Here is a 72,089-nt window from a genome sequence, read left to right on the forward strand (position 1 = left end):
AAAAGTTTATTGATTGATCAATATTGCATTTCAAGTACCTATCATATCTAACTCAAAAATATTTTGTGTTCTGAAGCAAGTTGAAAACTATTTATTTCTATATAATTTACAACGGCGAATTTACAGCCATTCCGTGCACCCATGTTGAAATATTTTAGCGCCGATGTGGTCTGACAGATAGGCTGGCGCGAGTCTAGTCTAGGTATGTTAGGCGTACTGGGTTCGATTCCCGGTATCGGCAAGAAAACACTTGGGTTCAAACCCCATAAGTTGCCGACAGGTAAGATGTGTTTCCTCTTATAATAAGAATATTCAATAAGAATGTTCAATCAGTTGCCAGCTGGCCAGGTATATCACAGGTGCCGGAATACCTGTAAGTGAACTTGCATTGGAAATTTGTTTAACCTAATAATCTAAGAATGCATGTGAATACATACTTGGGCAGAAACTGCGGTGAATCCGTGCACCCATGGTGGATAACCAACATATAAAAAATATTCCGTGCACCCATGTTGAAATATCATTTAAATTATTCAGTTCCATAGCTGATGTCTTCAAATTTGAATAAATGAATACACAACTCATAATTATTTTACTCATTCTAGTATAGTATAGAACATATTTATCACCTAAAACTACTCGATTTCTCGAATGGACATGTATTAAATCTAACATAACTTTTACAAATCTTGATGAAATTCCGCCAAATTTTGACAGAAAGTTTGATTATAGTTGAGCAACAAAACGGACTAAAAAAATTGGGAGTCAAGTGCTTGAAGCGCCGCACAGCGGTCAATTCGAGAACTTTTTCTACAAATTTTCATGACTTCGCATCGAAAATCAATAATTTCATTACGAATGACACACTCCTGCCCACCATAAATCAACTAAGGTTCATTGTCTTGAATGTAGATTGCAAATGAAACCAAAAGCAAGCGAAAAAAGTTTATCTTGTTTGAGTTATAGGGTTTTGAATTTTACCAGTCATTTTGACTGGTCACGGTCCGAGTGTCCATGGCGAAATTTTTCTCACTTATTAAAAGAGCTAGTGAAATAAAAAATACACAGTTTTGTAGAGATTCAAAATTCATGAAAAGTCGTATTTTTTGCGAATTTTTAGAGCGTAGTGTTTAAAAGATATTCAACAAACAAAGTGTCCAACCAGTCATTTTGACTGGTGCGGTCTTTCTAGTGTTAAAAAACACCTGACCATGTTTGAGTTAATCACAAATGTTGTTTGGCAAAAAAAAAAACATCACACACGTTAACATATTAGATTTATTTGAAATCCATATGAAAAAAGGGTTAGTTTAAATCTTGACCAAACACATACAGTTGTTGAATCGTTTTGAAGCCGCCGGCCGTGGTCTAGAGGATAGCATTCCAGTCTTCTAAGCCAGAGTCCATGAGATCGAATCCCGATCACGACGGCACACATAGTACTCTTTCTATGGTCTGGTGGTTTTAGTATTTGTAAGATGCTAGCCATAATATCGTTTAAAGATGTACGCTTTAGAGTTAAGTAAATTAGATCTCTTAAAAAAAACATGAAGTTTCACTGAGATCCTATATGTGTGTGTTCGTTTTTTTTTTCTTTATGTTTCTTTTTCGAAAGTGGCTCCAGAAAGTATTTTCATAATTTATATCATTGACATGACCCACATTTAACTCTCCTATATAAACAAATTTTCAAGTTTTTTCAAACCAAAAACAATCCTTAATAATGCTCAGCGTTAATCACCGAGAACACTATGGGGATAATGGATAATGACTAAAATGCCCGTTGATTATTTTCAAGCCATATTGAGTTTCGTGTAACCTTCAATCATTCTTATAAAAAGATGATTTTAAAAATTTGCTTCTTACCATTAAGAGCAAATGTTAGTCAGATCTCATGATCTCTGGCTTAGAAGATTTGAACACTATCCTCTAGGTTACGGTCTTCTGTTTACGATGTGGAATGGTTTCGACGTTTTGATGAGCTTTTTTTTTGAAAAACAACTGACACACAACTCCTCTTAGACATTTCATATCAAATACAAAAAAAAACATGATTTCATATAAGACTTGTTCAAATATTCTGCACTCGTTTATCCTCCACAACATTAATGGTTATTATAATTAAGCCAAATGAGTGCTATATGGTGACCTGAAAGTCATTCATTTTGGTCATGGAAATATTTTTTATTACGTGTAGGTACCAGTATTTGTGATGTGAGAAAAGCCGAAAAAAAATGAACATTAAATGAATATAAATTCTGTAGCACTGTTTATGTTTGCCTGAAGAAAGTACATAACTACTGTAAAAAAAAATTATGTGAATGATAATATAAAAAGGTATTCAAACTTATTAACACCAAAAAAGACCTACCTAATTAAAAAAAACCCTAAGAAGGAAGAGAGTTTGACTACCCGGCGTTTTTATCTCATTTTATTTAAGTTTGGCTTCAATGTCTTATTTTTGACGAAAAACAAAACACATACAGGTGGCCCCAGAGAGTGGCAAACTGTTTTTCCTCCTAAACTTTCTACGGCCTGTAAAATTCTTTAATAAAGCTTCTTTGAATCTTAAAACAATAGCATCTACAACCCCCGATGACTCAAAGGACAATTTAGATTTAGACTGTAGTCCAGTTATAAGCTCATGGTTAGGGTGGCAGCCGAATGGGTCATGTCGAATATCGAAAACCGACCCTATACATTTTGTAAATTGGCCGAAAAAACTGACCTGAGTGAAATTTCAGCTCAATCAGATTTGATTTTTGGTGATTGCGAAACTGAACCGCGTATGCCGCTGCGGAAACCTGAAAAAAAATCTTGTTAAGTTTTCGTTGCATCACTCGTGAAACCCACCGTGACTCATAGGAAAAAATTAGATTAAAATTTTAGGCCACCGATACGCTAGCGAAAGAACTTCCTCGAAACCAGCACAAGTTTTCGTATTCGAATGCTTACTCAAGCCAGCCACACTTGAGAACTATGTAGCCACGATTAGCATTCTGTTCGCGCTTTCCCAATTGCCAGTCAATTGGCGGCAAATAAAAAACCATTCCATTAGTTAGTAAGTCCATTTTCGGTATGGTATGGTGGTAAGATGAGATCAAAATCTTACACCGTCGTGGTACGATATGTAACGTTTCTGTTGCTGGGGAAAGTGCTCCTAGCTAGACCAGTTGAGCGATCTGAGAAGGGTGTCAGGTTGGGTTTCAAGGTTTGAAATATTGTGCCAAAATGACTAAACAAGTGTTTCGTGTCGTTGTTCTCAACTATGTAAGTTCAACATTCACATTAGTTGTAGAAAAGAAAACGTGGAAAGAGAAATAAGAGGGAAACTAAGTAAGTGGGATAGGTTTCAGAAAATGTATTGTAGCCTTCAGAAATGTCAAGGGGAATGAAATGCCGGCTGCTGGGCTGTTGGCCAAGACGGGATGAGGCCACCAGGATTTGGGTCAGATCAGCATGGAAGCTTTTACGTACACACGGGTTCGTAACTAGTTTTTGCTACCAATCCATTGCCATTGGCCTTCTCTCTCCCTCTGTGTTTAAGGTTAGGAAGCTGATTGTTGTTATCAAAGGCAGCTGTTGCAGGTCCCATGTTCCAGGGAAAAGTGAAGGAAAATTCAATTTCACTTGCTTGCTCGGTGTGCTCGTACATACGTCAAACCCGAGTCGAGGCAGCTGAGAAGCGAGACAGAAGGAAAGTAACAGAAAATTCAGTAATGTCCTTCAGATAACCTCATTAGCCATATTGGTTTGATCTTTGCCTGCCAGCCATCGGATTATTGTGCTAAGTTTAATGTATTCCAAACGACGACGGACGAGTGCCAACAATGAGCGATTTACTGGCAGGAAAGCATCGACGGAATCTGATAAGAGAATATTTCATCGAAATATAAGGGATTTAAAAAGAATAGAGATATAAGTTCAAAAACAAGATTAGAAATTTCTTATAAGATTTCAGATTCAGATTTCAGATTCAGATTTCAGATTCAGATTTCAGATTCTGATTTCAGACTTCAGATTCAGATTTCAGATTCAGATTTCAGATTCAGATTCAGATTTCAGATTCAGATTTCAGATTTAGATTTCAGATTCAGATTTCAGATTCAGATTTCAGATTCAGATTTCAGATTCAGATTTCAGATTCAGATTTCAGATTCAGATTTCAGATTCAGATTTCAGATTCAGATTTCAGATTCAGATTTCAGATTCAGATTTCAGATTCAGATTTCAGATTCAGATTTCAGATTCAGATTTCAGATTCAGATTTCAGATTCAGATTTCAGATTCAGATTTCAGATTCAGATTTCAGATTCAGATTTCAGATTCAGATTTCAGATTCAGATTTCAGATTCAGATTTCAGATTCAGATTTCAGATTCAGATTTCAGATTCAGATTTCAGATTCAGATTTCAGATTCAGATTTCAGATTCAGATTTCAGATTCAGATTTCAGATTCAGATTTCAGATTCAGATTTCAGATTCAGATTTCAGATTCAGATTTCAGATTCAGATTTCAGATTCAGATTTCAGATTCAGATTTCAGATTCAGATTTCAGATTCAGATTTCAGATTCAGATTTCAGATTCAGATTTCAGATTCAGATTTCAGATTCAGATTTCAGATTCAGATTTCAGATTCAGATTTCAGATTCAGATTTCAGATTCAGATTTCAGATTCAGATTTCAGATTCAGATTTCAGATTCAGATTTCAGATTCAGATTTCAGATTCAGATTTCAGATTCAGATTTCAGATTCAGATTTCAGATTCAGATTTCAGATTCAGATTTCAGATTCAGATTTCAGATTCAGATTTCAGATTCAGATTTCAGATTCAGATTTCAGATTCAGATTTCAGATTCAGATTTCAGATTCAGATTTCAGATTCAGATTTCAGATTCAGATTTCAGATTCAGATTTCAGATTCAGATTTCAGATTCAGATTTCAGATTCAGATTTCAGATTCAGATTTCAGATTCAGATTTCAGATTCAGATTTCAGATTCAGATTTCAGATTCAGATTTCAGATTCAGATTTCAGATTCAGATTTCAGATTCAGATTTCAGATTCAGATTTCAGATTCAGATTTCAGATTCAGATTTCAGATTCAGATTTCAGATTCAGATTTCAGATTCAGATTTCAGATTCAGATTTCAGATTCAGATTTCAGATTCAGATTTCAGATTCAGATTTCAGATTCAGATTTCAGATTCAGATTTCAGATTCAGATTTCAGATTCAGATTTCAGATTCAGATTTCAGATTCAGATTTCAGATTCAGATTTCAGATTCAGATTTCAGATTCAGATTTCAGATTCAGATTTCAGATTCAGATTTCAGATTCAGAATTCAGATTCAGATTTCAGATTCAGATTTCAGATTCAGATTTCAGATTCAGATTTCAGATTCAGATTTCAGATTCAGATTTCAGATTCAGATTTCAGATTCAGATTTCAGATTCAGATTTCAGATTCAGATTTCAGATTCAGATTTCAGATTCAGATTTCAGATTCAGATTTCAGATTCAGATTTCAGATTCAGATTTCAGATTCAGATTTCAGATTCAGATTTCAGATTCAGATTTCAGATTCAGATTTCAGATTCAGATTTCAGATTCAGATTTCAGATTCAGATTTCAGATTCAGATTTCAGATTCAGATTTCAGATTCAGATTTCAGATTCAGATTTCAGATTCAGATTTCAGATTCAGATTTCAGATTCAGATTTCAGATTCAGATTTCAGATTCAGATTTCAGATTCAGATTTCAGATTCAGATTTCAGATTCAGATTTCAGATTCAGATTTCAGATTCAGATTTCAGATTCAGATTTCAGATTCAGATTTCAGATTCAGATTTCAGATTCATATTTCAGATTCAGATTTCAGATTCAGATTTCAGATTCAGATTTCAGATTCAGATTTCAGATTCAGATTTCAGATTCAGATTTCAGATTCAGATTTCAGATTCAGATTTCAGATTCTGATTTCAGACTTCAGATTCAGATTTCAGATTCAGATTTCAGATTCAGATTTCAGATTCAGATTCAGATTTCAGATTCAGATTTCAGATTTAGATTTCAGATTCAGATTTCAGATTCAGATTTCAGATTCAGATTTCAGATTCAGATTTCAGATTCAGATTTCAGATTCAGATTTCAGATTCAGATTTCAGATTTCAGATTCAGATTTCAGATTCAGATTTCAGATTCAGATTTCAGATTCAGATTTCAGATTCAGATTTCAGATTCAGATTTCAGATTCAGATTTCAGATTCAGATTTCAGATTCAGATTTCAGATTCAGATTTCAGATTCAGATTTCAGATTCAGATTTCAGATTCAGATTTCAGATTCAGATTTCAGATTCAGATTTCAGATTCAGATTTCAGATTCAGATTTTAGATTCAGATTTCAGATTCAGATTTCAGATTCAGATTTCAGATTCAGATTTCAGATTCAGATTTCAGATTCAGATTTCAGATTCAGATTTCAGATTCAGATTTCAGATTCAGATTTCAGATTCAGATTTCAGATTCAGATTTCAGATTCAGATTTCAGATTCAGATTTCAGATTCAGATTTCAGATTCAGATTTCAGATTCAGATTTCAGATTCAGATTTCAGATTCAGATTTCAGATTCAGATTTCAGATTCAGATTTCAGATTCAGATTTCAGATTCAGATTTCAGATTCAGATTTCAGATTCAGATTTCAGATTCAGATTTCAGATTCAGATTTCAGATTCAGATTTCAGATTCAGATTTCAGATTCAGATTTCAGATTCAGATTTCAGATTCAGATTTCAGATTCAGATTTCAGATTCAGATTTCAGATTCAGATTTCAGATTCAGATTTCAGATTCAGATTTCAGATTCAGATTTCAGATTCAGATTTCAGATTCAGATTTCAGATTCAGATTTCAGATTCAGATTTCAGATTCAGATTTCAGATTCAGATTTCAGATTCAGATTTCAGATTCAGATTTCAGATTCAGATTTCAGATTCAGATTTCAGATTCAGATTTCAGATTCAGATTTCAGATTCAGATTTCAGATTCAGATTTCAGATTCAGATTTCAGATTCAGATTTCAGATTCAGATTTCAGATTCAGATTTCAGATTCAGATTTCAGATTCAGATTTCAGATTCAGATTTCAGATTCAGATTTCAGATTCAGATTTCAGATTCAGATTTCAGATTCAGATTTCAGATTCAGATTTCAGATTCAGATTTCAGATTCAGATTTCAGATTCAGATTTCAGATTCAGATTTCAGATTCAGATTTCAGATTCAGATTTCAGATTCAGATTTCAGATTCAGATTTCAGATTCAGATTTCAGATTCAGATTTCAGATTCAGATTTCAGATTCAGATTTCAGATTCAGATTTCAGATTCAGATTTCAGATTCAGATTTCAGATTCAGATTTCAGATTCAGATTTCAGATTCAGATTTCAGATTCAGATTTCAGATTCAGATTTCAGATTCAGATTTCAGATTCAGATTTCAGATTCAGATTTCAGATTCAGATTTCAGATTCAGATTTCAGATTCAGATTTCAGATTCAGATTTCAGATTCAGATTTCAGATTCAGATTTCAGATTCAGATTTCAGATTCAGATTTCAGATTCAGATTTCAGATTCAGATTTCAGATTCAGATTTCAGATTCAGATTTCAGATTCAGATTTCAGATTCAGATTTCAGATTCAGATTTCAGATTCAGATTTCAGATTCAGATTTCAGATTCAGATTTCAGATTCAGATTTCAGATTCAGATTTCAGATTCAGATTTCAGATTCAGATTTCAGATTCAGATTTCAGATTCAGATTTCAGATTCAGATTTCAGATTCAGATTTCAGATTCAGATTTCAGATTCAGATTTCAGATTCAGATTTCAGATTCAGATTTCAGATTCAGATTTCAGATTCAGATTTCAGATTCAGATTTCAGATTCAGATTTCAGATTCAGATTTCAGATTCAGATTTCAGATTCAGATTTCAGATTCAGATTTCAGATTCAGATTTCAGATTCAGATTTCAGATTCAGATTTCAGATTCAGATTTCAGATTCAGATTTCAGATTCAGATTTCAGATTCAGATTTCAGATTCAGATTTCAGATTCAGATTTCAGATTCAGATTTCAGATTCAGATTTCAGATTCAGATTTCAGATTCAGATTTCAGATTCAGATTTCAGATTCAGATTTCAGATTCAGATTTCAGATTCAGAATTCAGATTCAGATTTCAGATTCAGATTTCAGATTCAGATTTCAGATTCAGATTTCAGATTCAGATTTCAGATTCAGATTTCAGATTCAGATTTCAGATTCAGATTTCAGATTCAGATTTCAGATTCAGATTTCAGATTCAGATTTCAGATTCAGATTTCAGATTCAGATTTCAGATTCAGATTTCAGATTCAGATTTCAGATTCAGATTTCAGATTCAGATTTCAGATTCAGATTTCAGATTCAGATTTCAGATTCAGATTTCAGATTCAGATTTCAGATTCAGATTTCAGATTCAGATTTCAGATTCAGATTTCAGATTCAGATTTCAGATTCAGATTTCAGATTCAGATTTCAGATTCAGATTTCAGATTCAGATTTCAGATTCAGATTTCAGATTCAGATTTCAGATTCAGATTTCAGATTCAGATTTCAGATTCAGATTTCAGATTCAGATTTCAGATTCAGATTTCAGATTCAGATTTCAGATTCAGATTTCAGATTCAGATTTCAGATTCAGATTTCAGATTCAGATTTCAGATTCAGATTTCAGATTCAGATTTCAGATTCATATTTCAGATTCAGATTTCAGATTCAGATTTCAGATTCAGATTTCAGATTCAGATTTCAGATTCAGATTTCAGATTCAGATTTCAGATTCAGATTTCAGATTCAGATTTCAGATTCTGATTTCAGACTTCAGATTCAGATTTCAGATTCAGATTTCAGATTCAGATTTCAGATTCAGATTCAGATTTCAGATTCAGATTTCAGATTTAGATTTCAGATTCAGATTTCAGATTCAGATTTCAGATTCAGATTTCAGATTCAGATTTCAGATTCAGATTTCAGATTCAGATTTCAGATTCAGATTTCAGATTTCAGATTCAGATTTCAGATTCAGATTTCAGATTCAGATTTCAGATTCAGATTTCAGATTCAGATTTCAGATTCAGATTTCAGATTCAGATTTCAGATTCAGATTTCAGATTCAGATTTCAGATTCAGATTTCAGATTCAGATTTCAGATTCAGATTTCAGATTCAGATTTCAGATTCAGATTTCAGATTCAGATTTCAGATTCAGATTTTAGATTCAGATTTCAGATTCAGATTTCAGATTCAGATTTCAGATTCAGATTTCAGATTCAGATTTCAGATTCAGATTTCAGATTCAGATTTCAGATTCAGATTTCAGATTCAGATTTCAGATTCAGATTTCAGATTCAGATTTCAGATTCAGATTTCAGATTCAGATTTCAGATTCAGATTTCAGATTCAGATTTCAGATTCAGATTTCAGATTCAGATTTCAGATTCAGATTTCAGATTCAGATTTCAGATTCAGATTTCAGATTCAGATTTCAGATTCAGATTTCAGATTCAGATTTCAGATTCAGATTTCAGATTCAGATTTCAGATTCAGATTTCAGATTCAGATTTCAGATTCAGATTTCAGATTCAGATTTCAGATTCAGATTTCAGATTCAGATTTCAGATTCAGATTTCAGATTCAGATTTCAGATTCAGATTTCAGATTCAGATTTCAGATTCAGATTTCAGATTCAGATTTCAGATTCAGATTTCAGATTCAGATTTCAGATTCAGATTTCAGATTCAGATTTCAGATTCAGATTTCAGATTCAGATTTCAGATTCAGATTTCAGATTCAGATTTCAGATTCAGATTTCAGATTCAGATTTCAGATTCAGATTTCAGATTCAGATTTCAGATTCAGATTTCAGATTCAGATTTCAGATTCAGATTTCAGATTCAGATTTCAGATTCAGATTTTAGATTCAGATTTCAGATTCAGATTTCAGATTCAGATTTCAGATTCAGATTTCAGATTCAGATTTAAGATTCAGATTTCAGATTCAGATTTCAGATTCAGATTTCAGATTCAGATTTCAGATTCAGATTTCAGATTCAGATTTCAGATTCAGATTTCAGATTCAGATTTCAGATTCAGATTTCAGATTCAGATTTCAGATTCAGATTTCAGATTCAGATTTCAGATTCAGATTTCAGATTCAGATTTCAGATTCAGATTTCAGATTCAGATTTCAGATTCAGATTTCAGATTCAGATTTCAGATTCAGATTTCAGATTCAGATTTCAGATTCAGATTTCAGATTCAGATTTCAAAATTCAAATTTGAATTTTGAGATTTCAATTTTGAACTTTGAGATTTCAGGTTTGAACTTTGAGATTTTTTTTTAATTTACGAATGGTTATAAAGTTTTTATGTGCCTGGAGTATTTTTCCTAACTTTGGGTTAGTAAGAGGGGGGCCGGAACTTTGAGATTTGAGATTTGAGATTTGGGATTTGAAATTTCAGATTTCAAATTTTAATTTTGAGATTTGAGTTTTGAGATTTGAGATTTGAGATTTAAGATTTGAGATTTGAGATTTGAGATTTAAGATTTGAGATTTGAGATTTAAGATTTGAGATTTAAGATTTAAGATTTGAGATTTGAGATTTGAGATTCGAGATTTGAGATTTGAGATTCGAGATTTGAGATTTGAGATTTGAGATTTGAGATTTGAGATTTGAGATTTGAGATTTGAGATTTGAGATTTGAGATTTGAGATTTGAGATTTGAGATTTGAGATTTGAGATTTGAGATTTGAGATTTGAGATTTGAGATTTGAGATTTGAGATTTGAGATTTGAGATTTGAGATTTGAGATTTGAGATTTGAGATTTGAGATTTGAGATTTGAGATTTGAGATTTGAGATTTGAGATTTGAGATTTGAGATTTGAGATTTGAGATTTGAGATTTGAGATTTGAGATTTGAGATTTGAGATTTGAGATTTGAGATTTGAGATTTGAGATTTGAGATTTGAGATTTGAGATTTGAGATTTGAGATTTGAGATTTGAGATTTGAGATTTGAGATTTGAGATTTGAGATTTGAGATTTGAGATTTGAGATTTGAGATTTGAGATTTGAGATTTGAGATTTGAGATTTGAGATTTGAGATTTGAGATTTGAGATTTGAGATTTGAGATTTGAGATTTGAGATTTGAGATTTGAGATTTGAGATTTGAGATTTGAGATTTGAGATTTGAGATTTGAGATTTGAGATTTGAGATTTGAGATTTGAGATTTGAGATTTGAGATTTGAGATTTGAGATTTGAGATTTGAGATTTGAGATTTGAGATTTGAGATTTGAGATTTGAGATTTGAGATTTGAGATTTGAGATTTGAGATTTGAGGTTTGAGATTTGAGATTTGAGATTTGAGATTTGAGTTTTAAGTTTTGAATTTTTATTTGAGAATAAATAGGATTCATCAGAGCACGAAATTTAAAAAAAAAACTGCAATTCTCAAAGGTTTTAAAATAGCTTCAAGGTTGGAAAAATTGTTGCCTTTTTCCAATCCAGCTCAATTTCAATAAACTTTGTTTGTCGTCTTTAAGAAGGCCCTAGCAGTATCTATTTTTAAGGAAAACCGTCATTCAAAGTAGACACGCAATGAATCCAATCTTCCAATTCCTGATTTGTTGAGGTAGATATGCTTAGCTTGTGACAACCTCAAGCTATTTCTATACATATAAGCTAAGGAGGTTTGTTTACATGTTATGTCTTTATATGTATAAATACCTGTTTGTATTCATCCCTCGAAGCGTTTACGTTCCGCTGAAGGTAGATGAATCTTTTTGAACTGACGGACGACTCGAGTTCTTCTTTCCTCTGTCTGATGATGGACAAATTGGATGGTGGTGGTGCGGCAGTTTTGCCTGCAGTGTTTTTCCCAATCATATCGGAAAATTTTCCTCCTGGAGCCGTTTCGAGTTGGTTGTTCTAAGTTTGTGTTATTATGGGAAACTACCCACTTCGGGACGATGCTTATTTTTAACCCTACAATAGCTAAAGCTACACATAATAAGTGGATCCATAATTCGCACGGCTCAGCTCACCGGCAAACATCCTATAAAGGAGGCCAGTTCCAGTTTCTGATCTGAATGTTTGATGAATTCCAATAATTTACGAGAAAACTTGGAACTTTGCCGGGCAAAAAAATGATAGCTCTCGTTAAAAAAACATGCAAATAATGTTCCAGTCTCTGGCATGGTTTAGTGTGATTAACTTCAATCTGGAAATGGAATGAAAAAAAATATAAGTAGGTACACAAGTTTATCCACATTTGATGTAGTGGCCTGGCGTGTAGTTGTTAGTGGGTTGAAGATGTTTTTTTTTAGGGTGGGGGAGGAAATGCACATGGAGATTTACGGGATGGCACCAGAAGAAGAACGCAAAAAAAAGAGATATACAGATAACATAAGCCGCCGCCGGTGTAGATCTACATACTTACGTAGATCCATGTGTGTGTATACAGTGCCTGTTATCCTTCCGTTTGCTAATGGACCTACTTGCTTGGCTCGGCTGAGAATGTGTGTTTGCAGCTGTGTTGTGACTAAACGGCGGAAAATCAAATGAGGAACACGATGGGTGAATCTTTTAGAAAGAATCGTCGTGCAGTTTTTGCGACGCGGTTTATTTTTCTTCGCGCGGACAGGGTGTTTCAATGATTTTGGGTAACGATTTTAAAAAGCTTCTGGTATACTTTTTATTAACTTTATTTTACTCACATAATAAGTATAACTTTTGCATAGCTATTGTTGAGATCCAGTTGTGTTTTCTTTTTAATTCCTTATTAGGGAAAGAAGTGAATTAAAATGTAGGAAAGGTGATGAAACCTGTGAAAAATATTTTTTTTTTATAAAAGAACTCCATCAAGCTATAGAAATTTTTAAAGCTTTATCCGTTACGGAATTTATTTTTGACTATTGATTTATTTCATCATAAATTTGATAACAGCTTGACATCTTCACGGCATATTTTGGACAATTTTCTCAAAACGACGTCAAAATTTTGCGAATCCGGCAGACAAGCTGCTTCAAAATGCAGGATCGACTCTTTTCAAACTTCATCTTCATTTGTGCCCAAATGTTTTCAATTGGATTGGCATCAAGCAACTGAGAAGGCCAATTTAAAAATCACAATCTTTGGGGTGCGAATGCAAAGACAAACTGCTTAAAGCGCGAGGCGTATGCGGTTCTCATTTTGGAAAAAATGGCTGAAAACGTATTGATAACAGTAGTCAGCTGATTCATGGCAATGACAATGGAATGGAATCAAGTAAAATCATCTAACACGCTTTATGTACGTATCAAATAATTTCAACATCATGAAAGACGAAGAATGTGACTCTTCATCCTCCTCAAACGATGATATTTATTTTTCAAAGGTGGCTCCAGAGAGCACATTCCGACTTTCCGTAATCAAATTCCTGTGCAGTTATTGAACTGCTTTCATAGTGTTGAGCCTTTCCAATTTGAATCCACACTCAGTTTAGACCATCATGATTGGTTGGAAAAGCACATGTGTTTGTTTTGTATTCACGTGGCTAGGCCGAGAGAGTGTTGGACTGATATCTCAAAAGTTGTACCGAAATGACTAAAAATGCGTTTTGTCGTTGATCTTAACACAAGTTCAACATTCACAGTAGTTTAGATGAGAAACGAGAGAAAAGAAATTACCAAGAATTATCTCAAGCTTAACTGAATATCCCACCGGAACTGTCCAATACAGTATAATGAAAACGCGAATTCGAACGATCAAATCTTTATGCAATTTCAGAATAAACCTTGACTTCCTTTCGTAAATCTGCAATCATGAGTTGATTCACACACTTTGAATACCACAGAATTTTATCTTTCAACGTGTGAAATACATTATAATTTTAAGGATTTTACTTCTTTACTTTTAAGGATGTTTTGAATTGTTGTTATTTGAATCTTTTATGATTGTTGCAGAAGATATTAAATAATTTTTTTTAACATTTTTGAAAATAACATTCTCTGTCTCATACTAATGAATACACATTCGATGTTTTAATCCACTTTTAATAATATTTTGTGGATTCCATCCAAGTAGCTCGGCTAGTGCGGATGTCATTTTTTCACTACCGTTTTGAAGCGAATTTTTTTTCGAAAAACAAAAGTTTGGCAGTCTTAACAAAGTTAAAAGTGCAGTTTTGCCGCAGATTGTGGTTTTTCCTGCTGGAACGATTGTCAATTGCCGTTCCCCACCAGCCAACTACCGGCGCGAGTGTGCTGTTATCAATTTGTCAGCAGCAGCGGATTGGTTGCCGTTTTCTTCAACACCACCAAGGCCATTGTTTCCGAAAGGGTGCTCTTTGTTCGCTCTGAACATACGGGCTTGCGTACCGAGGAGGGCGTTCCGAGGATTCTGGTTCTGATTGCCGTGATCGGGATTTACAAGGAGGACTCAACATTTTGATATTGCTATCGCTATCTTCAATCAACGAAGGACGACTAAGTGGTGGAGCCGGTGCCGGACACCAAAGCTGATTAACTCGTAAAGAAGTGCTTGCAAGTAATCCTTAATTTATCCTTTTTTCACTGTTTCTTGTTATATTTTTTCTCTTTATTTATTTTTCAAATATTGACTGCTTCGCTCATATTTTTCAAACGGAAGGCATTCGCGCTTCCGTTGATAAATATGAGGGAAGGCGGGGGGTTAAACCCGCCAACTGTGGATGATGAGAATGGCATCAGAGAGGATGAGGAGCACCTAGAGGATTCGGATGATGCTGGTCCTTCAGGTATGAATTTTTCTCGGATAGAAGATAATTTCGCATCATCCACGGTTGAGAGTAGAGCAACCCGTCTCCGAACTTACCCAGATGGTTCAATTTTCACTGGGCCTTGGGTGGTTTTTATCCGGCCCAAACAAAGGTGCGACCAGACAAGTTGCGCGTTGTAGTGGCTGACCGGAAAGGTGCAAATGAAATTGTTGCCAGCAAGTTCATTAACCTAGAGTACCATGTTTTTGTTCCGTCTCGAAACGTTGAGATCGAGGGCGTGATAACGGAAATGAGCCTTAAGGCAGAGTACGTTAAATCCAACGGTGTTGGTAAGTTTAAAGGCCTAGATTCGACTTCGGTCGAAATCTTGGATTGCCGTCAACTTAAAACTGCCAACGTTGTGAATGGAGTTAAAAAGTACTCGCCTTCAGCCTCATTTCGTGTTACCTTCGCAGGTACCGCCCTCCCTCACTACATTTTGATCGACGGAATGTTGAGGCTTCCTGTGCGACTTGTTGTAACAAGGCACGCTGCCCTCGTTGCGCAGAGATTCATGAGGAAGGAGCATGCTCAGCAATAGAACAGAAATGTGTCTATTGCGGGGGCTCACCTCATGACATCTCTGTGTGCGAGGCATTTAAGAGTCGCTGGGATAAGGAGAGGCGCTCTTTGAAAGAACGATCCAATCGTTCTTACGCCGCTATTTTAAAGAACGCTTCTCCCCCGACTCAACCTCAGTTAACTAACATTTTCTCAGTGCTACCAGTTGACAACGAGGACACTACTGATGAAGAGAACCCATTCGTATTTGTAGCGAACTCCCGGAAACGTGCCAAAACAGCTTCAAAGTCCTCCAAAGTTCCAAATAAAATCCCTACTATTAGTTCTCCAATCAGCGCCACTAAAACATCGGTAGCTCCAAGAAAAGAAAAACTTGTTCCTCCTGGATTCCGAACGACTTTTTCACCACCAAACTATACATCATCATCGGGGACTTCAGCCGCAGCGAGCTCTCCAACTGCTAACGCGGTTTTGTCAGAATCAGTGTCCCAGCCTGGACTTTTCAAGTTTTCTGATATTCTTAATGGAATTTTCTCGTTCTTAAACGTATCTGAATCCGTAAGGGGCATAATTACTACAATGCTCCCTATAGTAAAGACACTTTTGAAGCAATTGATGCAAACTTGGCCCCTTCTTTCAGTGTTTATCTCTCTCGATGGCTAATTTAAGCCGAGAGGTCGGAGATATCACTGTGTTGCAGTGGAATTGTCGTAGTTTAATCCCTAAACTGGATCCGTTCAAATATCTTCTTCATGAAACTAGTTGCGATATTTTTACCCTTTCTGAAACATGGCTTTCTTCTCAATCAGATATTCCATTCCACGATTTTAACATTATTCGTTTAGATCTCAACGATTCATATGGAGGGGTGCTTTTAGGGATCAACAAGCGCTACTCCTTTTATAGAATCCACCTCCCTTTGTCAGGAGGAATTGAAGCTGTTGCATGTCATACAACTATAAGAGGTAAGGACTTATGCATTGTGAGTTTGTACTGGCCTCAGAGAGTTACAGTGGATCGAAGTCACCTAGAGGACCTGTGCTCAGTGCTCCCTGAGCCAAGGTTGATCCTGGGTGATTTCAATTCGCATGGAACTGTCTGGGGAGAACAAATTGACGATAGACGTTCTAATCTTATTTATGGCATTTGTGACAGTTTCAATTTAACTATTTTGAACACGGGTGAAAAAACACGGGTACCTAAACCTCCTGCAAGACCAAGTGCAATTGACCTCTCACTCTGCTCAAATTCATTATCATTGGATTGCCAGTGGAAGGTAATCCCTGATCCCAATGGTAGTGACCACTTACCTATCAAAATTACAATCACCAATGGGGTCATTTCAAATTCAACAAATATGGCATATGATCTCACAAGACACATCGACTGGAAAAAGTATTCGGACGCAATTATTTCAGCTATCACTTCCATGGAGGTTTTACCTCCGTTGGAGGAATATAACTTTCTTTCTCGTTTGATTTTTGATTGTGCAGTTGGTGCTCAAACGAAACCCATCCCAGGTTCATCTGTTCGTCGAAGGCCTCCCAATCCATGGTGGGACAGTCAATGCACCAAACTTTACGTCGACAAATCGAACGCTTTTAAAGTTTTTAGGAAACATGGAACCCTGGATAACTTCAACACGTATTTTTCTCTTGAACAGCAATTCAAAAACCTGATCAAGGGGAAAAAACGTGCGCATTGGCGTAATTTTGTGGGAGGTTTATCGCGGGAAACATCCTTAAGCACTTTGTGGAATGTGGCTCGGAGCATGCGTAATCGTTCTTCCACGAACGAAAGTGAAGAACATTCGCATAAATGGATTTTCAATTTCGCGCGGAAAATCTGTCCAGATTCCACACCGGTGCAAAAAATCATCCGAAGTTTGCCTCCGAATAGATGCGATCTTGATTCCGGTTTTTCGATGGTAGAATTCTCACTTTCTCTGCTTTCTTGTAACAATTCATCTCCAGGAGTTGATAAAATAAAATTCAACTTGTTGAAAAACCTTCCTGATGCAGCCAAATTTCGCTTGTTGAATTTATTTAATCAGTTCTTGGAGCATAACATTGTTCCCGAAGATTGGAGACAAGTGAGAGTTATTGCTATCCAAAAGCCTGGGAAACCTGCGTCCGATTTTAATTCGTACCGTCCGATAGCGATGTTGTCTTGCATTCGTAAATTGATGGAGAAAATGATTTTGTTCCGATTGGATAAATGGGTGGAAACAAATGGTCTCCTTTCAGATACTCAATTTGGGTTTCGAAGGGGCAAAGGGAAAAACGATTGTCTTGCTTTACTGTCTTCAGAGATACAATTGGCGTACGCAAAACGTGAGCAAATGGCTTCAGTGTTTCTAGACATAAAGGGAGCTTTTGATGCAGTCTCAATAGAGGTTTTGTCAGACAAGTTACACTCCCGAGGTCTACCTCCTCTATTGAACAACTTCTTATACAGCTTGCTTTGTGAGAAACATTTGAACTTTGCTCACGGAGATCTTGCAATTAGAAGGAACTCTTACATGGGCCTCCCGCAAGGTTCATGTTTAAGTCCACTTTTGTATAACTTCTACGTAAGCGATATCGACAGTTGTCTCTCTGAAGGCTGCACTTTAAGACAACTTGCAGATGATGGTGTAGTATCTGTAACAGGAGCTACAGAGTCTCATTTGCACGGGCCTTTACAAGATACTTTAGACAGATTGTCAACTTGGGCTTTGGGACTTGGGATTGAGTTTTCTCCACAGAAAACGGAGATGGTTGTTTTCTCTAAGAAACGTAGACCTGCTCAACCTAAGCTTCAACTCCTAGGTAGAACGGTCACTCAATCGAGGTGTTTTAAGTATCTTGGGGTTTGGTTTGACACCAAGTGTACCTGGAGAACCCATATTGAGTATCTGAAAGGAAAATGCCAACAAAGAATCAATTTTCTCCGATCAATCACTGGCACCTGGTGGGGAGCTCACCCAGAAGATTTTTTAAAATTGTATCGAACAACTGTTCTCTCAGTGATGGAATACGGTAGTTTCTGTTTCCAGACAGCTGCTAAAACTCACCTCATCAAACTCAAACGTATCCAATACCGTTGTCTCCGTATCGCTTTGGGCTGTATGCCCTCAACACATACCATGAGTCTTGAAGTTTTGGCAGGTATACTTCCTCTAAAAGATCGATTCAATTTATTATCACTCAGATTCCTCATCAGGTGTGAGATCATGAACCCATTGGTGATCGTAAATTTCGAAAGGCTACTTGAGCAAAATTTTCAAACCAGATTTATGTCTATATACCATGTCTTCATGTCCATGCAGGTAAATCCTTCTTCGTATTCTCCAACTCGTGTTTACATCCCAGACTACGACAACTCTTCTGTCCAGTTTGATTTGTCTATGCAGCAAGAAATTCGTGGGATCCCGGATTCGCATCGTTCACTTTTAATTCCTAGAATTTTCGATGCTAAACATAGACACGTCGATGCTGATAAAATGTACTTTACTGATGGGTCTCTCATAGAGGAATCAACAGGATTTGGAGTGTTCAATGATATCTTCAGCGCATCTTATAATCTGCAGTCACCATGCTCTGTATATATTGCAGAGTTAGCAGCAATTTGTTGCGCTTTGGACAGCGTCGCTTCACGGCCTTCAGGACACTACTATATCGTCACAGATAGTCTCAGCTCTGTTGAAGCAATCCGCTCAATAAGACCGGGAAAGCACTCTCCATACTTCTTAGAGAAGATACGAGTCACATTGAGTGCTTTATCAAGACGTTGCTTTGTTATCACCTTTGTTTGGGTCCCCTCACATAGCTCGATAATGGGCAATGAGAGGGCAGACTCTTTGGCAAAGGTGGGGGGATAGAAGGCGACACGTATCGCCGTGAAATCGTCTACAACGAATTTTACTTCTTGGTTCGAAGAAACTCTCTTGTCAACTGGCAGCGCAAATGGGACGAGGATGAGTTGGGTCGGTGGCTCCACTCGATTATCCCAAAGGTAAGCCTTAAACCCTGGTTTAATAGGTTGGACCTGAGTCGGGATTTTATTCGTATATTTTCCCGTCTCATGTCCAATCATTATTCCTTAGACGCGGTACTCTATCGTTTTGACATTGCTGGCAGCAATTTGTGTAGTTGTGGCCAAGGTTACCATGACATCGAGCATATTGTCTGGTCGTGTGAGGTCCATCTTGTCGCCAGAACGAATTTAATAGATTCCCTTCGGGCCCGAGGAAAACCACCTAACGTTCCAGTGAGGGATGTGCTAGCTGTGCTGGATTTGGACTACATGTTTGAAATCTACCATTTTCTAAAAGCTATTGATCTTCGTCTATAATTCTATTTTATTTTCATATTTCCCTTTCTATCTTCTTTTTTCTTTAAAAAAAAAGTGCTAAGCTAAGAAAACAATTGTAAAAACAAAGAAAACGAGTTTGGCTCCTTAAAACCTAATCGTATGAGCCGTTTCAAATAAAGCATTATAAAAAAAAAAATAATAATAATATTTTGTAACCCGAATCGCGAGGATTTCCAAAATTTGGAAAACACCTACGAACTTGGCTGTCCGGATATCGTAGAAGTCCAAATTTTACCCTAAACTCAGTATACACATAATAATTCTAAAATTCTTCTTTCAATACTTACACTTGAAAGATCATGAGCAGGGAAGCAAATCGAACAGAACTGGTCATGATAACTGGTTTATCACTCGTTTAACACTTAGAGATAAGTATGAAAACGCGAAGACTTCTCATGCGTTTTCAATGACGATCAAGATAACTCGCTCGAAATTATTTTGTCTCAGTCAGTTCTAGTTCTGAGAATATTCTCCGACAAAACTGGAACCGAGCCAGAGAACAAATGCAAAGAGAGTGCTTTTTAGAGCTATTTACTTCCATTCTGACTCTCCGCGCCCTTAGCTTCATGTAGAAAAGTGAGAAATTTTCTCTTATCCATGAGCGAGAACTTATCTTTAACGTTAAACAAGAAGATAAATTTGAATCAGATTGCAGAACTTGCAGAACATTGATAAGTGCTAGTATAGTGGGCTTGCGGATGAAAATCTCTCTCACGGATGTTTTGATCGGCAGATTCTGTCGGAAGACAATGATTTTTGGATTCCCTGATCACGCGGGGACGAATAATGAAAACAATTTAAATTGCATAAAACTATGTTGCACAAATTCAAGAAACCGAGTTTAAGGAATAATTAAAAAACATTATAATCAAAACTTGTATTTTTCCCATTTTGGAAGTTTCGAAAAAATCGAAAAAGAAGAATTTGATGCCATTCCGACCTTATTTGCAAGATGGAATTAAAACTCAAATCTACATTTTAGATTTGCGTCCTAAAAGGATTTTTTGTTTGTTTGTCAAACTATAGGAGAGAATTGGGATACTTGATCCCATTATCTTTTTGGAAAAAATAACAACTCGCAACCTTTTACATTTTCTGACAGCGTATAATTTTAAGTTTCTATGTTCTAAAAGTTAAAACGATACTTAAACCCGTAGATGAACTAGAAACATTTTCAAGGGAGTAAAAAATTGCGATATTTTTTTAAGTTAAGGGATACTTGATCCTTAATCCAGGAAGCCCTTATTCTTGGGAGAAAAAAAAATCAAACAAAACCCATGATAGAATGTCAATTGATTATGTCTGTGTTCATGTTTGTTCTCATTTCAAAATTTATAAGTGTCAGAAGAAGGAAATTACATAACTTTGTCTTAACCCCTTGTGACATTGCATACTTAAAGGCGCTATTTTCCATAATTAAAAGGAAACCAATTTTTTTAGTCCTTTTTTCAGACAATTATTGGATAAATATAAGTAATCTCGTAATCAGCAATGATCACGATCTATTCAAAAGAAGAATATATACCTTTCTGATCTCTAGGAATCAAATGTTTACATAATAAGCATTTTAAAAAACTTTTTTTGAAAGAAGTTGAGAGTTTCCCACTGACGATTGATATATCGGAATAAAAAATTTTCATGTAAGAAATATTTTAAAGTGATGGAAAAAGATCTTCATATTTTGTAAAAAAGTTCAATAATTCAAAACATTATTTTGTTAAAAAATTTTAAGCTTGAAACACTGTTGTTTTGCTCCATTTGGCACATTTTTTTTGGAACATTTGATCTTTGTAACCCATGAACTGTTGATTTTTTCTGATTTTTTTTTTGACCAAATGGTTAAGAAGTATAAGGAGCCACTCTAGGATCCACACGAAGATAAAACCAAGCATCAGAGTGAAACTCTTGATCTTAAATATGGTAAAAAGTCTATGGTGATTGGGAATAACTGAATGCAGACCCCTTAAATAATGCAATATATCCCTTTCCGGCAGGCAAAAAGTGATGCCTGACTAGTAGACACCATGTAAATAACTAATAGTGAGCAGTTCAATAGATCGCAATCTGTCCAACCGATTTTTGCGCAATGTGACAGTTGTGTTCTGATGGATATGTTAAAACCTAATTTAAAAGATTAAATTCTTCGAGATGCCTACTCATGAAAAGGTTCCAACCAGATTCCAATTGCTTTTTCCAGGTGAATTTGTGTAAAATATCATGATTTTGCAAAGGTTTTGCTTCTGTGGCTAAAATAATAGATCAATACATGACTTATAAAAGTCTGCAAAGATAAAAAAGAGATTTTATGAAATAGTAAGATATTTTTTTTATGCTTTTACATTAAATGTCATATTAACACCTTCATTTCCTCCATAGAAAGATTTCGATCAAATGAATAGTTTTAAAAATACACACGTTTGTAACTGTCCGGATTCTAAATGGTCATAATCTTATGGCTAAGGAATCAAGTATCCCAAGGGATCAATTATCCTCATATCCTCTCCTACATGAAAGGATGATAGTCTTAATACAATTTTAACGTTCCTCATGAGCTTTGTTTGAAATTAATATTCTATTTTAAAAAAGTGTTTTCTTTCACTTTACCTATGAATAATTTCCGAATAAACTTCTACATTACTTAATTGTACTTTGAAAAAATATCATGACTTTTTGACCCAGGAACAAAACCACGAGGATTTTTATCAACTGATTTGACTTCAGAAAAGGGATATGCTTAATAGCAGGACCTTATCCAAACAAACTGGGAAATTGTTCCTCATTAGGGTGACCCAAAATTGCCTGTGTCTGGAATTTCGAAGGCTTAACCTTCAAATTATAGCTAGAGGTGTAAGAGACAAACTTTTATAAGGCAACAACTTAGAAAAATGATGTTTAGAGGTTTTTGAAAAAAAGGCCATTTTCGGAAATTTTTCGTAACCAAATTTTCAGATCTTGAAAAAGTTAAGGGGCCGTACGCTGATTATGTAAGCACGATTTTGGAAATTTTTAATTCACCCTCCACCCCCTTGTAAGGCAATGTGAGATTTCCCAAAAAAAACCCTCTCTCCTCCCCTAGAACGATCTTACGTTTTTTTATTCTTTGAAAATTGACAAGTATAGCAAAAATAGCTCGAATATATAAAAATGTGATATGTTGGGGGTAACAAAATCTTCAAAAATTTAAAAAAAGTTCAGGTTTTGCAGGTACTATAAATTTTTTTCATGTCTATGACCTGGACATCATAAAATTCTAAAAAAAATCCTACTATACTTCTAGAATTGGTGCAAAAATTTATAAATGACTATTACGTTATCACTTAACCTAAAAGCTCAGACTCATTTAAGCAGTAAGCGATAAAGTCTGAGGGTTTTTTTTTCGCTAAATCGGTTGTAAAATTTAGAGCTGGTAGTGTCTATCACTGAAAAAACTATAATGAAATTCAGTATCTAAAGTGCCTGTGATTTTTAAAGATTTTTTTTTGACAAAAAAACTTTCAAAATATGATGCATTCAAACCGAAAAGCGACGATCTTTTTTATAATGTGATTTAGTATTTTTGGTGGGATGTTGGTTTGAATTGGTTCTCTGTGAATTTTAAAGAACCAGCAATTTTATTTTAATTAATTCAAAGACATTAAAAGATAATTAACATAACATCCAGAATAACCAGCAAATAGGTAGTGAGAAAAAAATAAAACCTGAGTAATATGGTTTCGTATGGCTATGGTGAAAAATCCATGTTATATTACTAACGTAAGATTTTTTACTGTACGAGACCACAGTAATTGCTACCCTGCAGAGTGGTTCAAATCCCCAAAAATCTGTAAAAAGTCCATTTTTCAAGTTAGCGACGACCAAATTTGTTAGTTCATTTAGAAATGGGACAGTTACAAATGCGTATATCTCTAAAACCATTCGTTTTATCGAAATACTTTCTATGAAAGTAATCTTAGATAATTGAGGTCTTCAGGATCATAGAGGTGCAAGTCCAAGATCATCAATTTTGAGTTAAGTATACCTAACGATTCTTCATGTTCAATGTACATCTGGTGCAAAACACGATTTTTTTATAAATTTTTTGAACACTTTTTCGATTGAATTAAAACTACTCGAATTCGAAAGATATATGAAAAATCGAGCACCTTCACAACTTTGAAGCGTGTTTTTCTTGAAACTATCCCTTGCACCCCTCTGATCCCAAGCGTCTCAGTTCGTAAAAAATATGAAAAAAAAATTACTAATCGTTTTTTTGTAAGAAATATGTTTACTTTATTCTTGGTACCTCGCATCGGCAGGCGCATACTTTTTTCAGTCATGATAGGGATTAGTTTTTCCGACTTATTCCTCCCCTGTATTTTAGGTGGCTGTATCTTCCTCCTTCAATTTATGCTACTTTTCGGTCCGATACTTCTCTTTTACAAGAAACCGAGAGCAATTTAGTGGATACAGATGTTCCGAAATTAGCAAAACTTGGTTACTTTTGAGCCCACTCAAAAGCGTTTTTACAGGAATGTCTGCTATCAAAATCTGGCTAACACGTAGCAAAACCATCATGAGATTGAACTAAAAGTGTAATCGGTTGTTACAGATCTTAGTTTGCAAAAGATACATACGAGAATACTATTTTTAGGCTTTTGAAAACAGCGAATACCGAAGTTTTTGTTTTGAATTTTTTTGTTTGTTTTGTTTGTTGTTGAAGCAGAATCTGGAAAATCTTTTTTTTACAAAACAACCAGCAAATACATACTTTTATCTTCTAGAGACCGAGCCATGAGCAGAAAAGTTATAGGATTTGAATGCTGGAATTTGTTTAAAATAGGATTTTTCATAAACGACAACCATTAGAAATCACCTGTCTCATTGCCTCGGTACTGGCTATACAGCTTACGAGCTCTGGAACTAGAAAAAAAATCGTTGTAAGAGGTTAGGTTTGAGTGATCCATAAACAAGGCAACAATTTCAGTTTATCAGCGAAAAAATGTGGGACATTTCAGCGATCTAAACTTAGTTTTTCGCTTATTAAAAATAAAAAATTCTGATATGAGACTTGACTTTCCTGAAGTCCCTTAACCGTAGTTTCTGATCATGTGCTTCATTCCAATGCTTGATTTGACCTTTGTGGACATTTTGACAGTATTAACATACTTATCCAACACTCACACACAGTATTTTTTTGAATAACCATAAGTTTTGTCAGCTATCGGTTTGATAATGATGAATTTTGAAGGAAACTGGGCACAATTGTTTTTCGTTTTCTTTTGCATTGTAAATATCTCAAAAACGCGTGAATTTCCAATTTTGAAAAAAATTGGTCAGATAATAATTTTCATAGGCAACCAAATGCTGTCAAAATTTTCAATGTCCAATTACTAGGAAATGAACTATCAGCAAAACAAAGTGTACCATTTCTACATAAAAAACTAAGCTTTATTGATCTTACACAAAACAAATGGTTATCAAAAACGTGAGTACAAATAGCTGTTCATAGTTGATTTAAAGTTTGAAATTCGTTTAAAAAATAGTGAAAGGTGAAATTAGCGAAAAAAATGGATTTTAAGGTAAACAGATGTATCAAAAATGGTCAGAGAGTTTGATTATGTGTCCCGGTCATAGTTATTCGCAACGCCCTGTCGTACAAGCAGAACATCGTCGTTGATTCTCACCATCACCCAATTTTTCCAACCCCGACCCCTCGTTTCCAGCAGCTCGCACAGCAAAGCATGTTATTTTTAGTTCTGCAACACTAGAAGCGAGACAACCGAAACAACAACAACATCACATAAAAGCAACAACATCTAAACGAGCATTATCGCTTGTTTATCATCATAAAGCGCCACTTTGGAATGAGTTTTTTCATTCACTGTTTTCTCTTTTTCTCTTCTTTTTCCTACCACCCCCACGGAACGCGAATGTCCTTTTTCGTCTCACTCACTAGCTATGGAAAAGCCCATGTACAACAGCAAAACATACGTGACTGATGGATTTTCTCATGGATGCTACTGGAAATCTAGCGGCAAATTCGAAATCTACGCTGATAATCTGATCCATCAGCAGCAGGCAAACTTTGAGACAAAAATGAATCATCAGCATTTCACCACTAGCAGCAGCAGCAAGGGCGCCACCGGCAGCAATTTCACCAGCAGCACTGGCAGTCACAATCCGGGCCATCACCAGTACACGAACAGCAGCTCCAGTGGCGCCCCCTACAGTGACAGTGGCGGCATCGGCGGAAGTTATTACACCAGCAGCGCCACTGGTTCCCGATCTTCCGGTGGCGGTTATTCCGGCTACAATCAATCTTCCGGCTACGCAACAACAACAACGGCGGCCAAAGACGATGGCGGTTTGTACGGCGGGGGAAGTGGCTACAACAACACCAACAGCTCCAGCTCCACCTATTATCCACAAGCTTCCCGAGGAAACGCGACTTCCGGTTCGGATGGTGCGATCCGAAGCGGCCGGAAGTTGCCGAATGTTGGTCACGAGGGAGCCATTACGGTGGGCAGTGGATCGGCGCGCAATGGCAAACGTCAGCTGCCGAACGTTCAGGGCCGGAGTAGTTCCTCGTTGGATCATTCCAGTGACTATCGCTTGGCCACCCAGTCGCCTACGGGCCGGAAGCTGCCGGTGCCGCAGCGAGGTATGAAGACGGGTGCCGGAATGGCCGGAACTCTGCCCGGGCAACCTCCGTTGATCGATAATTTCAACATCGATCTGTCGCTCAAGGTAAGATGTTCTGATGTACAGTATTGGACAAAACGTTAGCAATCTCGATCTTTTCCATAAAAAAGCAATTTTTTAGCTGTAGAATTCTTCTACTTACTTTTTTTAGCAGTTGGTTGTAGTGAAGTGGGTCTGTTTTCAGAATCTTAGCGTTGCTGAAAAAATCCTCTTTAAGTTTTTTCAGTAGCCAAAATTCTCGAATATTTAAATGTATCACTTACTGAAAAAATGTATGGGGGTCTAAGAAGCACATTTTGAGCTATTCTTGTATATTTTTTCGGTTTAATCTGTTAGCCAACATTCCTTAGAATGTCACGAATTGTAAGGTTATTTCGAATGATTTGATATAAGAAAGTTGTAAGTAGTTTGAAAAATATGGGAACTGATCATGATCCTTATCCAGTTCCATGTCTCTATTTTTATCCTTATTTTGATTTTGATCTTGATGCTAGTTTCGACCATATTTCTGATTATGATCTTCATCCTAATTCTGAATTTCATATGGCTTCGATCTTGTTTTTTTTTCAAGGTGATCTTGCTCAAGGTGTGGATCAAAAATAGGATCATGATCAGGATTAGGATTAGGATCGGAAACAAGATGAGAATCATTTTTGAAATTTTTGTAATTATGTATTTTTTATATTTTGTAATTTTTGTGGTTTTTGAAATTTTTATAATTTTTGTAATTTTTGTAATTTTTGAAATTTTTGTAAATCTTGTAATTTTTGTCATTTTAGATTTTTTTTTCTTTTTTGCCATTTTTGAAATTTTTTTTTAATTTTTGTTATTTTTATTATTTTTGTGATTTTTGTAATTTTTGTAATTTTTGTAATTTTTGTAATTTTTGTAATTTTTGTAATTTTTGTAATTTTTGTAATTTTTGTAATTTTTGTAATTTTTGTAATTTTTGTAATTTTTGTAATTTTTGTAATTTTTGTAATTTTTGTAATTTTTGTAATTTTTGTAATTTTTGTAATTTTTGTAATTTTTGTATTTTTGTACATTTTAATATAACAAAAATTACAAAAATTACAAAAATTACAAAAACTACAAAAATTACAAAAATGACAAAAATTACAAAAACTACAAAAATTACAAAAATTACAAAAATTACAAAAATTACAAAAATTACAAAAATTACAAAAATTACAAAAATTACAAAAATTACAAAATTTACAAAATTTACAAAAATTACAAAAATGACAAAAATTACAAAAATTACTAAAATTACAAAAATTACAAAAATTACAAAAATTACAAAAATTACAAAAATTACAAAAATTACAAAAATTACAAAAATTACAAAAATTACAAAAATTACAAAAATTACAAAAATTACAAAAATTACAAAAATTACAAAAATTACAAAAATTACAAAAATTACAAAAATTACAAAAATTACAAAAATTACAAAAATTACAAAAATTACAAAAATTACAAAAATTACAAAAATTACAAAAATTACACAAATTACAAAAATTACAAAAATTACAAAAATTACAAAAATTACAAAAATTACAAAAATTACAAAAATTACAAAAATTACAAAAATTACAAAAATTACAAAAATTACAAAAATTACAAAAATTACAAAAATTACAAAAATGACAAAAATAACAAAAATTACAAAAATTACAAAAATTACAAAAATTACAAAAATGACAAAAATTACAAAAATAAAAAAATTACAAAAATTACAAAAATTTCAAAAAGTACAAAAAGTACAAAAACTACAAAAATTACGAAAATTACAAAAATTACGAAAATTACAAAAATTACGAAAATTACAAAAATTACAAAACTTACAAAAATTACAAAAATTACAAAAATTACAAAAATTACAAAAATTACAAAAATTACAAAAATTACAAAAATTACAAAAATTACAAAAATTACAAAAATTACAAAAATTACAAAAATTACAAAAATTACAAAAATTACAAAAATTACAAAAATTACAAAAATTACAAAAATTACAAAAATTACAAAAATTACAAAAATTACAAAAATTACAAAAATTACAAAAATTACAAAAATTACAAAAATAACAAAAATTACAAAAATTACAAAAATTACAAAAATTACAAAAATTACAAAAATTACAAAAATTACAAAAATTACAAAAATTACAAAAATTACAAAAATTACAAAAATTACAAAAATTACAAAAATTACAAAAATTACAAAAATTACAAAAATTACAAAAATAACAAAATGACAAAAATGACAAAATTTTAAATTTTAAAATTAAATGTTTAATTTTTGTAAATTTTGTAAAATTTGGAATTTTTGTATTTTTTTGTAATTTTTGTATCTATTGTAATTTTTGTTGTTTTTGTGATTTTTGTCATTTTTGCAGTTTTTTAATTTTTTGTCATTTTCGACATTTTTGTCATTTTTGTCATTTTTGTCATTTTTGTCATTTTTGTCATTTTTGTCATTTTTGTCATTTTTGTCATTTTTGTCATTTTTGTCATTTTTGTCATTTTTGTCATTTTTGTCATTTTTGTCATTTTTGTCATTTTTGCCATTTTTGCCATGTTTGTCATTTTTTTAATTTTTTAATTTTTTTTTGTCATTTTTGTCATTTTTGTCATTTTTTTCACTTTTGTCATTTTTGTCATTTTTGTCATTTTTGTCATTTTTGTCATTTTTGTCATTTTTGTCATTTTTGTCATTTTTGTCATTTTTTGTCATTTTGTCATTTTTGTCATTTTTGTCATTTTTGTCATTTTTGTCATTTTTGTCATTTTTGTCATTTTTGTCATTTTTGTCATTTTTGTCATTTTTGTCATTTTTGTCATTTTTGTCATTTTTGTCATTTTTGTCATTTTTGTCATTTTTGTCATTTTTGTCATTTTTGTCATTTTTGTCATTTTTGTCATTTTTGTCATTTTTGTCATTTTTGTCATTTTTGTCATTTTTGTCATTTTTGTCATTTTTGTCATTTTTGTCATTTTTGTCATTTTTGTCATTTTTGTCATTTTTGTCATTTTTGTCATTTTTGTCATTTTTGTCATTTTTGTCATTTTTGTCATTTTTGTCATTTTTGTCATTTTTGTCATTTTTGTCATTTTTGTCATTTTTGTCATTTTTGTCATTTTTGTCATTTTTGTCATTTTTGTCATTTTTGTCATTTTTGTCATTTTTGTCATTTTTGTCATTTTTGTCATTTTTGTCATTTTTGTCATTTTTGTCATTTTTGTCATTTTTGTCATTTTTGTCATTTTTGTCATTTTTGTCATTTTTGTCATTTTTGTCATTTTTGTCATTTTTGTCATTTTTGTCATTTTTGTCATTTTTGTCATTTTTGTCATTTTTGTCATTTTTGTCATTTTTGTCATTTTTGTCATTTTTGTCATTTTTGTCATTTTTGTCATTTTTGTCATTTTTGTCATTTTTGTCATTTTTGTCATTTTTGTCATTTTTGTCATTTTTGTCATTTTTGTCATTTTTGTCATTTTTGTCATTTTTGTCATTTTTGTCATTTTTGTCATTTTTGTCATTTTTGTCATTTTTGTCATTTTTGTCATTTTTGTCATTTTTGTCATTTTTGTCATTTTTGTCATTTTTGTCATTTTTGTCATTTTTGTCATTTTTGTCATTTTTGTCATTTTTGTCATTTTTGTCATTTTTGTCATTTTTGTCATTTTTGTCATTTTTGTCATTTTTGTCATTTTTGTCATTTTTGTCATTTTTGTCATTTTTGTCATTTTTGTCATTTTTGTCATTTTTGTCAATTTTGTCATTTTTGTCATTTTTGTCATTTTTGTCATTTTTGTCATTTTTGTCATTTTTGTCATTTTTGTCATTTTTGTCATTTTTGTCATTTTTGTCATTTTTGCCATGTTTGTAATTTTTTTAATTTTTTAATTTTTTTGTTATTTTTGTCATTTTTTGTCATTTTTGTCATTTTTGTCATTTTTGTCATTTTTATCATTTTTGTCATTTTTGTCATTTATGTCATTTTTGTCATTTTTGTCATTTTTGTCATTTTTGTCATTTTTGTCATTTTTGTCATTTTTGTCATTTTTGTCATTTTTGTCATTTTTGTCATTTTTGTCATTTTTGTCATTTTTGTCATTTTTGTCATTTTTGTCATTTTTGTCATTTTTGTCATTTTTGTCATTTTTGTCATTTTTGTCATTTTTGTCATTTTTGTCATTTTTGTAATTTTTGTAATTTTTGTAATTTTTGTCATTTTTGTCATTTTTGTCATTTTTGTCATTTTTGTCATTTTTGTCATTTTTGTCATTTTTGTCATTTTTGTCATTTTTGTCATTTTTGTCATTTTTGTCATTTTTGTCATTTTTGTCATTTTTGTCATTTTTGTCATTTTTGTCATTTTTGTCATTTTTGTCATTTTTGTCATTTTTGTCATTTTTGTCATTTTTGGCATTTTTGTCATTTTTGTCATTTTTGTCATTTTTGTCATTTTTGTCATTTTTGTCATTTTTGTCATTTTTGTCATTTTTGTCATTTTTGTCATTTTTGTCATTTTTGTCATTTTTGTCATTTTTGTCATTTTTGTCATTTTTGTCATTTTTGTCATTTTTGTCATTTTTGTCATTTTTGTCATTTTTGTCATTTTTGTCATTTTTGTCATTTTTGTCATTTTTGTCATTTTTGTCATTTTTGTCATTTTTGTCATTTTTGTCATTTTTGTCATTTTTGTCATTTTTGTCATTTTTGTCATTTTTGTCATTTTTGTCATTTTTGTCATTTTTGTCATTTTTGTCATTTTTGTCATTTTTGTCATTTTTGTCATTTTTTTCATTTTTGTCATTTTTGTCATTTTTGTCATTTTTGTCATTTTTGTCATTTTTGTCATTTTTGTCATTTTTGTCATTTTTGTCATTTTTGTCATTTTTGTCATTTTTGTCATTTTTGTCATTTTTGTCATTTTTGTCATTTTTGTCATTTTTGTCATTTTTGTCATTTTTGTCATTTTTGTCATTTTTGTCATTTTTGTCATTTTTGTCATTTTTGTAATTTTTGTCTTTTTTGTCATTTTTGTCATTTTTGTCATTTTTGTCATTTTTGTCATTTTTGTCATTTTTGCCATGTTTGTCATTTTTTTAATTTTTTAATTTTTTTTGTCATTTTTGTCATTTTTTTCACTTTTGTCATTTTTGTCATTTTTGTCATTTTTGTCATTTTTGTCATTTTTGTCATTTTTGTCATTTTTGTCATTTTTGTCATTTTTGTCATTTTTGTCATTTTTGTCATTTTTGTCATTTTTGCCATTTTTGTCATTTTTGTCATTTTTGTCATTTTTGTCATTTTTGTCATTTTTGTCATTTTTGTCATTTTTGTCATTTTTGTCATTTTTGTCATTTTTGTCATTTTTGTCATTTTTGTCATTTTTGTCATTTTTGTCATTTTTGTCATTTTTGTCATTTTTGTCATTTTTGTCATTTTTGTCATTTTTGTCATTTTTGTCATTTTTGTCATTTTTGTCATTTTTGTCATTTTTGTCATTTTTGTCATTTTTGTCATTTTTGTCATTTTTGTCATTTTTGTCATTTTTGTCATTTTTGTCATTTTTGTCATTTTTGTCATTTTTGTCATTTTTGTCATTTTTGTCATTTTTGTCATTTTTGTCATTTTTGTCATTTTTGTCATTTTTGTCATTTTTGTCATTTTTGTCATTTTTGTCATTTTTGTCATTTTTGTCATTTTCGTCATTTTTGTCATTTTTGTCATTTTTGTCATTTTTGTCATTTTTGTCATTTTTGTCATTTTTGTCATTTTTGTCATTTTTGTCATTTTTGTCATTTTTGTCATTTTTGTCATTTTTGTCATTTTTGTCATTTTTGTCATTTTTGTCATTTTTGTCATTTTTGTCATTTTTGTCATTTTTGTCATTTTTGTCATTTTTGTTATTTTGGTCATTTTTGTCATTTTTGTCATTTTTGTCAATTTTGTGAATATTATCTTGTTGTATTTTTTTTCATGTTGGTAAATTTTGTCATTTTATTTATTTTTTCATGTTTTTCATTTTTATTTTTATCAATTTGGTCATTTTTTCCTAGAATTGAGAAAATCAGAAAAGAATTTTTAAAATGCCAAAATGAAACAATTCGACACACTTACGAAATTAATTGAAAATGTTTTGTCCAATACGTACTGTCATTATGAAAAACACATTCTCTAACGACTGTTTTTACCATTTTAGACCCGCAAGAGCATCTCCGGTCCGATCGACGAGGATAGTCTGAATCGTTTGAAGCACAACATGTTCGGCAACTTTGGTGTTGGTGGCCAAAACAACAAGGAGAACAACTTCATGACGACCTCGTCGTTTTACATGAACAACGGAGGAGTTCCGGGCGTTGGGGGCGGTATGAACGACATGATGATGGACGATATGGACGATGAGTATTGTTACAGCGATTTTACCGTAACCTCGCAGATTACCTTGTCGAGCAGGAAGATCAAAAAGCTCCCGAAGATCGGGGGAATGGCGAGGCAGGGAGCTGGTAGTCAGCCGAAGAACTCACAGTCCATGTCGTACATTCCGTCTGACGGCGGTTATAATAAGGGATGGAATGATAATTCTTACAATAATCCCTTGTATAACGAGAGCGATTACTACGAAGATGATGTTTATAATGGAGGCAGTGGAGTTCCGGCCATTGGGTATAACGATGGATATTCGTCGTACAATGATCACGATGGGTACGGAGGAGGAGAAGAAGTCGTACCGAAGGCCAAGAAAATGTTGCCGACCGTACAGCATAATAGCAGTAGTAAGAAGACGTCCGGCCAGAATCATGAGTTGGGTTATCCCTACAATAAAGTGACATATCCAACAACGACGAGCAGCTCGTCCAGCACAGGTGTAGTGAATAGTTATCGCGATGAGTATGGAAGTAGTGGCCACTACAATGGCCACCAGGAGAGTAGCTATGATAATCATGCAGGAGTTGTGGTTGAGAAACGCCACGAAGCCGTAACGAAGGGAAGTTTGATGAATGATCGTGTGAGTGCGTTGAAGAATCGGAGCCGAAGCACGACTCCGGTATCGACGAGTGGATCCAGTGGCAGTGGCAGTGGCAAACAGCTGCCTAATACGGCAAACATGACAAGCAATAGTAGCTATATAAACAATTATCAGTCGACAGGCTACAATGACACAATGACTTCGTCGGCGTCGGCCAATTCGTATTCCGGCGGCCAGCAGACGACGTCTTCATCGTCGTCGTACTATTCGACGGCAGCCAACAGTCAGTATTCACAGAACAACATTCACACAACCACACCGAAACTGTTGCCAAAGCCAGTGCAAAGCAGCAATAATAGCAGCAACAGCACTAATACGAGCACAACAAAAAACACCAATTTTCTTGCCAGTCCGGAGAAGAAGCCACCTTTGCGGCGATCCCCGGAGATGTCCGATCCGTACGATAATCACCTGGACCCGTACGATATGGGCGGTTCACAACAGTATGGCAGTGGTCCGGTCCAGGCCCAGGTCACATCCACTTCATCATCATCAACCATGGCCAATTCCCGGAACCACGAGCTGGACCCATATGTGAACGACCGGCGTGGCAGCTCGTACGGAGATGTCCATCGCAATGATCCCTACAATGATCCTTACGATGTCCATCAGGACGATCCGGATGCCTACGCCGTGGCTGCTACTCTGAACGATGACGATATTCTCTTGGATGAACCGAGCCTTATGCCGGCCACAAAGAAACCCGGCAAAGACGGCCAACCCAAGAAGCAGCTGCACTTTTTCGATGAACGTGAAGAATGCATCGACGAAGAGCTGGAACAGCTGGAACAGTCGGCTGCCGAAAAGTTAGCTAAGCAGCAGCAGCAAAACCAATCTCAACAACAGCAACAATCACAACAAGACCAAATGACCATGATGAATGGCCATCTTCCGCCGGTCGATAAGCTCGATGCGTCGAAGGCGGCCGCAACGATAGTGTCCGGAATGGAAGCAGTGGCGGCCGACATTGGTAAGGACATTTCGCAGCTGACGCAGGGCAAGCGGGAAAACTTCAACGCTCGGGATAAGTGGCTGTGGGCGTACGATCAGATCATAAACGTGAGTAGACACTAGGTTTTAAGGATTTATTTTAGTATATGGATCGATTGAATTGAGGTCTTGAATATGGTTATAAAATTGTATTTAAGAAACCGACTCCAAAGCTAGGAATATGAGAATCGTACCTTTAAAAACCTGTTGAAAAATAGTCTCATTACAGTTTATGCAAAAAGTCTTCTTAGGATTAAAGGAAAAAACAGTGGCTTGAGAGAAATTTTGAAAACTGTAACATTATAGCTTGGCCGTAGAAAAGGGAGCAGTGATTTGGTGGTTTAAAACCCCCCTCCTCTATGAGGGTCCAATAGTGCCAAGCTCAATGTTCGTTTCTGAACTCAAAATTTCAAATTATTAATGAAATTTCGATGAATGACCAAAATGAACGAGAGTAAAAATCTCGACTCAGAACTAAAGCAAAAACCTACCTACTAATCTACTACATTTTTTCCGGAAATTTCCTCACTAGTCTTTTTTTTTTAATCTACACGTAGTTTTATTAAGGCATTTAACTCATAAATTTCATTTGATTTAAAATTCAGTCCCTAATAATATTGATTATAATTGAAATTAGACTTAGCTTGTAGAATTGCCCAGATTTTGCTCGAATCGATTCACTTGATTTGCAAAAGCAAACAAAAATTTAAATTCAGTGAATTAATTAATAAATATAATTAACAATGATTTGGAAGCTTAAAATTGAAAGATTTGGAACTTGCAGGCCGATCTGACCCCTCAAAAATAAGATTTAAAATTAAAAAAGGTGTTTCTATTAAAAAAATCAGCTCTTCAAGTATTTTTCATTATAATTTTAATTCAATATTAGCTTACAAATATTTGGTAAGCTTGGTTTAGAATTATTTCAAATTTTGTGGTTTCAGAGCTCCTCATTAACCTTAAAATTCGATGTGTGGGATCAGATTTAGGATTCTGTATCTAGTTTATTATTCTTGAATTTCAGTTTTTCATCATTTACACAAAATCCTGATTCGAATCTTGATTCTACATTTCAAACTTATACTAGTTGCATTTTCCATATTCGAAACTAATCATTTCGGAATATGAAGGCAAACACTTGATATTATAAAAAAAATTTAAGATTTGGATTTCAAATTTTTATTTTTAATTCCCATACAAAATCGGTACTCAAGAAATTTTCATAATGGTGATCCAGAATTGAATCAGTATCAATATTCTCAATTTTCATTTGAATTCAATTGAATTTCGAATGAAAAACTGAAAAAGAATAAAGGTTGAAATCTCGAAATTTAGAATTCAAATGAGAGAATGAATTATGAATTTTTTATCTTGAATTTTTGATCATCTGAAACTTAGATTCAAGAATCGATTTCAAATTCGGAATTCAGATTTACACGTTGGTTCAAGGCAGGATCCAGACTCGGACTAAAAAATTAAAAATTCAAATTCAGTCTTAAAGTTAAGTTTTATCATCAAGATTTAAATATCAATGTTTTTTCTGTGATTTTAAACACTCTTGTGTTACACATCCCTTCGAGAAAATATCAATGTGAGAATTTGATCAAAGATTCAAATAGCAGGAGTTCGTAGTTTCAAAATTTTGATTTGAGATTCAAAATATAAATCATATATTCAATCAGAGTCAGTTTTGAACCTCAAACCAAAAGAAATCTCAAATATAAAATGAAGTTTGGATTTATTTCAAAGATTTAGTTCTTTGAAAAATCTTGATTTCAATCTAAAAAATAATATTCACAAGATTCATAATTGAGGCGCTTGGGATCAGAGAGGTGCAAGTGGCTAGATGATAGTTTTGAGAAAACGCGCTTCAAAATTGTGAAGGTGCTCAATTTTTCATATATTTTTCGAATTCGAGCAGTTTTAATTCAATCGAAAAAGTGTTAAAAAAGTTATGAAAAATCTGAGTTTTGCCCAAGATGTACAATGAAACATGAAAAATCGTTAGGTATACTTAACTCAGTTGATTATTTTATTGAATTATTGTTGGCGAAAGAAATTTTAATTTAAAATAACTGAAACTTGAATAATTACATACACCTTTACATTTTTCTACTATTAGTTTTGTATGCATTGTTCAAGCAGAAATGTTAAAGACAAATGTTGTCATCGGTTTTTTTTACCCCTTTTCTTGGAAAATGCTTCTCATTTTTTCAAAAATTATGAAAAAACTGGAGTTCACGAAGCACAGAGTCATATGTTTAACTGTAAACAACATACAAAGCAGAAATCAGCTGAAAATTTAAATAAAATTTCGAAAACATGTTCCCAATGCCTTAGGTATTTGGTGCATAGATAACTACGCTTAAAATGTTCAACACGCATTGAATTAGCTTAGCTTAGCTTGATCGACTACTCACATCCACCTTAAATTGTCAAATCCAAAATGCTTTTCAACTATAAAAATATTTGAATGAAAAAAAAAACAGTTTGATATTCTAAACTTCGTATTTTTAGTTGAGTTAAGTATTGCAAGGAATGCTTAGTGTGACAGTTCTAAAAACAATAAATCATAGCATTTTGAACTCAACGATCGCTGGTGTGGCTTTGTAGAACGAATTCCACATCGCCAATGGTTGCTACTCCGTGATTGACCGAGGCCATCAATTTTGCGCAAGGGTCAAAAGAATGACGCTTGGGACTAGCAACTCATTCTCAATGCACAAAACTGATGCTCTCTCTTTAAACGTCAATAACGGCGCCGGCCACGTCCTAGTAGTCAATAGATAGGTAGGAAAAATAGAGAAAAGGATGAAAGAAATAAATTTGTGCTTTAGGACCGAGGTTACCTCTGCATCCTAGCAAAAAAGGTTTGTTTGGGAGTGTGGGTTCAGGGATATCATCGGGAAACACTTTTGACAAGTGCATGATTCTGAATGTTCAACCTATCCACCTAATGTCTACACAGTTCATTGCAAAATTCTTAAATCATGTTGTAGAATGTTTTCACGGGGTTCAATAATTTGCTTTGTTCTTGATCAAAAATAGTGTTCTAGTTTGGTTTGAACTTTTTTTAATTTACGAAACCTCTGACTAACCTTTTACGTTAAATTTTCAATGGCAGGTTTTTTTTCTATATTATGAATAAAGTTTTACTGTCGGATAAACTAAAATTTTCTTAAGCTATGTTCACAAACAAAACTCGTAGGTACATTTTGTAATCAACTTCGTCATCTCATTTTCCAATTTATAAAATACTATCAATAAACTTTCAATCCTTGAATAACTTTAAATACTAATACGAATCAATTAAAGTTGCTTCTAAACCCTATAATTAATATAAAAAAAGTGTTTATCTGTAACTTAACTGTAACTTTAACTTTTTTTTGAAATACTTAAACAAGATTTGAACGTGCATAATATTTTTCATGTTGTCAAAGTTACTCAATAAGGAAGTCTTTTTCAATTTAAATGCACCTTCTGTAAAAAAAAGATTGCTGTCCTACGCCTTGGGAACCTCCACAAAGTCCAATTATCACGCACAATCATTTACAATCAGGAAAAGTGGTTCAAAACAACACTTCTAATAACGGCTTGCGTCAACAATCCAATTAAAAAAAAACACGTATCGAATTAAAGTTTATGTTAAATTATTAAAATACCTTTTCATGTGATCAACTTCTATAGCGTTCCAAGAGCATCTGTATTCGTGGTCTATTCTTGAGTCTAATTTATACATGAATTGAACCAGCGAAATAAGATCCAATCCAGTGAAATAACGGGCAACCCCACTCGTGTTACATTAACCGTCAAACGGTTTAGAACTGCGTCACCGGCTGTTTGGATCACGGATACAGGTGCTCTAAGATGTGAATTTTATTAACATTTTATAACAGTCTGTTTAGAAAAACCTTGATATTGATAAAATTTACACCTACTATCAGACACAATTGAACAATTGTTAGTGTCTTGATTTTACTACCAACGCTGACAGATAACTTAAAGATACTTAGCTTAGTTTGGTTGTTTCCTTTGCCGAATCTTTTGGATATCCTTTCGATGTTCACAGCTATCACTCAGTCCAAATATGATGTTTGTTTTGCAGGCGCCGTCCTTTGGGTTGTTTTGTTTTTGCGTTCTTCTCATTCTTCTGACATTGGATGCGAATCTAACCGAGGCGTTACTTCCACTTTCCGTTCTACTTTTGAAACAAATTAGTAAATTTTCGACGAAATTGAGGAGCTTGAAAATTTTGCGTCCAATTAACCGACACCGCAATTATAACCAAACAGTCGATTAATGAATTCATCTTAAAATGTTCAACACGCATTGAATTCAAAATTAACTCTGGTTTAGTGGATGCACCTCTTCAAAAAACTTGTTGTAATTATGATTTTTACTAAGTACCAAATTTGTAGAGCAATTCATTCGTACCATATAAGTTAAAGCCAAAAATGATATTTAAGCATGTTACGGAACCCCTGGGCAAAATAGTAAGAGTATCGTCTATTCCCTCGGAAAGATAAACGTCAAGCGATGTCAATGATGACAGAAAAAGATAGTCGAGCAAGCTAGGAGAACGTGGTTTCAGAGGATCGTTTATTAGCGCAGTATTTAGGAGTGGTTAAATATTTAGGAATTTAGAAATTCTATCATATTTTGCTATTTATTATATCCAGATAAGGTTGCAGTTGCACATGGTAGGAAGGAATTTGAGGTTATACGATAACACGATTGAGAATTTCATTGAAAAATAAGCACTAAATTGTAAGTAAATACGAATTATGTCTTCCGCTTCTATCTTAACTCAATAATAATAAATTTCAGCTTGAAGCTGCTTTGCACCAAACTGCTACAGAAGTGCTAGCTTTATTCTCTTTCGTGACAAAGCACTTTTCCTAGAAATATGTAACTAAAATTATACACAAGCTTGAGCGTCGTTGAGCGATCTTGAATTGATAACACAAGGCAACAAGATTCACAAATTTTTCAATGTGCAAAGAATTTTTAGAGCTAGTTTTGGGGCACTTATTCATAATATGTAATTAGTTTTCAGCTCTTGTTTTTGAGTTAACTTATGAGAAGAAATTTTAAGTAAGGTCGTAAACAAATGGAATTTTGATATTCCTTAAAGGATAAGTTATGCAGTCTTCTACGAATTTGTTAAATGAGTTAAAATCTCAATACTCAAATATTAAAAGTCTTTCTTGAATGATGGCAGAAATAGTTCTTTCTGATCTATTCAATTTACTAAAAATTGAAGAATTTGACATTTTTAAAGCTTTGTATTTTTATCTGGCGAGACATGAATCATTAACTGAATGAAAATAGATTCAAAATCTGTTTTTAGTTTTCGCGTAAATTTATTATAAGATCACCAGTTACCAAAGATCGGTTTTACTCAAAACTAATCAATTTTAAACTTTCTCTACGCCATTACCGAAATAAGAGAAGACAAAATTTGACGAATGATTTGAATTCAGGACGCTTAAATTGTATGAAATCAGTAAAACATAGCCACCGAAAATGCTGTTCCTTTATGGTATATTAAGTTTGTTACAAAATGAAATATTTTGAGCTGAGAGCTATGTTTTGATTCGGATTATAAGTAAGAGTAAGTATACTGCATCTCAGGCAACACATATTTCAGAAAGTTTAAAATTTGTAGAACAATCGTATGGTAGTTATTCTATCTTTCGCAGAAAATTTATACAAAAAATACCATCAGAGTTAACGGTTATGGATGGTCAAAGTCGATGTGAAAGTGCGAATGCTTCCCATTTCGATAATGTAGCTCTATATGCTTCATGACCACTCGCAATTGAAAGGAATCAATCGATTACACTGGGTAGCAGCATTATTGGAACCTTAATTTGAATATTAAATTTTTGACGAATTTTACGCTTTGAATTCCAACATTTTGTCAAGTTATGAGTATCACCTCTAGTTTCTGGGCTATATTGGTTGAAATGAACGTCTTAAGCAAAGTCAGTCAATGATGACTTTTTATGAACAAAAAAAAACACTGTTTCTGAAACAAAATCTGATTTTCATAAATGTTGTTTGTTGATAATCCAGTATACAGGCACTATTTAAGAAGAGAAATCTCCGTGAATTTGTTTTATGAAATTAATTTGCGGCTTTATCGATGAAGGTTAAAGAGTTGAAATGAAAGACGTATAGAAGATCAGAAGAAAATGCTAAGGTGGTGAATTCTTCTGATCTTCTATCCGTCTTTCATTTCAACTCTTTAACCTTCACCGATAAAGCCGCAAATTAATTTCATAAAAGCATAGAGGCACGGAGTTCACCGCAGTTTGGCCAAAGTATTAATTCATACACGCTATTTAGAAGATTTGACAAATTTTCAATGCCGCAAACAACATGGCTTAGAGTAAACTGCAAGGTAATGAATATTTCATGAGTATATGTCAGTATCTTTTGGAGGAATGAGTCAATCAGGTACACAACGGGCAATTGATTGAGCATACATACTTATAAGGAAAGTATTCGAAAAAAATTGACATTGACAAAATTTTTTGGGCAGAATCGAAAAAAATCCAGAAAAATGTCAGTGGGAGAACCAAAAACAGGTGGCAATCCACTACTCGATTAAAGTTCATATGGTAATTGGTTTAAGGAGTTTTAAAGCTCAAATTTTCTTAAAAGTAAAGATGTTTTATAAGATAAGGAATGAGAGACGTTTTAACAAGCGCAATCCGAAAACTTCAATAGGATAAGTAATTAAAAGGATGAATTTTTCTGACTGGTCTGTCTAGCTGACTGATAAACAGGCCTGACTTCATTTCTACAAGGTAAAAAAGCTGCTCACCGGTGAAATAAACAAAATACGGTGGTCAAATTGTTCGCAAAATATTGGAACCGCCATGCCAGTGAGGAAATATTTTGAAAAATATCGTAATGGACAGCAAAATGAATTTTTTAGCGCGCACCTGGCAGATTTCCAGCCATAAGCTTTTCGTTTACGAGTGGTGCGTGGATGTTTCGGAGATAACAAAGAGAAAAATTGAGAATTTTGATGACTAGTACATGAGGAGGCTAACGATCTGAGGAAGCTGCAAATCAGTCAGTGTTTCAAAAGTATTGACATGGTGAATGGCTTAATTGAAAAAGAAAACTGCCCTCAAATGCGACTATTTTCCATTTTCAGAACCTTCATAGGTTCTACAAATTTGATACTCGGTTTTGGTTGGATCTGAAATCATGCCATTATGCGAAAACTATGGTGGAGTGATAAAATGTCAAATATTTTGTTTTTGTGCCGAAAGAAGACAATCGGCCGAAAGAAGACAATCGGCATAGCTTCGACTAAATAAAAAATTTAGAACTATTTTAAAGGTCAAGAATCAGGAAACAGAAAACATAATCCAAAATAGACTTGTATAGTTAATAAGTTATTCACAAAATAAAATGTTCCATCGAATTGGATATAAAACGCACCGAATCAAATCCACACTTTTGGAAACTATTTAACACAAGAACGATTTCATAGACAGAAAATCGAATCTAGTTTTTCCCGCTTTTCCCAATATGCTCTTCCTTTAATACTTAACACAGTTTTTGCGATGCTTGCGGGAGTGAAAATATATTATTTGAAAAATTATTCAAAGTGGACAATTTCACAAAAACAACCATTGTTGGTAGACTAGCTATGGACCCTAGACACGATGCTGCGAAGGTCAATGGTCGAAAACCCACGAAGCAGAAGGTCTTGAGGAAGCGTTTAATGATGAGTGCAACAGCTGATCTTCAAACCTTAGTTCGAGAAGAGAAACATAAAAATGAAGAAAAACCCGCTTGAAGGTTCACCATTTTTAATTAATATTATATCGAGTAGTCTTAAGAGCGATTTGGCACAGGTCATATGAGACCCCGTTGAAACTTGAATAATTTGCCTAAATATATGTTTAATGTAGTTTCGTAGTTAATAAATTCGTTTCAAAGTAGTGTGTTTTTTAAGCCAAAATAAATGTGTAGTTTTTGTAAATAAATTGTGTGCCTTACTTCAACGAGGAGTTTTTACTTACCGTCACCGGAGAGATTGCTATCATCACAAGGGACAACCCAACACCCCCCACGGAAGACTCAACCCAACCAGGAGCCCAAGGTTTGCCCCCACCGGAACATATTCCCCCCATACAGTCCACTGCGAGGTCCAAGCAGGGTTTGGACCTCACCCCAACATTTTGGTCCTTCGAGCCGGATTATCAGCACCGCTTAAGCAATCTCTGCAGCACACCGCCATTGGAAAAAAAAAAACACACACCATATTCATCGCACAACCGCAAAACTCATCAAAAACACCGTCGCTCACTACCCGCAGCTCACAGATTAGTAGGAACTTCATCGTGCTCACCATTAGACACTCCAGAAGAACCTTAGCTATCGCCAATTAATGATTAATTGTTGCGTTTAGCACGGCACTTCTAAAAACCCCGAACCGTTTAGTGGATGTGGATCAACACTAAACCGCCAATCAACGGTCGAATACATTTCGGATCTTCAAAAGAATCGTCATCACAGCAGCAACTGAAGACATAGAGCTATTTCTTCGCGGATTATCCTGTTTGTCCAGGTAAATATACACTAATAGGTCTATGTTCAGTTGATGCTTGGACCACTCGATGAATACTGCATCGTTTCTTTCCATCTTCTATTCGTAAACAACCCGATCCTGAGCTGTATTGCTACGCCAACCCCAACCAACTGAACGCACACTACGAGCAACGAAACTACACCAAAACGATCGCGCTAGATCGGCTAGATCTCCACCGTCATCACCACCACTACTTTTGATTGGAATTGGTCACAAATCACAACCACCGAAGCCATCGGTGACGTCATCGATCTTTTCGGAAGGCATTCAGCTGGCGTTTTTTGGTGACGTCATCAATCCAGAGCACGGAAAACAACACTTTGGCCAATAAATTACCATCAACCAGAGTGGTGATTATTGGATTTTCATCACCTTTGCACCGATTTCTTCACTGGTTATCAATAGTTCCCCCCGGTGGCCTTATAGGAACGATTGAATTGCATCGATCGTAAATCTGCCGGCAACCATTTGCAACACTTACCCAAGGCCAAGGTCATCAGCTTCCATGGTCATCAGCTGATTATCACCGCTTTTGAAGCATCTCCGAAGCACCTGGCAACATACGACTGGTTGCCACCGATTGAACCGCGCGCAACTAACCTGACAAGACGTTTTCCCGGAGCACCACACCTTTTTTGGTCAGGTTAGTGAAACTTTTCGGACTACCGTTTTAGTATATGACCGGCCGTTGCTGGACTTAGCAAATACTGATCCCTGCCAATCTTACCTCACAAACACAACTGTATGGTGCAACATATCCCTATTCGAACGAGTTGGATGTTTGAATGTACATAATTGTGCATTTGCCTATTTATTTGTACTGCATTGGATCCGCAAGTACACCGTTCAGCAGAATTTTTGGATTTTCTGCTATTTGGATTTTATGCTGCGCAATAGTTTTTTCGGTTAGCTGTACTCCCACGCATTTTGAGCTTCATTTTCCGGATTTTGGATACCTATACCTGTAGAGGGGCGCAACTGAATTTTCTTGAAAGTAAGTTAAGCTCTACAGAGTATATGTTCTAGTCGAAGCTTTAAGAATTTGGAACTACAACATTATTATTTGTTACAACACCACTTGTCTGATCGATACCGAGATTAAGCATCAATCTTCACGCGTAAACGAAGGCTTTTTGGAAGCGTTACTCCAGGCGCAAAATTCACATCGCGCACTGCCATTCAAGTTTAGGATTGGAAAGAGCCTACCTGTAGAGGAGTGCAGAACTAAGTTTTTTAAAGTAAGTTAAGCTCTACAGTGTATGTTCCTTGCCGAAGCTAGAGTCAGAATTGAATCCTAACACCGTGCATTTTCTCCTGTGAATTTTGTGTGAGTGAACTACAACCATGGCTACGACATCCGCTTCCAGTTTGTCATCGAAAAATCCACCGCTGCGCAATCTACAAACAAAGGTGAAGGCGTTGATGGAGATGTTTAAATCAATAACCATTTTTGCAAGCACTCTGGGGGAAGTTACTTCAGCTCAACAAATCCAGGTTAGGCTGGAGAAACTGGACGATTTATGGGATCGGATCAACGACGCGCTGATCGAGGTTGAGATGCACGAAGAGTACTCGTCGAAAGAAGCAACATGTTCCAATATACGGCAGGATTTCACCACGAAGTACTACAACGCCAAGGCATCTATGTTGGAACGCATCAAGGAACTGGAAGGAGGTGTCAGTGTTCTACATTCCACCCGTATGATGGACTCGTCAATTCAACCAACCATCGAGCATGTCAGGCTACCGCAAATCAAGTTGCAAACGTTCGACGGTGACATCGACCAGTGGCTGAGCTTCCGAGACCTGTACTTATCCCTGATCCATACCAAGACGGACTTACCGGAGGTTGAAAAGTTCCACTACCTGAAGGGCTGTCTCACCGGCGAAGCGCGGGCTCTCATCGATCCGTTGGCACTTACGAGGGCGAACTATCCAGTAGCCTGGGACATCCTAATGGCCAGGTACAACGACAGCAAGGTGTTGAAGCGCAGGCAGGTTGGAAACCTATTCAAACTACCCAAGGTGGCTAAGGAGTCGGCCGTCGATATTCAGGCACTACTGGAAGGTTTCGAACGCGTCGTGAAAACCCTGGACCAATTGGTAAAACCGGAAGAATATAAGGACCTGTTGTTGCTGGAAATGTTGTGCTCCAGACTGGATCCAATTACACGTCGTGCATGGGAAGAGCACAGTGCTCATCAGGACCAGGACAAGGTGGTAGATTTAACCCAATTTCTCCAAACCCGCGTGAAAATCTTGGCATCGCTTCCACCTAAGGCTCACGATAACAAGCAGGAAGGTTTTCAATGGCCGAAGAAACCCAACGTAACCAGAACAAGTCACAGCGCAGCACAGATGATGGCCGGAAGTTGCATTGCTTGTCCGGAATCCCATTTGTTGTACACCTGCCCTACGTTCCTGAAGTTGAGTGCTTCCGCTCGAGACAAGCTGCTGCGACAAAATTCTCTCTGCAGAAACTGTTTTCGGCGTGGTCATCAAGCTTCGGACTGCAGATCGAACCAGGTTTGTCGCAAATGCAAAGGAAAACACCATACGCTAGTCTGCTTTCGCGTCGACAGTGCAGGAAACAACTATACACGTCCATCGCAACCTTTGGCATCTGCTGCCAACAGTAATCAATCCGCTTCAGCAACCACCTCAGCCGTCAACTTAGGATCCGTTTCATCGAACATGGCAAGGAATCATTCCTCAACCGTTCTGTTAGCTACAGCTGTCGTCTTAGTGGAAGACGATGCAGGCAAGGTGTTCCAGGCAAGGGCTTTATTGGACTCAGGCTCCGAATGCAACTTCATGACAGAAGGGCTCTGTCAACTTATGAAGGTGTCTCGAAAACGGTCGAACATTTCTGTTCTTGGAATCGGTCAATCAAATACCACGGTCAAGCATCAGGTGTCAGCGGTCGTACGGTCAAGAACATCGGACTTTTCTCGGCCGATGGATTTCTTAATATTACCCAAGGTTACCGCGGATCTACCGACAACAAACGTGACGGTTTCTGCGTGGAAATTCCCGCAGGGCGTGGAACTAGCAGATCCAGCGTTTTTCAAATCAACATCATTGGATGTGGTGCTAGGAATACAGCACTTCTTTTCATTTTTCCCGAGTCAGACCAAGATTCCGTTGGGCGAAGGTTTACCCATGCTGATTGAGTCAGTGTTTGGCTGGTTGGTGACAGGTTCGGTAGAAAGTCAAGCTTCTTCGTCGCGCATCATCTGTAATACGGCCTCCAAGGTGGATCTGGATGAACTTCTTACTCGTTTTTGGTCTTGTGAGGAGATAGGGTCTCCGAACAATTATTCCCCGGAAGAGCAACGCTGCGAGGCGCAGTTTGCTCTAACCAAGTACAGAAGTTCTACTGGGCGATACACCGTTGCACTACCGAAGGACGAAAAGATATTGGCAACCATTGGCGAGTCGCGGGAGATGGCTTTCCGTCGACTTCAGTCCCTGGAACGTAGACTGGAAAAGGAACCAGAGCTACGTCAACACTACCACGGTTTTATGGCAGAATACCTGGAGCTCGGGCACATGCGTAGGGCGAATGTGGGTCCCGAGAAACGTGTTTATCTTCCTCATCACCCGGTCATAAAGCAGGCAAGCACAACAACCAAGGTGCGCGTTGTGTTTGATGCATCATCCAAAAGCAGTAGCGGTATATCCTTGAACGACGCCTTATTGGTTGGACCCGTAATCCAGGACGAGCTTCGAGCTCTCATCATGCGTTGTCGGATGAAACGAGTCATGATTATAGCGGACATAGAGAAGATGTTTCGAAAGATTGGTATATGCGAAGCTGATATGCCCCTGCAAAGCATCCTTTGGAGAACGGATACGAAGAAGGAGGTTGAAACCTACGAGTTGGCAACCGTGACGTATGGCACGAAACCTGCGCCATTTCTAGCGACCAGAACGTTGAAACAGCTGGCGAGCGATGAGTACAATCGATTCCCAAACGCATCTAAGGCATTGGTAGATGACGTCTACATGGACGATGTTATCACAGGCACCGATACCGAGAGTGATGCAATAAAATTGTGCGCAGATCTTATCAAATTGGCAGACAGTGGTGGTTTCCGTCTTAGGAAGTTCGCATCCAACTCAGCAGCAGCTTTAAGAGAGGTGAAAATCGAGGATCTTGCTCTCCCGCAAACCAATGAGATCAATTTGGATCCTGATCCATCGGTGAAAACATTAGGACTGGTCTGGCAGCCACATAAGGACTATTTTCGCTTCAACTTCACCATTGAACAAATTGCGGCAAAGGAAAGGTTGTCTAAACGGAAAATCCTATCAGCTATCGCTATGCTATTCGACCCCCTCGGTCTCGTAGGAGCAGTTACAACGAGTGCAAAAATCTTCATGCAGCGTTTATGGCGGCTGCAGGAAGACGGGAAAACCCTCGGTTGGGATCATCCAGTTCCGATTGAAGTAGAGGAAGAATGGCGAAGTTTCCATGGACAGTTATCAATACTGAATAACCTGAAAATCCAGCGATGTGCAGTTTTACCAGAGGCGGTCAATATGGAGCTGCATTTCTTCTCGGATGCGTCCGAGCGTGCGTATGGAGCGTGCGCTTACGTCAAGAGTATCGACAAACATGGAAGGTCTGTCGTATGTTTGCTAGCAGCAAAATCAAAGGTAGCACCGTTAAAATCCCAATCCATTCCGAGGCTAGAGCTGTGTGGAGCGTTTTTGTCGGCGGAATTATCTGTTAAGGTACGCGAAGCTTTGAAATTGGAGATCGACATGCATTTCTGGACAGATTCTACGTGTGTTCTTCAATGGTTGAAGGCAATTCCTGCGACGTGGTCCACTTTCGTAGCTAACCGTGTTGCGAAAATACAAACGATTACGGAAAACTGTACTTGGAGACATGTTCCTGGCTTGCAAAATCCAGCAGACCTTATCTCACGAGGTATGGACCCAAATCAGATAGAGGGATGCAGTCTTTGGTGGAAGGGCCCTGAATGGTTAGGGCAAAATCATTATCCGGAGCAGCCAGGCACCTTGGAGTCTCAAATAGCAGAAGAGGAAATTCGTCGTACCGCACATCCAACCACCAGTCGAGTATCAGACTTCAGTGAAGACTATGTTCGAAGGTTTTCGTCATATACCAAACTAATACGCAGTACCGCTTATTGGATGCGGCTCATGCGTATTCTCAAGAAATCTGAAGAGAACTGCAAAAATTTACTAACCGTCGAAGAATTGGAACAAGCAGAATTTTCTATCATCCGCTGCATCCAGCAAGAATCGTTTCCTGCTGAGTGGAAGGCGTTAATGAAAAACGAAAACGTACATCGAAGTTCACCACTTAGATGGTTTACCCCACGAATATCATCAGAAGGACTAATTCGCGTGGGAGGCAGATTAGGAAGATCCATGGAATCGGAAAATACGAAGCACCCAATTGTGCTACCAGCTAAACATCCGTTTACTAAGATGTTATTCGAGTACTATCACATCAAGCTACTTCATGCTGGTTCTCAACTACTGCTAAGCACAGTGAGACTGAAGTATTGGCCACTTGGTGGCAGAAATGTTCCACGACAGGTTGTGCATAGTTGCATGAAATGCTTTCGAGCGAAACCCAGCCCTATTGAGCAGTTTATGGGAGAACTACCTCAAGCACGTGTCACCGTAGCTCGGGCATTTCTAAGGACAGGCGTCGACTATTTTGGTCCAGTACACATTCGGCCAGCTCCAAGAAAACCAGCGGTTAAGGCATACGTGTCAGTCTTCATTTGTCTGTGTACGAAGGCTGTACATCTAGAACTCGTGTCCGATTTATCCACAGAACGTTTTCTCCAAGCTTTACGACGATTCACCGGTAGAAGAGGATACTGTTCAGACATCTATTCAGACAATGGGACAAACTTTGTCGGAGCCCGAAATTATCTGCGAGAGATCCTCAAACTGCTGCGCAACGATCACCACAAGGAAGCAGTTTCGAAGGAGTGTGCGAACAACAATATCCAATGGCACTTTATACCCCCAGGAGCACCTCACTTCGGAGGACTCTGGGAAGCAGCAGTCAGATCAGCCAAAAAACATCTTTTGAAGGTTCTAGGAGAGAACGCGGTTTCATTTGAGGACATGACTACGCTTCTGGTGCAAGTAGAAAACTGCCTCAACTCCAGACCAATTACAGCGTTAACGGATGATCCTGACAATCTTGAGCCTCTAACACCGGGACATTTTCTTATTGGGGAACCCCTACAACAAATACCGGAGAGAGATGTTCGCGATGTACCCTTGAACAGGTTGAACAACAATCAAACGTTGCTGAAAAGAATCCAACACTTTTGGGATCGTTGGAGAGTTGAATACCTGACGCAACTTCAAGGGCGATTCAAAAGATGGAAGACACCAATTGAAATCAAGATCGGTCAGCTAGTTGTCATCAAGGATGATAACTTACCACCAAGTCGTTGGAAGATGGGACGAGTAGATCGAGTTTTTCCAGGACCTGATGGAGTCGTAAGGGTCGTTACTTTGAAGACTGCAACAGGACTATCCACGCGTCCAGTCGAAAAGCTTTGTGTTTTACCAGCGTCGTCTCAACCAGATTACAAGCTGCCTAGTTTCTCGGAGGAAGATCAGTAGCACCCACCCGTTGTGTTCGCGAGGTTTCTTTCTTTCATTTCAGAAATACGAGCGATTTCAGGATGGGCCGGGATGTTGGTAGACTAGCTATGGACCCTAGACACGATGCTGCGAAGGTCAATGGTCGAAAACCCACGAAGCAGAAGGTCTTGAGGAAGCGTTTAATGATGAGTGCAACAGCTGATCTTCAAACCTTAGTTCGAGAAGAGAAACATAAAAATGAAGAAAAACCCGCTTGAAGGTTCACCATTTTTAATTAATATTATATCGAGTAGTCTTAAGAGCGATTTGGCACAGGTCATATGAGACCCCGTTGAAACTTGAATAATTTGCCTAAATATATGTTTAATGTAGTTTCGTAGTTAATAAATTCGTTTCAAAGTAGTGTGTTTTTTAAGCCAAAATAAATGTGTAGTTTTTGTAAATAAATTGTGTGCCTTACTTCAACGAGGAGTTTTTACTTACCGTCACCGGAGAGATTGCTATCATCACAAGGGACAACCCAACACCCCCCACGGAAGACTCAACCCAACCAGGAGCCCAAGGTTTGCCCCCACCGGAACATATTCCCCCCATACAGTCCACTGCGAGGTCCAAGCAGGGTTTGGACCTCACCCCAACAACCATCATTCACTGCATATCACCATTAGAATTTCAAGCTAAGGCAGCTCAGAGTAAAGAGTTAACAGGAATCTCCGTAGCTGAGCCCATCCTACATTTAAGAAGAGTTTGAGCTTCTAAATAGATTTTTTTTACTTTTTCCTCTACTTCCACATTAAAAAAAATAATTTTCTCAAAATTTTGCGAACGTGACGAAAAAAACACTTGCAGTGCTAACCCACTCAACGCCTACTATGTAAAAATATAAAAATTGATTCCTGTCTGTTTTTCTGTCTGTTCCCTATCATTTGCAACCGTTTGAAATGATTTTTAATGAAAATAAAAATCATGAAATGAAGGGTTAAGGAAAAACAGACAATTTCGACGATACAATCGTACTGAACAGCAAAAAAATTTCAACAGGGAATTTTTGTCAAATTTTGCAAGGTTCGCAATACCTCCTTCCAGTGGAACTGATCTAAGAAATGGAATCAAATTTCACATATGAAAGGGTTAGCACACGAGAAATTGTTCTATTCTATTTGCGGCGCCACCCTTCTTCCAACGAGTACGATGATGGGAGGTGCTCTAAGGCGGCATCCATAAATTACGTAACGCAAAAAATGCACTTTTTTGACCCCCTCCCCCCCGTATGTCACAAATCGTAACGCTTCGACATACCCCCCTATGAAAATTACGTAACGCTGACAATTACCCCCCCCCCCCCCCATCTTCTCATGATTTTCGAAGATAAAAAAAAAGTTCTTTAAAACGGAATTATTGTCCATCCAAATCGCTTCTTAGTACTCATTGATGATAACTCTCTGATAAAATAAATTAATTGTCTTATTACGAGTTTCTCTGTTCTTGTTAACTAGTAATCCACCTTGTTTACTTTATTTTGTTCAAGCAGCAGAACTTGTTATGCAAAATATACTCCACTTAGTAATATTCGTCAGAATAATCAAAACAGCTGATCGGAATGATCAAAATCAATTGAGAAAAAACAGTAAAATTTCTAAGATAGGATTGAGTTCTTGGGGGTAAATGTACGTAATATTCGGTTTTCCAACGGTTATTTCACGGATATCCAATCCATTGGTTACAAACCAGTTGCAATCTTGTTAATGCTTACAAATTTTAAGCTGATTAAGCTGATTTTAGTTTGCTTATCATTTAGCAAAAATTGTATGATATCAAAAAGCTGCGATTAAATTGAATTTTTTTAGGAAAAAATCGTTACGTAACGATGAGCATACCTCCCCCCCTCCCCTTTGTCACAATTCGTAACGCTAGAGCTTACTCCCCCCCCCCCTAGGAGCGTTACGTAATTTATGGATGCCCCCTAGTACATTTTATTTTGGCATAACTTAAGCCTTAATAAAGAGAATGGAATTAAATTTGGCATGGGAAGATGTTTGGGTTAGAGATATGTTTCTAAGATTGTTTTAACTTCTGCATTTCAGAAAGGAGAGAGAAAGTGGGGGTTCCATATAATTTTGATGTATTGCTTAAGAACTTATCATCCAAGATAACAAAATTTGATGTGACAGGGTTTTTGAAATTGTGTGAATGGGAAAAATGTGTAAATGTGTATTATTATAAGAAACGTCTGTCTCCTTGAAGTAGTGGGGGTGGGAAGAGGGAAGGGAATTTTTCAGCATAATTCGAGTACTTATCAATCAAAAGGACCATCATTTATGAGAGAGGCTATTTGCATATGAATAAATTGAGACCCTCCGTTTTTTCAGGGTGAAGAAGGAAAGGAGACAAGTTTTTGTTTCATATTATTATCAAACAAATTGAGCCACATGCGGTAAGTGACGTTATTTACATACCAACAACATTTTTAAGGAAAAGAATAGAAGGTGGAGATCCAAACCAATAAAACATTCATTATGGTATAAAACAAATTTAAATATTAAGTTACACGAAATAAGATGGAGTTTATATTTGAAAATAGTTGTTTCTGATTTGGTCTGAAATTGATTCAAAATGACCTACAAAAAAAATTAAAAACTTAGATAATTTGAACAAATTTAATTTATTCTAGCAAGGTGTAGCAAAGCACACCGGGTCAGCTAGTAGCTTAGCTTAGCTTAGCTTGATTGACTACTCACATCCACCTTAAATCATTAAACCTGAAATGCAACATGGAAAATATTCTAAATCAATAGTTCCTTTTAAGCTTCGTCAAGCTTTAAATTAATTTTTTAAACCGAAAAAAACTAACGCATTTCAAATTCAATGATCGCAAGCGTGGCTCAGTAGAACGAATTCCACATCGCCAATGGTTGCTACTCCGTGATTGACCGAGGCCATCAATTTTGTCCAGAGGTCAAATGGATGGTATCTGGGATTGACAGCACATCCACAATGAACAAAACTTATGCTCTCTCTTTACACATCAATAACGGCGCCGGCCACGTCCTAGTAGTCAATGGATAGAAGGAAAATAGAGAAAAAGGATTGAAAGAATAATAATTCACGCTTTAGGACCGAGGTCACCTCTGCATCCTAGCAAAACAATTTTTTTTTGTGGATTGGGTAAAAGGATATGATCAGGAAACACTTTTGACTAGTGTTATGAAATTTGGGTTAAAATCCTATTCTCCTATGCTTCTGTGATTTCGTATCGAAACTCTTATTTGATTTATATTTATAAAAAAAAAAATCTTGTCTTTATTTCAGCATTTTTTAAAATATCTGTGTTGCAAATGTATTTTTGCTTTTTTCGATAATATCGTCATTTTCAACTGTCAGCTACAATGTTGGAAAATGTTTTTTAAATTAAGTATTGTTCCAAAAAGCTAGGAAATTCGCTGTTATTTTAAACTATTTTTAGACTTCCTGGAAAACTAAAGTTTTTAAGTATATACCAAATAAATCAATCAGCTTTCTCTGATTCCTCTCTGAAAAGATAATTTTCCACTTGATTTAAAATATTGATTAGAAATTTGCGCTTTAAAAGATGCCATAGAAAATTGTTTAAATATTTTTCAAGAACTGAAACAAATTGCCGTTTAATTAAAAAAAAAATTACTGAATTTGAAAATGTAACCGTAATTCATATGGCATAATTTTTTAATGTTGAATGTTCTCCGAATAATCTTTTCTTTAACTAAACAAGCTTGGTTTTTTAATTAAACGGTTCCAATCGATTAAAATATTTAAACGAATTCCTATAAAAAAAAAACTTTCCAGTAACCGCAAAGAAAAGTTGGAAAATCAATGAGCTTTTTATATTTTTCATTCTCCACTTAGTGAAATAGCTAGTCTCTTCTCAAATAACATTCATCACCTCTTTCACTAATCGTCAGACGTGAAAAACTATAAGGTTACACTTTAGAGCAGCATTTCTGAAAGAAAGTCATGTGCCCGAAACGTAACGCGAGAATAAACAAACTGTCCATCAACCGACAAGCATCAAAGTTTCAAAAGATTTAAAGATACTCACTAGGTTGCCACTGCTAATAAACAAAACCTCTATTAGTATTCTTTGGTCATACAAAATAAAAAGTGAGTGTAAAGCCATTATTATATTTTGGGCTTATGGTGTTTATGATTATTGTGATCCATGAACACTTATTATAATAAAACAGTACTTGTGTTCTCATGAGCAATACGAAATCTTATATTCTGCAGATACATTGTCTCAATTTACAAACAACTATTTATCCAAAATTATAATTTATTTAATTTAAAATTTTTGGAAACCCGGTTTTCGCTGTGAATAATACTGTGAGTAATCTAGTGAGTAATCTAGTAGCATTACAGAGATAATGTCCTGAAATATAATTCTGACAGCTTTGAATAGAAAAATATTGATGAAGGTTCTCTGTTCTTATAAATCGAAAAGAATTTTCACGTTAAAAAGTTTAAATTATACATTAAAAATAATAATAAATTTACAATAAAACTATAAAAACAAGCACATTCACACACAGATTTTAAGACAATAATTTGCATAATTCAAGAAGTTTTTTTAGGTAACGCCTAGATTCAACGGGGGAGCATCCCTTGTTGAAATTTAACTGCAATATTTCCTACATTTAAGATGTTTTTATAAGAAGAAATTTGTCGAAAATATGGAAAATGAATCGAATAAGATAAAACGAAATAATAGAAAACACTTATCTTAAAATCTGCAGTTGTCTTGAAGGTCTCCGTTCTTCTTGAGTTGAAATCTCCCGTAGATACTTTTTTTTTGGCTGGATGCATCGAATCAGCAAAAGTCACTATTGAATTTTTGTAAAACTTCAGTTTGAAACCACACCTTAACTTGTTAATATCACTTCAAATATTTGCACTGCAATTAAACGATTTTTTGTTATTCAAACTTTTATTTTGATAAATTTTCACGGAGCACGAAAAAATTGCGTCCGATGTCCAAAACTCATGGCTTACTCCTCGCAAAGCACACCGGGTCAGCTAGTGAAAAAAAACTTCTTTAAACGAATTGATTGGGTATTCTGAATTCAAAGCAGGATTGATCAATTTGAAACATTTAAATGAAAAAAAAATCGAAAAGGAAATAATTTTTTTTTAAATAGAAACTATTTGTATCAGATAAAAATCATTTTTAAAGAATTCTTTGATCTCAAAAACAAGAGATGTTAGAGAATAACTTACTGCATATTTAAATTTAGGACTCTTATATTTGTCATACAAAACTTCGAAGCTTTGGCGCCACGACTTTTTACATCCCTGTTTTTTTGTTACAGATGTGTCATATATTTTGCATGAATTTCATATATTTTTCAGGCAACTTTTGGAAAGATGAGATAAAACAAAATTAATTAACCTTGTTGATCGTAAGCATCTTAAAAATTTAAACTGCGGCTCAAAAAAAAATAATAGAGAAAATAAGGCAAAAAAGTGGACAGTGAGTTTCACATAAGCTTCAAACTTTACATGATACGATCCGATTATCTCGCCGAAGATGATGCTAATCAGCATCGAAACGTCGGAATAATCGAAAAAGCGTTATCGATATTTATTGACTGATCTGCCGAATAATCTCATTATGAATAAGTTTTCTTTCATATTCACCATATTCCTCACAAACAGGCCTAATCAGAATAGCGCACGGAACCCTTTCAAATAAACGAATATCAAATCAAATCACAAACAGGCAAAGTATGTTAGATTTTTTTCTGGTGTCAAAATCTAGTCACTAAATAAAAATAAAATTTGATTTCCAAACATTAATTTTGTATCAACTATATCAGGAGACTGAAACCTTATGTGAAGTAATCAATTGGTTGTTCAGATTTTGCAGGAACCAGACAGACAACATTGTTCATAAAGCACTCTCTGGAGCCACTTTAAAAAAATACCAAAGTAAATTGCCTATTTAAATTTTCACCAAAAAACTTTTTGAAATTAATTTCCTTTTATGTACTTTGAATCACTGATTTAAGGAATAAGTCCCCCGTTACATGAAATAAAAATCAGTTATTTTACCCCGACAAAAGGTTGACTTCCAAGTAAGAGGCTTTCGAGCTGCAATAGTGAAGGAAGCGTGAATTGAACATTTTCGTCTAAACAACTACTAAGGTGGTTATGTCAACCTATTTTTTATGCTGTGTTAAACGTTCTTAATTGAAAATACAGTAACTACCATGGGCATTAATAGTTTTTAATCTAAAATAGTAATGACTGTTATTTGTAAAACACCTACATCCATCCATGTAACTGTACTGGTAGAATTATCAAGAAGTCTTGAAAGCTCTTCTCAAAGCTCCAAACTTGAAATCTCTTTTTCGTTTCATTTCACTTATTGGATTCCGTTGGCTTCATTACCCTTTACTCGAGCCACATTAGGAACGGTTCAACAGTTTCCCTAATAAAATTTGAGAAATTTTCAAAGCCAACGAAGGCAAACGCTTCACCTGTTCTAGCCAATGTGTGTGAGGTGAGATGCAATCGTACGTACGAATGGCGGCAAATGTCATTCACGCACGTTCAACCGACAATTAGGCACTAGGCATCGGGAAAAGTTAAGAACCAAGACAAGCTGTCGCTTTCTACCTGTTGTGGTTTTTCTTGGAACCGTTTAGCATCGGCTTCAGGGAAAATTTTACCCTCGACCCAACCCCTTTTTCTTTCACTCTCTCCCACTCACGCCACAGAATCGTTTAGCGGGCGCGGAAATTTGTTGGACTCGGTAAAGGTGAGAAAAAGTGGGAACCTTCCCCGTTGTTTCTTGGTCTTCATCTCATCTTCGCCGTCGTTCTTGAAGAATAACCGACAGAGCTCGTGGTAAACATTAAAAATTTTACTCCAGAACGAAAACAATTATGGTGGTACTTTGAGACTTCCGTTTGGCGTATTATTTTTTCGCCTCGTTAGGGTGGTTCCAAAAAATAAATGTTGATCGTGGCACATTTTTGAGTATAACACGTTAGTAACTAATTCTAAGCAGTGAAATATCAGAAAATTCTTGAAAATAAGTTTTTGAACCTACCTACTTTTGTTCAAAAAACTAATGCCACCGTTAGTTTTAAGAGCTCCCAAACCCAACAACTAACAAGTAAGGGTGGAATTATGCCATTAGTGGGTTTTCTGATTTTTTCCTCCCAGCCACATCATCCGCGTGTCTACAATTTGAAAAAGAAACAGGTTCTTGTTGGTTTTCCTGAACGATCCACAGCTCGGTTGGTTTTCCGGCGGTATCGCTCGTTTAAGGGGAAAAAAGCTCCTCCCACACGAGCACTGGCTCTAAACTAGGATTGTGTAAGTTTTAAACTAGCTACTCTTCACGATTCGTTGTGGCCAGCGATTTAAGTGGCAAGTTGAAAATTATGGCCCTTGAAATGCCCTCCCCTGGCACTGATTACGGGTGGAAGCTAATTTTAATAATGGTAACTCCCAGTTACAATGTCTTCCAGTGATTTGTGATATGAATTCTAAGACTTTGAAGATATTCTCTATTTTAAAGGTTTTATTTCGAAGTTTTTTCTTCAAAATTTTCTTCCAAAAGGAGAGTTTAAAATTCAATAAAGTAAAAATCAACTTCACGAGTGCGAATTAATTTTGACAATTTTGAAAATTTTTAATATTATTTTGACATTTTTGACAATTTTGGCAATGTTGACAATGTTGACAATGTTGACATTTTTGACATTTTTGACATTTTTGACAATTTTTACAATTTTGACAATTTTGACAATTCTGAAAATTTGACAATTTTGACAATTTTGACAATTGTGTCTGTGAACTGTTGTTGAACAAATGTTTTGAATTCAAATCAACGCATGATACGCTCAGGTGTAACATTCATGTATGCTTCTTATTTTTATGACCTTTTAGACAAAAGAAATGCCGTTAGCTTTAAACTGTCGTTTGCAGTCTGCTTAAAATTTTCCCAAACTTCACTTGATGATATGGGTAAATGAAAGTGTACATAGACAACAACGACGTTATTGGAATAAATGATGATTATTCCGGGTGTTTTTTTTCGCTCAGCAATACATGCTAAACTGATGAAAAAATAAACAGCTCCGACGAAAATGGCACAAATCTGCCATTAATAACAAGTACGTGCCACACCTCCCGGTCAGGTACGTTCACTTGCTTTCATCTCCGTCTGACTCGTGGGACGTGGCGAGGTCGGGATTTTGAACTATTTCCAGTTTCTACTGAAAGAGATCAAAATTTCGATACCTACAGTGGAATCTTAAACCTACGTGATTTTAGTTTGTTTTTGCTAGTGGCTCCAGAGAGTGGTTTGAAATGGCAGATTTCACTACATTTGAAGAATTAATCTTAAAGTGAGTTTCCCACTTGATTCTTTCAAACTAGAAGAACATGGCAAAATGGTCAACCAAACTAAGTGTAACGATTCCAGAAATCCAAGCGGAGGGCGCTCCTGCTATTTCTGTGTCCTTTCCTAGTAATGAAGCTCAGCGTGCAATCATCTCTTGCTTCTCGGCTTTGCTTTTTTTGTTTTCAACTTTTCCTTACATCTAGAGAGAAAAGAAGAAATCAAAAATGGGTGGCAAGGGGCAATTTGACACCCGGAAAGTGTCCAATGAACGACTTCAATATGGCCCCCGTCATGTGATACTGGCGTCATTTATGGCAAACGATGATCACCGTCAGTAAATAAGAATAAATACTTGACGACGTGTTGTGTTATTATGGCTTGGCTTGAGTCGAGTTTGCCCTTCTCAGAAGAACGCCACCTCAAAATTGCTGCAATTTTACAAGATTTGAGCATACGTGAGGCAATAGGGAAAAGGAGGAAAAATGAAAAAGAAAAATGGCAATTCGGGGGAGGAAAAATAAATGCAAATCAAACAGGGTGGTTTTCGATACATAATAGGAAAGGGGGAAGAAGAGAAGGAGAGTTTTATTTTGGAGACCACCTAAAGTACCAGTTAAGCTGAGGGTGGGCGGCGCTCGACAGTTTGCTCGTTATTACCGCAAATAAAGCTGAATTATCCTTAAAACTGAAACGTGAGGATTTTTTTGCCAACAAGCGACCGCCCTTCAACAACCGAAAGTACTGCTATTGGTTAACGAACAAATTTAACGACTGCCATTTTGTTTGAGCAATCAAACATTTTCATTCACCTTCTACGTCGAACAGCCAATTTGAAATTGATTTCCAAACAAGGAATTTGTTGAAGCTTAAAGCGTAAAAAATTAAAGAATAAAAATTTAAATCTTAACACTTTTACGAAAAAGGATAAACGTGACTAATTCATTGATTAGGTATATCGAACCTTCATGACAAAACTAAAAAATTAAAAGTATTTGTCGGAATTTTCGAAATTTTCCAAATTTTCCAAATTTTCCGAATAATCCAAATTGTCAAAATTATCAAAATTGTCAGAATTGTCAGAATTGTCAGAATTGTCAGAATTGTCAGAATTGTCAGAATTGTCAGAATTGTCAGAATTGTCAGAATTGTCAGAATTGTCAGAATTGTCAGAATTGTCAGAATTGTCAAAATTGTCAAAATTGTCAAAATTGTCAAAATTGTCAAAATTGTCAAAATGGTCAAAATTGTCAAAATGGTCAAAATTGTCAAAATGGTCAAAATTGTCAAAACGGTCAAAATTGTCAAAATTGTCAAAATTGTCAAAATTGTCAAAACTGTCAAAATTGTCAAAATTGTCAAAATTGTCAAAATTGTCAAAATTGTCAAAATTGTCAAAATTGTCAAAATTGTCAAAATTGTCAAAATTGTCAAAATTGTCAAAATTGTCAAAATTGTCAAAATTGTCAAAATTGTCAAAATTGTCAAAATTGTCAAAATTGTCAAAATTGTCAAAATTGTCAAAATTGTCAAAATTGTCAAAATTGTCAAAATTGTCAAAATTGTCAAAATTGTCAAAATTGTCAAAATTGTCAAAATTGTCAAAATTGTCAGAATTGTCAGAATTGTCAGAATTGTCAGAATTGTCAGAATTGTCAGAATTGTCAGAATTGTCAAAATTGTCAAAATTGTCAAAATTGTCAAAATTGTCAAAATTGTCAAAATTGTCAAAATGGTCAAAATTGTCAAAATGGTCAAAATTGTCAAAATGGTCAAAACGGTCAAAATTGTCAAAATTGTCAAAATTGTCAAAATTGTCAAAACTGTCAAAATTGTCAAAATTGTCAAAATTGTCAAAATTGTCAAAATTGTCAAAATTGTCAAAATTGTCAAAATTGTCAAAATTGTCAAAATTGTCAAAATTGTCAAAATTGTCAAAATTGTCAAAATTGTCAAAATTGTCAAAATTGTCAAAATTGTCAAAATTGTCAAAATTGTCAAAATTGTCAAAATTGTCAAAATTGTCAAAATTGTCAAAATTGTCAAAATTGTCAAAATTGTCAAAATTGTCAAAATTGTCAAAATTGTCAAAATTGTCAAAATTGTCAAAATTGTCAAAATTGTCAAAATTGTCAAAATTGTCAAAATTGTCAAAATTGTCAAAATTGTCAAAATTGTCAAAATTGTCAAAATTGTCAAAATTGTCAAAATTGTCAAAATTGTCAAAATTGTCAAAATTGTCAAAATTGTCAAAATTGTCAAAATTGTCAAAATTGTCAAAATTGTCAAAATTGTCAAAATTGTCAAAATTGTCAAAATTGTCAAAATTGTCAAAATTGTCAAAATTGTCAAAATTGTCAAAATTGTCAAAATTGTCAAAATTGTCAAAATTGTCAAAATTGTCAAAATTGTCAAAATTGTCAAAATTGTCAAAATTGTCAAAATTGTCAAAATTGTCAAAATTGTCAAAATTGTCAAAATTGTCAAAATTGTCAAAATTGTCAAAATTGTCAAAATTGTCAAAATTGTCAAAATTGTCAAAATTGTCAAAATTGTCAAAATTGTCAAAATTGTCAAAATTGTCAAAATTGTCAAAATTGTCAAAATTGTCAAAATTGTCAAAATTGTCAAAATTGTCAAAATTGTCAAAATTGTCAAAATTGTCAAAATTGTCAAAATTGTCAAAATTGTCAAAATTGTCAAAATTGTCAAAATTGTCAAAATTGTCAAAATTGTCAAAATTGTCAAAATTGTCAAAATTGTCAAAATTGCCAAAATTGTCAAAATTGTCGAAATTGTCAAAATTGTCAAAATTGTCAAAATTGTCAAAATTGTCAAAATTGTCAAAATTGTCAAAATTGTCAAAATTGTCAAAATTGTCAAAATTGTCAAAATTGTCAAAATTGTCAAAATTTTCAAAATTGTCAAAATTGTCAAAATTGTCAAAATTGTCAAAATTGTCAAAATTGTCAAAATTGTCAAAATTGTCATAATTGTCAAAATTGTCAAAATTGTCAAAATTGTCAAAATTGTCAAAATTGTCAAAATTGTCAAAATTGTCAAAATTGTCAAAATTGTCAAAATTGTCAAAATTGTCAAAATTGTCAAAATTGTCAAAATTGTCAAAATTGTCAAAATTGTCAAAATTGTCAAAATTGTCAAAATTGTCAAAATTGTCAAAATTGTCAAAATTGTCAAAATTGTCAAAATTGTCAAAATTGTCAAAATTGTCAAAATTGTCAAAATTGTCAAAATTGTCAAAATTGTCAAAATTGTCAAAATTGTCAAAATACTCAAAATTGTCAAAATTCTCAAAATTGTCAAAATTGTCTAAATTGTCGAAATTGTCAAAATTGTCAAAATTGTCAAAATTGTCAAAATTGTCAAAATTGTCAAAATTGTCAAAATTGTCAAAATTGTCAAAATTGTCAAAATTGTCAAAATTGTCAAAATTGTCAAAATTGTCAAAATTGTCAAAATTGTCAAAATTGTCAAAATTGTCAAAATTGCTGAAATTGACAAAATTGTCAAAATTGTCAAAATTGTCAAAATTGTCAAAATTGTCAAAATTGTCAAAATTGTCAAAATTGTCAAAATTGTCAAAATTGTCAAAATTGGCAAAATTGGCAAAATTGTCAAAATTGTCAAAATTGTCAAAATTGTCAAAATTGTCAAAATTGTCAAAATTGTTAAAATTGTCAAAATTGTCAAAATTGTCAAAATTGTCAAAATTGTCAAAATTGTCAAAATTGTCAAAATTGTCAAAATTGTCAAAATTGTCAAAATTGTCAAAATTGTCAAAATTGTCAAAATTGTCAAAATTGTCAAAATTGTCAAAATTGTCAAAATTGTCAAAATTGTCAAAATTGTCAAAATTGTCAAAATTGTCAAAATTGTCAAAATTGTCAAAATTGTCAAAATTGTCAAAATTGTCAAAATTGTCAAAATTGTCAAAATTGTCAAAATTGTCAAAATTGTCAAAATTGTCAAAATTGTCAAAATTGTCAAAATTGTCAAAATTGTCAAAATTGTCAAAATTGTCAAACTTGTCAAAATTGTCAAATTGTCAAAATTGTCAAAATTGTCAAAATTGTCAAAATTGTCAAAATTGTCAAAATTGTCAAAATTGTCAAAATTGTCAAAATTGTCAAAATTGTCAAAATTGTCAAAATTGTCAAAATTGTCAAAATTGTCAAAATTGTCAAAATTGTCAAAATTGTCAAAATTGTCAAAATTGTCAAAATTGTCAAAATTGTCAAAATTGTCAAAATTGTCAAAATTGTCAAAATTGTCAAAATTGTCAAAATTGTCAAAATTGTCAAAATTGTCAAAATTGTCAAAATTGTCAAAATTGTCAAAATTGTCAAAATTGTCAAAATTGTCAAAATTGTCAAAATTGTCAAAATTGTCAAAATTGTCAAAATTGTCAAAATTGTCAAAAGTGTCAAAATTATTGATTGAGACTTCTGTTGACTGAAGATGGCAAAGTGGATTAAGACTTCTGAATTTGGTTAATCTTTCACAGCTTTCGGATCTTCACAAGAATAGATTTTCCTCATATTGTTAAGATGTTCAATTCTGCTTAGGGAAGGTTATTCTCAAGTTTTAAAATATATTCTCAGTGATTTCACGTTCAAACACTGAGTATTGAGCAAACGATAGCAGTGAACCAAAAGCCCACCCCATATCTCTCAGTTTATGCAAATAATCAGCAGTGCCACATTTTATACCAAGTTTACTTTTAACTTTCAATTCCCTTCAGTCAACAGACCATCTCTTTCTTTATCCCTTTTTGCCAGAAAAGTCGTAACGGTGCAATGATTTTCCCTCGTCCTTCCTCGTGTTCCAACTCCCCGATCTCGATCTCGATAATCTCACTCGTTTTCCTCCTCTAACAGATTTCCTAGTGGGAACGCTGCCGCCCCAGAGAAAGCAGTTAAACTAAAAACGACACTTTTATGGCTGTTTTTTGGAGAACTGACATTGAAAGCGGGCACATGGCACTACAGTTTTGCAGTTTGTTGCTACTTCTGCTGCTGGTTTCCTTCCTTCCGTTAGGCCAGCAGACACAATATCTGCTAGATGAAGAGATTTTTACCAGCGCCCAAACTATGGCACTCTAGACAAGGGTTTAATGTGGGTTTTTTTTCAGCTGTATGTATATTTGTTTGCTTCCTTCTCAGATTTCTATCTGTCTCCCCAAAAGTAGTCGATATGCTAGAGAGGAAATTTGTGCCGCTGCGAAACAAACGACACGACTGAATAAATAGGTACCCTTTTTTTGGGATGGCTCTGCGCTGCTGTCTTGAAACAAACAAAACTAAAATATCTTGACAGTGGTTGAACAAAAAAAAATTAAAACGCTGGTAGCTGGAATCTGTTCCGATGGGCACAAGAAAGCTTGCCTTTCGTTGGTGCTAATCCCTTTGCTAACTTTGAATGAAGTTGGGTGAGTTGAAACTTGCTCTTGATTGGGATTTCTTAAATGTAGAAAATTGCCAAGTAAGTTGAGATTTCCACCTGATAAAAATACTTTTTAGGATTGAGACTTCTGGGTTATGACGCAAATCTAAAGAGATTTTTACGATGAAAAACTATTTAGTGGATTGCCACTACTTACTTTACCACTTACTAAAAATAAACTTATAATGATTGAGAGTTCTCGGGTATGACTGGATTTGATTGTGGCTCAAGCTAAAGTGTCACTGTGGACAGAGATTTTTGCCGGAAAGAATTGATTGACACTTCTTATGGTTGAAATCTACATAGTAGATTGAGACTTCTGATTTGCAGTGGCAACTTTTGAAGAATTGTTTGGAAAACAGTAACTGTAGGCAGAGAGTTCTACCAGAGGCAGAGAAAATTACCTACTTAGTAATTTGAAACTTCTGTTCATTAAAAATACCAATAAGGTGTTTTGTAAAAACTTTTTCAGTAAGTTAAGAATCAAAAAATTATTGTACTGAAAATATTTATTAGATTTTCTTGGATCTTTGTTCTTCACATTTTAAAACATATTTTCCTATTTTTGTTAAAATTTTCGACCAGGAATAGTTTCTCACAAAATTTCAAATTTCACTAGTTCAAGCGATCAACTTATTCTGAAAATCCTCATCTCGTCCACCAAGGGTTATTTTGCCTTCAATCGAAGAAAACTTTTCAACCATTCTCCAAACTGAGGGTAGAAACTCGGGACATCGGCAAGCTAACAGCCAAAAAAAGAACGTTGACCGGGTCCCAAGATAAGAAACAAGATCGAATTACTCGTCAGGCTGGGCTGAGCTGAGCTGAGTGGATTTTCCGGAGGCCTATCCTACTGTTGATATCATAGACTTCTTGAAAAAGTTGACGCATCTCGTCTTCCGGCGACCGTCCTACATACTAACTTACTTATGTTCATTCCACCTACTGTCCTCCTATCTTTATCATTAAAGCCCCCATGATTTGTGCCATGGGGGAACTTTTTGATGGGTGAAAAGATTTGATAACGGTAGAATCGTGCCCGGAGTCTTAGATTATCACAATATTGCTTGTTGATAAACCTAGCTTGAATTTTCTAGAACAACATAATAATCGGAGGAATTTTCGTTTTAAAAAAGGATCGAACTTATTCAACGAAACAACGGAACAGCACAACTGTCGCTAATCAACCGGAACAAAACGAAAAGTGGAAAAGTTTGAGTTCCCTCACCTTCCGGTTCAACTTCCTTTCTTTTTTCAACTACCCACTAACCGGAATCAGCCAATTGTCGGTTGAGTGGAGAAAACAGCAGGAAAAAAAAACTTGTTCAAAACTGTTCATTTTTCCCTTTTCCGTTTTTTGTACCCTCCATTTGAAGCTATAAAAATTCATTTCCGGATCCACCGACTCCAATCGGCCTCGGCCATAAATCTTCGACCTCGTCCGATCCAAATCCACCTCCATTCCTTCTTTTTTTTCGGCACTGAAACAAATCATGATGTTCTTTCTACTATTCATATTTGAAAACTTCTCACTTACCTAGACGAAATTTTTTGATGTGCTTACAAATTTGTGTGATCATCACACAAATTTTGAACAAAATCACCATTTTCAATAAATTTAGACCGCATTCTTTTTCAGTGTATCAAAATTTCCAGTCGCGTAAAGGATTTTCTTCTATTGTGTGCTTTCAAAGCTGCCTGTGGCTTTCACATTGTCATACATGTCTGCACATAACATAAAATACACAATCGGTCGTCGATTCGTGGGACCACCATTTGGGAAAGAACATCTTTTCGGAGGCTAAAAATTTTTAACCCACAATTTTTTTCAGATTTTTTGGTACCTTCTGTAAAAGACATCTCCGAACGGTCGGTTTGACAGTGCAACATTTCATTCCTAAGTTTTAGAGCTTTAGGGAAAGGTTTTATTTCTGGTCTCTGTTGAATGATGGTGGTCTTTATCTAGGAAGCGAGAAAAAAATCACAGCTTTGAACTTTCCTATAAAGATGTCCAATTGATTTGTGTCCCCGGGGATGAATTTTTTAGTCATCATGATGAGAATTTTCTTCTAAAACGAAAATAGTTAAATCATGATCACGGATAACATTTGGACAATAAATGTCGACCTTGACTTTGTTCATCTTTGTGGTACAGGAAACCTTAAGAATTATTTAAAACGAACTGCAACTGTGAGAAATGTACAGAATATTTTTGTCAATTTGACCAATTCTTTAAAATTTTGTCAATTTTGTCAATTTTGTCAATTTTGTCAATTTTGTCAATTTTGTCAATTTTGTCAATTTTGTCAATACTGTCAATTTTTTCAATTTTGTCAATTCTGTCAATTTTGTCAATTTTGTCAATTTTGTCAATTTTGTCAATTTTGTCAATTTTGTCAATTTTGTCAATTTTGTCAATTTTGTCGATTTCGTCAATTTTGTCAATTTTGTCAATTTTGTCAATTTTGTCAATTTTGTCAATTTTGTCAATTTTGTCAATTTTGTCAATTTTGTCAATTTTGTCAATTTTGTCAATTTTGTCAATTTTGTCAATTTTGTCAATTTTGTCAATTTTGTCAATTTTGTCAATTTTGTCAATTTTGTCAATTTTGTCAATTTTGTCAATTTTGTCAATTTTGTCAATTTTGTCAATTTTGTCAATTTTGTCAATTTTGTCAATTTTGTCAATTTTGTCAATTTTGTCAATTTCGTTAATTTTGTCAATTTTGTTAATTTTGTCAATTTTGTCAATTTTGTCCACTTTGTCAATTTGGTCAATTTTGTCAATTTTGTCAATTTTGTCAATTTTGTCAATTTTGTCAATTTTGTCAATTTTGTCAATTTTGTCAATTTTTTCAATTTTGTCAATTTTGTCAATTTTGTCAATTTTGTCAATTTTGTCAATTTTGTCAATTTTGTCAATTTTGTCAATTTTGTCAATTTTGTCAATTTTGTCAATTTTGTCAATTTTGTCAATTTTGTCAAATTTATCAATATTGTCGATTTTGTCAATTTTGTCAATTTGTCAATTTTGTCAATTTTGTCAATTTTGTCAATTTTCTCAATTTTCTCAATTTTGTCAATTTTGTCAATTTCGTCAATTTTGTAAATTTTGTCAATTTTGTCAATTTTGTCAATTTTGTCAATTTTGTCAATTTTGTCAATTTTGTCAATTTTGTCAATTTTGTCAATTTTGTCAATTTTGTCAATTTTGTCAATTTTGTCAATTTTGTCAATTTTGTCAATTTTGTCAATTTTGTCAATTTTGTCAATTTTGTCAATTTTGTCAATTTTGTCAATTTTGTCAATTTTGTCAATTTTGTCAATTTGTCAATTTTGTCAATTTTGTCAATTTTGTCAATTTTGTCAATTTTGTCAATTTTGTCAATTTTGTCAATTTTGTCAATTTTGTCAATTTTGTCAATTTTGTCAATTTTGTCAATTTTGTCAATTTTGTCAATTTTGTCAATTTTGTCAATTTTGTCAATTTTGTCAATTTTGTCAATTTTGTCAATTTTGTCAATTTTGTCAATTTTGTCAATTTTGTCAATTTTGTCAATTTTGTCAATTTTGTCAATTTTGTCAATTTTGTCAATTTTGTCAATTTTGTCAAATTTATCAATATTGTCGATTTTGTCAATTTTGTCAATTTGTCAATTTTGTCAATTTTGACAATTTTGTCAATTTTGTCAATTTTGTCAATTTTGTCAATTTTGTCAATTTTGTCAATTTTGTCAATTTTGTCAATTTCGTCAATTTTGTAAATTTTGTCAATTTTGTCAATTTTGTCAATTTTGTCAATTTTGTCAATTTTGTCAATTTTGTCAATTTTGTCAATTTTGTCAATTTTGTCAATTTTGTCAATTTTGTCAATTTTGTCAATTTTGTCAATTTTGTCAATTTTGTTAATTTTGTCAATTTTGTCAATTTTGTCAATTTTGTCAATTTTGTCAATTTTGTCAATTTTGTCAATTTTGTCAATTTTGTCAATTTTGTCAATTTTGTCAATTTTGTCAATTTTGGCAATTTTGGCAATTTTGGCAATTTTGTCAATTTTGTCAATTTTGTCAATTTTGTCAATTTTGTCAATTTTGTCAATTTTGTCAATTTTGTCAATATTGTCAATTTTGTCAATTTTGTCAATTTTGTCAATTTTGTCAATTTTGTCAATTTTGTCAATTTTGTCAATTTTGTCAATTTTGTCAATTTTGTCAATTTTGTCAATTTTGTCAATTTTGTCAATTTTGTCAATTTTGTCAATTTTGTCAATTTTGTCAATTTTGTCAATTTTGTCAATTTTGTCAATTTTGTCAATTTTGTCAATTTTGTCAATATTGTCAATTTTGTCAATATTGTCAATATTTTCAATTTTTTCAATTTTGTCAATTTTGTCAATTTTGTCAATTTTGTCAATTTTGTCAATTTTGTCAATTTTGTCAATTTTGTCAATTTTGTCAATTTTGTCAATTTTGTCAATTTTGTCAATTTTGTCAATTTTGTCAATTTTGTCAATTTTGTCAATTTTGTCAATTTTGTCAATTTTGTCAAATTTATCAATATTGTCGATTTTGTCAATTTTGTCAATTTTGTCAATTTTGTCAATTTTGTCAATTTTGTCAATTTTGTCAATTTTGTCAATTTTGTCAATTTCGTCAATTTTGTAAATTTTGTCAATTTTGTCAATTTTGTCAATTTTGTCAATTTTGTCAATTTTGTCAATTTTGTCAATTTTGTCAATTTTGTCAATTTTGTCAATTTTGTCAATTTTGTCAATTTTGTCAATTTTGTTAATTTTGTCAATTTTGTCAATTTTGTCAATTTTGTCAATTTTGTCAATTTTGTCAATTTTGTCAATTTTGTCAATTTTGTCAATTTTGTCAATTTTGTCAATTTTGTCAATTTTGGCAATTTTGGCAATTTTGTCAATTTTGTCAATTTTGTCAATTTTGTCAATTTTGTCAATTTTGTCAATTTTGTCAATTTTGTCAATTTTGTCAATTTTGTCAATATTGTCAATTTTGTCAATTTTGTCAATTTTGTCAATTTTGTCAATTTTGTCAATTTTGTCAATTTTGTCAATTTTGTCAATTTTGTCAATTTTGTCAATTTTGTCAATTTTGTCAATTTTGTCAATTTTGTCAATTTTGTCAATTTTGTCAATTTTGTCAATTTTGTCAATTTTGTCAATTTTGTCAATTTTGTCAATTTTGTCAATATTGTCAATTTTGTCAATTTTGTCAATATTTTCAATTTTTTCAATTTTGTCAATTTTGTCAATTTTGTCAATTTTGTCAATTTTGTCAATTTTGTCAATTTTGTCAATTTTGTCAATTTTGTCAATTTTGTCTATTTTTTCAATTTTGTCAATTTTGTCAATTTTGTCAATTTTGTCAATTTTGTCAATTTTGTCAATTTTGTCAATTTTGTCAATTTTGCCAATTTTGTCAATTTTGTCAATTTTGTCAATTTTGTCAATTTTGTCAATTTTGTCAATTCTGTCAATTTTGTCAATTTTGTCAATTTTGTCAATTTTGTCAATTTTTTCAATTTTGTCAATTTTGTCAATTTTGTCAATTTTGTCAATTTTGTCAATTTTGTCAATTTTGTCAATTTTGTCAATTTTGTCAATTTTGTCAATTTTGTCAATTTTGTCAATTTTGTCAATTTTGTCAAATTTATCAATATTGTCGATTTTGTCAATTTTGTCAATTTTGTCAATTTTGTCAATTTTGTCAATTTTGTCAATTTTGTCAATTTTGTTAATTTTGTCAATTTTGTCAATTTTGTCAATTTTGTCAATTTTGTCAATTTTGTCAATTTTGTCAATTTTGTCAATTTTGTCAATTTTGTCAATTTTGTCAATTTTGTCAATTTTGTCAATTTTGTCAATTTTGTCAATTTTGTCAATTTTGTCAATTTTGTCAATTTTGTCAATTTTGTCAATTTTGTCAATTTTGTCAATTTTGTCAATTTTGTCAATTTTGTCAATTTTGTCAATTTTGTCAATTTTGTCAATTTTGTCAATTTTGTCAATTTTGTCAATTTTGTTAATTTTGTCAATTTTGTCAATTTTGTCAATTTTGTCAATTTTGTCAATTTTGTCAATTTTGTCAATTTTGTCAATTTTGTCAATTTTGTCAATTTTGTCAATTTTGTCAATTTTGTCAATTTTGTCAATTTTGTCAATTTTGTCAATTTTGTCAATTTTGTCAATTTTGTCAATTTTGTCATTTTTTCCAATTTTGTCAATTTTCTTCAATTTTATCAATTTTGTCAATTTTGTCAATTTTGTCAATTTTGTCAATTTTGTCAATTTTGTCAATTTTGTCAATTTTGTCAATTTTGTCAATTTTGTCAATTTTGTCAATTTTGTCAATTTTGTCAATTTTGTCAATTTTGTCAATTCTGTCAATTTTGTCAATTTTGTCAATTTTGTCAATTTTGTCAATTTTGTCAATTTTGTCAATTTTGTCAATTTTGTCAATTTTGTCAATTTTGTCAATTTTGTCAATTTTGTCAATTTTGTCAATTTTGTCAATTTTGTCAATTTTGTCAATTTTGTCAATTTTGTCAATTTTGTCAATTTTGGCAATTTTGTCAATTTTGTCAAATTTGTCAATTTTGTCAATTTTGTCAATTTTGTCAATTTTGTCAATTTTGTCAATTTTGTCAATTTTGTCAATTTTGTCAATTTTGTCAATTTTGTCAATTTTGTCAATTTTGTCAATTTTGTCAATTTTGGCAATTTTGGCAATTTTGTCAATTTTGTCAATTTTGTCAATTTTGTCAATTTTGTCAATTTTGTCAATTTTGTCAATTTTGTCAATTTTGTCAATTTTGTCAATTTTGTCAATTTTGTCAATTTTGTCAATTTTGTCAATTTTGTCAATTTCGTTAATTTTGTCAATTTTGTTAATTTTGTCAATTTTGTCAATTTTGTCCATTTTGTCAATTTTGTCAATTTTGTCAATTTTGTCAATTTTGTCAATTTTGTCAATTTTGTCAATTTTGTCAATTTTGTCAATTTTGTCAATTTTGTCAATTTTGTCAATTTTGTCAATTTTGTCAATTTTGTCAATTTTGGCAATTTTGTCAATTTTGTCAAATTTGTCAATTTTGTCAATTTTGTCAATTTTGTCAATTTTGTCAATTTTGTCAATTTTGTCAATTTTGTCAATTTTGTCAATTTTGTCAATTTTGTCAATTTTGTCAATTTTGTCAATTTTGTCAATTTTGTCAATTTTGTCAATTTTGTCAATTTTGTCAATTTTGTCAATTTTGTCAATTCTGTCAATTTTGTCAATTTTGTCAATTTTGTCAATTTTGTCAATTTTGTCAATTTTGTCAATTTTGTCAATTTTGTCAATTTTGTCAATTTTGTCAATTTTGTCAATTTTGTCAATTTTTTCAATTTTGTCAATTTTGTCAATTTTGTCAATTTTGTCAATTTTGTCAATTTTGTGAATTTTGTCAATTTTGTCAATTTTGTCAATTTTGTCAATTTTGTCAATTTTGTCAATTCTGTCAATTTTGTCAATTTTGTCAATTTTGTCAATTTTGTCAATTTTGTCAATTTTGTCAATTTTGTCAATTTTGTCAATTTTGTCGATTTCGTCAATTTTGTCAATTTTGTCAATTTTGTCAATTTTGTCAATTTTGTCAATTTTGTCAATTTTGTCAATTTTGTCAATTTTGTCAATTTTGTCAATTTTGTCAATTTTGTCAATTTTGTCAATTTTGTCAATTTTGTCAATTTTGTCAATTTTGTCAATTTTGTCAATTTTGTCAATTTAGTCAATTTTGTCAATTTTGTCAATTTTGTCAATTTTGTCAATTTTGTCAATTTTGTCAATTTTGTCAATTTTGTCAATTTTGTCAATTTTGTCAATTTTGTCAATTTTGTCAATTTTGTCAATTTTGTCAATTTTGTCAATTTTGTCAATTTTGGCAATTTTGTCAATTTTGTCAAATTTGTCAATTTTGTCAATTTTGTCAATTTTGTCAATTTTGTCAATTTTGTCAATTTTATCAATTTTGTCAATTTTGTCAATTTTGTCAATTTTGTCAATTTTGTCAATTTTGTCAATTTTGTCAATTTTGTCAATTTTGTCAATTTTGTCAATTTTGTCAATTTTGTCAATTCTGTCAATTTTGTCAATTTTGTCAATTTTGTCAATTTTGTCAATTTTGTCAATTTTGTCAATTTTGTCAATTTTGTCAATTTTGTCAATTTTGTCAATTTTGTCAATTTTGTCAATTTTGTCAATTTTGTCAATTTTGTCAATTTTTTCAATTTTGTCAATTTTGTCAATTTTGTCAATTTTGTCAATTTTGTCAATTTTGTGAATTTTGTCAATTCTGTAAATTTTTTTAAAATTTTGTTAATTTTGTCATTTTGTCAATTTCGTCATTTTTGTCAATTTTGTCAATTTTGTCAATTTTGTCATTTTTTCCAATTTTGTCAATTTTCTTCAATTTTATCAATTTTGTCAATTTTGTCAATTTTGTCAATTTTGTCAATTTTGTCAATTT

The 72,089-nt window shown here is 33.8% G+C and overlaps 2 protein-coding genes across 2 annotated transcripts; both read left to right on the plus strand.

Annotated features, from left to right (window-relative positions):
* Nucleotides 1-14,758: 14,758 nt before the first annotated feature.
* Nucleotides 14,759-43,041, plus strand: LOC129746776 (putative uncharacterized protein DDB_G0289263). Its single transcript, XM_055740659.1, has 4 exons — nucleotides 14,759-14,861; nucleotides 25,696-26,486; nucleotides 32,662-34,548; nucleotides 42,949-43,041. Exons 1-4 carry the CDS (start codon nucleotides 14,759-14,761, stop codon nucleotides 43,039-43,041), a joined length of 2,874 nt encoding a protein of 957 aa, XP_055596634.1.
* A 1,399-nt stretch (nucleotides 43,042-44,440) lies between these two features.
* Nucleotides 44,441-49,726, plus strand: LOC129746787 (uncharacterized). Its single transcript, XM_055740669.1, has one exon. The coding sequence runs from the start codon at nucleotides 44,441-44,443 to the stop codon at nucleotides 49,724-49,726; it is 5,286 nt and encodes a 1,761-aa protein (XP_055596644.1).
* Nucleotides 49,727-72,089: the final 22,363 nt, after the last annotated feature.

Source organism: Uranotaenia lowii, chromosome 1 (genome assembly GCF_029784155.1).
Source record: "Uranotaenia lowii strain MFRU-FL chromosome 1, ASM2978415v1, whole genome shotgun sequence".
NCBI classification, from domain to species: Eukaryota; Metazoa; Arthropoda; class Insecta; order Diptera; family Culicidae; genus Uranotaenia; species Uranotaenia lowii.

Excerpts from the sequence above, each read along its gene's own strand:
- LOC129746776 (XM_055740659.1), top strand. The coding sequence starts at position 14,759 with ATGAGGGAAGGCGGGGGGTTAAACCCGCCAACTGTGGATGATGAGAAT. Across the intron at positions 14,862-25,695 it reads GGATGATGCTGGTCCTTCAG|CTATGGAAAAGCCCATGTAC; the intron begins GTATGAATTTTT and ends CTCACTCACTAG. Across the intron at positions 34,549-42,948 it reads CGTACGATCAGATCATAAAC|TGGATGTGGATCAACACTAA; the intron begins GTGAGTAGACAC and ends CGAACCGTTTAG.
- LOC129746787 (XM_055740669.1), top strand. The coding sequence starts at position 44,441 with ATGGCTACGACATCCGCTTCCAGTTTGTCATCGAAAAATCCACCGCTG.